The sequence below is a fragment of the Neospora caninum genome, chromosome XII (assembly GCF_000208865.1).
Source record: "Neospora caninum Liverpool complete genome, chromosome XII".
NCBI lineage: Eukaryota > Apicomplexa > Conoidasida > Eucoccidiorida > Sarcocystidae > Neospora > Neospora caninum.
In genome coordinates, this window is record NC_018398.1 from 1,920,243 (window position 1) to 1,989,128 (window position 68,886).

A 68,886-nucleotide genomic window follows, 5' to 3' on the forward strand; every position below is an offset into this window, starting at 1 on the left:
CCAGCGCGTCTTGTCGCATACTTCAGCCCTGGGCCGAAGCGGAGAGAAGGCGTGGACCGTCTCGCACGTGCACCCTTTCGAGACACAAAGGTTGAGACTTTAGGAAAACGCAGCGGCTGCACTTCGTTTCGACGACACTGCTGAGATTCTGTCTTCTCGTTTCTACCCACACAGACACGGATCTGCACACCGTCGATGCTGCAAGGTGTTTTGTGCGTCGACTGAAGAAGGATTTTGGACACTGAAAAAAGATCCATGTTATGGGCTTGGGACGTGTAGATTCCTGGGAATTTCGCATCACGGCAACTGCGAAAGACTCGAGAATCCGTAAGCCCTTCATTTGCACTTGTCCTAGGGACGACTGGACGCGGGGATCTTCACCCGTCAGAACGCATGCAGAATGGACTGGAGAAGCTCCGCAGGGAGCAGCGCGAGGTAGGTTTCACTTGATACACAGAACCGGGATGGAAACAGTCGTTGAGTGTTTTTCCTCACCTGCAAAACGTCTTTGCCCAATATGGTGGCTTTGCATGCCACACAAGGTAAGTTGATGGGAAGTTTGTACTGCAGGGGAGAAAAGAGAGAAAAACAGGTCGGTGGAAGCTGCGAATCCGCTGGTGCTGCTGACACAAAAACTGGTGTCCGGTTCGGACTCGTGCTCGTCCCCACGCTACTCTGAAGAGGGCGTTTATCCGCCAAAGGGCCGATTTTCCACGATCTCCCTCGCGTGCGTATGCCACATCTCCACATGCGCACATCTCCAAACACTTCCGCGTCTTCAGTGTAACAAACATGCAGACAGCTACACAGTCAGACCGCTAAATGAAAGGATGAGATACCGTTATCAGACCTGGAGCTGCTCGGACGGTTACCCCTTCGAAAAGCGACTCTCTGGGCCGTGATATATATATATATATATGTATGCATGCCATACCGGTCCCCCCGGTGTCTCCTTCCGTGGAGCCTACCATCTTGTATTTCTCTTCACTTTTGGAAATCAGAGCCATGATGCGTTCCTCGCCGGCCTTCTCCCGCGCGTCTCGGCTGGCGTCTTTGCCTGGCCCGGGCACGCCGTCGGGTCGGGCGTGCTTGGAGCCATCGAGGCCCAGACACTCGGCTAGCCGACTTGCACTCGTCCCCTCGACAAAGGCGCACATGCGCTGGATCGGGGGCAGCAGCTGCTGTTCGAGGTAGTAGTCGACGTCCATTTCCAGGGTTTTGTTTCCCGCGACTTCCCGCGGGTGGAACGCGCGCTCTGCCGGACTCAAGGGTCCGCTCCGGCCCTGCGCGTTTTTCGAGGCCTCTGCGCGTTTCCCCGGTTCTTCGATGGGCGAGCCCTGTTCGTTTCGCTTTGCGGTTTCGGCCTCGTCGCCAGCTGCGTCCTGCGAAGCGAGAAACGCCCTGACGCTCGCCTCGGAGCAAATCACATAGGGAATCTCGTTCCCCGGCTTCACCGACAAACCCTGGGCCTGCATGCGCAGCGACACCTGCACGTGTGGGTGCAAGACGGCGCCGCCGGTGCCTCGGGCGTACATCTGCGGCGGCTTCGTCAGGGCTTTCGTGATGACAAAGAACTCGAGCGGCACGCGGCCAGCTCGCAGTTGCTTCGCGACTTCGCGCAGTTTCTCGTGGAGTTCCTCAACCACCGAGTCCACGGCGTCCTTCGACGCGCTTTCTTTCTCCTTGGCCGGAGACGAAGCCTCTGCGTTCGCAGGCAGCGGCGCGTTCTGCCCGACCCGAAACATGATCTGAAGCAGTTGATTTCCCACGACCTTGGTCAGCTTCGACCAGTCTCGACGCACAATGTCCAAACCCTTCTGCTCGAGTTTGTACTGGCGCTTCGCGTAATCGAGAACAATGCAGCAGACGTACTTCTTCTTCTTCAGCAGCAGCAGCCGGCGGAAGACTGCCTCCAAATCAATCTCCAACTTCTTGTAGCTCTTGTTGATTTCCGCCTTCACTTGTTCGCCCAGGCGCACGGCCGCCGCGTAGGCCTTGCCTTGTCCGCCGTCGTCCCGCAAGCCGGTGTTTATCTGCGAGAGAAACGCAAGAGAGGGCGACAGGAGATTGCACGCTCGCGAGGCCAGGCGGAGCGAAGACGCCCGAGAGACACACTGTCCCCGGGAAACCGACGCAAACGACACAGAAACCCCACGGCGCCAAGAATGGCTTTCCCCGCTTCTCTCGAGGGTGGTCTACGAACGCAGAGATCCGATTCTCGACAGTGTGACGTCGCGGGGAAGAAGCCGAAACGCCGGGAACCGACGAAAGAACAAGAACGAGGAAAACCCCAAGATGCAGGTGGCAGCCTCTGCGAACGCGCGGGACGAAGTCAGTGAAACGCGGGCCCCTCACTCCACGGAGTCAACGCCCCAGACGGAGACACGCCACTGGGGACGTCAGCAAGGGAGATGACAAAGGAGATCGAAACAACATTCGACATAAAAAGTTATGTCTATACATGCATATATATAGATCTATTCTCCTGAGCATCGAGCATGCCAGTTGCCTCTCCTTGTCTCTCGGTTCACGCATACACGCATAGGTGCATATATATGTATATATATGTATTTATATAATTGGAGTTTCCGCATACCATGATCGAGTCGGTATCTCCGTAGACGACTTCGAGGCGTAGAGTTCTCTCGACCTTGTCTTTCGTTGCCGTGAGGATGTTTCGACCCTGCTGCGTGATGAATGCGGCGAGTTCCTTGGCGTAGAAGCGGCTGCGGCTGAACCCGAGGCAGCCGTAGATGCTGTTCGCGGTGAGCTTCAGAGCCAGCTGCTTGATTTCCTGAGCGGCGCGTTTCACTGGATTCGTTTCGCCCTTCATCGAGGCCTTGACTGCGCGGCGCCTCTGCACGAGTTGGCGCAGGATGCGCGGGAGCAGCCCCGGCGTGGAGGCGATGCCTTGGACGTCCTCCTCAGCTGCATGGGGCCGACTCGTGTCTTCGTCTCGCTCTTGAAGCGTGTCCGCGTGTTCGCCGTCTGGGCCACACGCGGCGCTCGTCTGGCCGTGCCGCGACCGCACCGGCCTCTTCACAGTCGAGAAGCACACGTTGTATTCTTGAATGATAGAGGGGTACAACGAGTTGAAGTCGAGGAGAAGGACAAATGTGTCATACAGCCCGACTCGGGGCTCGAGAACGAGACCGCCCGCATAATTCGCTTTCGCGCGACCACTGCCGCGCTCTTCGCCTTCGCGCCGCCCCTCGTGAAGACCGTCGTCCTCGTCTCTGCGCTCCACGAGGCCCGCGTCGATGCCACCCTCCTCGTCCCCTAGGTCGTCTTCCTTCCCAGAGCCGCCAGGCGCTCCCGGCCAGCGGCGTGGTGCAGTCCGTCCGGCTTGCGGTCGCTTGTTCGGCGCGCCGCGCGAGTAGGGGTCTTCTCTGTCGGGGCAAATGAACTTTTCGCGGTGGAATTCGTGGAGAAGCAGAAACGCGTTCCGCTCCGCGCGCTGGTTCTGAAGCGACCGCGCCCAGAGGTTGCCGCCGATCGTCGTCAACTCCCGAGTCAGGGGCAGGCAGTTGAGACGCCAGCAGAGCGCGACCGTCATGAAGGTCTCTTGAACGCACATTTGCAAACAGACGAGGAGGGGCTGAGCCTCGCGCCGCTGGAAGAACTCGAGAAGCTCCAGCGGCTGCGGGAAGGGCTTGAGCGCGCGGATGTCTTTCTGGATCTTCGCCGCCCAGGCCGAAGACGCAGTCGCGGCTGGCGAACCCGGCGACGTCAGGAACAAGTCCTGCAGAAGGGGGACGAGGTCGTAGTTCACGCGGTGGCCAAGAAGCTCGTGAGCCTGCATGTAGGTGTCGCAGACGAGCCGGCCGACCGTGAGGAGTCGGCCGCCCCATACGCCCGCCGCGCCGAAGCTCCCGTCGAGGCCTTCTCGGCGTCCGCTGGCCCCTGAAGAGACACTCGGCGATGCGCGCGGCCTCACATGCTTGGGCCGCTTCAGACGCGACAGCCTGTGCCACACCGGCAAGCCGTGGACGGCGCACCGCTGGCCGAGAATCTCCAGGTCGGAGCCGTAGATGTTGTGGCCCACGAGGATGTCGGGGTCGGCCGCGGCGAGCCGATTGATGAAGTTGAGAAGGAGCGTTTTCTCCGCATCAAAGACGCTGAAACCCTGCTTGGTGCACAGCTCGTAGAACTGGAGGGGCAACCCTTCGGCGTTGACGCGCGCTGTCGCCCCGCCCGCCGTGCGCACGCGTCGAATGCCGCAGAAAACGTTCTGGGGGCTGAGGCGCGGCTGCGCGTTCTGGTCGTCGATGTCTGCGTCTCTGTAGACAAAGAACGACGCCATGGCGAGCTGTCGATCCGTGTCCTGGTGGCCCGCCGCGCCCGTCGGAACTTGCACACTCTTCGCCGAGAGCGCGACAACGGTCAGCGGCGGGGGCGGCGGCAGCGCGCCGTCAGGGTGGCGTGACTGCGTCGCCTTGTTGAACGCGTTCCACAGCCGCACGTCCTTGTGAGACTGTATGTACACCTCGTGCTGGCACCAGGACAGGTGATCGAAGGCGGACGCCGGGCGCGTGAAGTTTCCGATTCGCAACCAGCACGGGCCCTTGATCCGGCGCTTCACGAGAAGCAACTCGATCAACGACTGGCCGACGCCAAACACGTGGGAGTACGTTTCGCCCTCCAAGTCGTCCGGACTCAAGGGCGGCGCGCTCGCAGGAACAAACACCTTCACGAAGGTCTGTTCGCGGCCTCGAGGGACGTCTGGAGCGTCGAAGGCGTAGTGTCGGAACACGCCCTTGATCGCGACCTTCCGCCAGCGATACTTCTGTTTCAGACGCGGCAAATCCTGTTTGAAGAACGCCTTTGTTATCTCCATTCGACGCTCAAGGCGCCGCCGCAACTCCCGCTCTCGCTCTTCCGAAGCCTTGGCGCCGTCCTTCTCTTCCTCGCCCTCGAGAAGACGCGACGAGGACGTCATGTCCACTTGCTCCCGGGTCCTGAAGAAGAGAGGGACCATCATGTCGCGCACGACGACGCAACAACTCTGGGGCGGCGGGCCGCCGCGATACTTTTGCAGCGACGGGCTCGCCTCGGCGCCTTCCTTCTCTGGCTTCGCCGCCGCAGGCCAGACTTTGCCAAACAGGTAGAGCGTGCCCGCTTCTTCCCACGCATCTAAAAAGTAAAAGGGTAGGGTGCCGTCCTCGCAGATCGGTGGCTGGCTGTCGGACGCTTGGTCGCCTGCAGGCACGGCGTTTCTCTCCCCTCTTTCTGTCTCTTCTGTCTCTTTCGCATCCCTGTCGACTTCGTCCTGCATGAAGAGAGTTAAACCCTGCTTCGGCAAGACAGGACCATTCCCTTCGTACTCGCCCGTCGCCTTGAAGAGCGTGTCCTGAGTGTCCTGGTCGCCCTCGTCTTCGTTGCCTTCATCTTTTTCGCCCTCCGGGGAGGCGTCTGCCTCTCCTGCATCCTCTGCATGCTCGCCCTCTTTGCCGTCCTCCTCGCCCACGTCGGCCCCCGGGGAGCCTGTGCTGGCCACTGGTCCTTGGCCGTGAGGAGGGGACGACTGAAGGTCTTGGGCGCTGGAAGGCGATAGCCGCAGCGCTTTGTTTGAACCCCCGGGGCCTGGGAGGCCCTCTGGTGAGGCTAGGAGATACCCGCTGTCCGCCACGTTCGCGAAAGCCCTCTCTGGAGCGCGGCCGACGCCAAACTGGGCCAGAAACGAGGAGGCGCCGGGCGAATAGCCGCATGCACCATTGCTACGGCTGGCGCCAATCCACCCGTGTCCTTCCGCAGACAGCGCCTCTGTCGACCTGCGGTTTTGCTCTCTTTCTCCTGGCTTCAAAGTGACGGCCATTTGGTCTCGCAACGACGGCGTCGCCCCCCTTCCTTCCTGAGCGGCGCGACTTCCTTCTCCTGGAAGAGGCGATGTCTCGCCGGTGGTAGCACTCTCGCCTGAGTCCTCTTCTTCACCAAACAGTTTATCCACCGACTGCAGAGACTCCACATAGCGTTTCGTCACCAAATTCTGTTCTTGCTTCGCATGCGTCTCCGCAGAGATCGCACTAAAGTGCTGGACGAGCGAGCGCATACCCTGGGCCTCCGCCGAGGCAGCTGCGACTGCAGCTGCCGCAGCGAGAGCATTGTTCCGTGCCTTCTTGGGTTTTGTTGTATCTCGGTCTCCCTCGTTTCGCCTCTTTCCTCTTCGACCTTCTGGCGCCTCCTCGTCCTCGTCGTCTTCACTGTTCGAGGCCCACCACTCCTCGCCATCGTCGCTGTAGCCTGAAAACGCGAATCCGAGGCAGGCGCACAAAGCAGGACACTCTGTCTCCTTGGCAGGTTCTTCTTTGTATTCCTCCTGTCCTCGACCAAAGAACTCCGAAGCACGTGAATCCTGTCTCGCGTTGCCTCGCGAGGATTCCTTTCGTCTCTGTGTGTGGGGACTGCTGGGGGAGGGAGGACAAGGAGACCAGCTCTGTGCACAGAATCCCCTGAAAAACTAGGTGAGAGAATCGCGGCCAGCCGATAGGAGTTTCACTGCGGTCCGAAACACCGAGACAGTGAAGCAGGCAGAGACTCGTATCCTCTGGACGGCTCTGCTAGGCGCGCTAAGACAGAGAGACTAGCTTCAGACTCACCCTCTCCGTCGATCCACTCTTGAGCGCGCCGCGTCTGCTTCAACCGCTGATAATCCTCCTCTGTCACGGTCGCGTAAATTTCCGCATTCTCATCCTTAACCTACACAAGCAGCGCATACACACGCAGCAAGCAACGCATATTTCCGCAGGCTTTATCCATCTATCTGGCTCCGTCCCTATCTCTATCACGCAAGAGGTGCATACGTTACCCACAGAATGGACTTTACGCTCACGCAGCCAAAGACATAGCTACCTGGAGAGGCAGACAACTGACAGGTTATATGCAGTTCTACACACGCAAATGCGTGTAACTGCATGCGCAGTTAGGTATAGGCCAAAGCAGAATATAGGGAAGCAGGCCGGCGACCAGGTACATAGGTATGCGTATACATGTAGCTATATCCGCATGCATGTGTGTATTTGTAGAAAGACATGCTTCCTTTGAGGTTATGCATTTAAGGTACGTATACCGCAACTCACTTCATACTGTTCCGAGGCTTTGGCCTCTCCACGTCTCTGCCTCCGGATTTTCTCCAGAGCGGAGAGCGCCGTCTGCTTCGAGCCCGACATTTTAATTTCAGCGGGAAAAGAAGCGAACTGCGTTGGCCATGGATATCTTTGGACAAACTTTCCGGATGATTCGTCTCGCGTAGACACTTCTACGACTGCAAGCCTAATCAAAGAGGACGACTGGTTTCAAAAACAAGAGCTGTGGCAGGGTAGAGAGGGGGCAGCCGCCGATAGCTGTGCATGTAGGCGCACACACACACACACACGCCTATGCTGGGGATAAGTGAAGACGGCATCAATCTGTGGAAGTAGAAGAAACGCGCGAGAATTGATTATCTATTCACAAAAATGTACCCGCAGAAACCCCTTTGCACGGGACGGTATGTGTAACCGAGTACCCCCTTGTCGCCACAAAGTTATCCCTGAGGCCGAGAAAAAAGGCGTGCCCACAGAAGGCGCCGCTTTGATACAAATTAACGAGGCTCCGGCAGTGACAAGAAGAGAAGAATCGCGACACCCATGTGTGCTATTTTGCTTCAGAGAAACTCATGAAAGCTTTCGCCCGCATGCACGGTGTGCGTTGGGCATTGAAAAACGCGGAGCACAGGGGACTAGGTTCGCCAGGAAAGACAGGCTTTGACGGTGTTCTTTTCCGAGGGTTTAGAGGAGCAGAAAAAGGAGGGAAAACACGGAGCAAATGACGCAAAAATGGGGCGTTTTTTTTGAGATCCGAGGATGTCTGCGCAAGACAGAGGAACCGGAGGGCGCCCCCCTCGCGGAGCCTGAGCGAGTTTATGGGGGGTTGGTGGAGAAAAAGACGACTATGCGTTTGCTAGCACCCAACCGCAGAATGGCAAGAGACGACAGCATGCTTCCAGTGAGAAGCGCGATACGGTTCGAAGGAAGAGCAGAAAGAGGGAATGAGGGTGAGCCGACAGCCAACAAAGAATCGGCCACATGTTTTATGTTTTGCTCGCCGCTGTGGCGATGACTGAGTTGGAGAAAAACCACGCGAGGTCGCTCCCATTTCCAGCTTGCCACTCTCGATGTTCTACGAACCATGGTTTGGTGTCATGCCCACACAAGCCCTGAATGGAACGCGCCATTCGGTGCGCTCCCGCGTATTAGAAGAGGACCCATAAACAAGAATCCATATTCTCAAAACGCTGGAGAGTATTTTGTTTCCGACTCCAGGATTTCTTTTGCAACCGCTGAGTGTTGACACAAACACACGCGCCGCCTAGGCAGGGATCCATTCTATGTTGTGGAGGCTGTTCTGCGAAGAGCCAGAGGAAACCGGATCTGCCGTAATCCCGTCGAGGGTGAACGTGAACAGCCTTCCAGTTTCTTTCGAAAAGAGGTTTGGTTTGCGTGCACAGCACGAGAACACCCGGCAATAATGACGGGACATTCTCTGGAGGTGGACGGCCGTCCGGTGTCGGATTCAGATGCAGCGGAGCAGGGTTACACATCATCGAGAAAGGAAGGGAATCATTACGAACGTGTTAGAACCACACAGACTCTATTATCAATGGTACGGCTACAGTGCACTTCGCTAGTTCAATGGTTTTTTCCGTTCGGATTTCCGGAGTTGGGTTCCTCGACGCCTGACTGAAGAGCTGCTATGAACCTGCCTGTTTCAAGTTCTGGCGAGCACGAACGCGTTGCTCAGCAATTCGTCGGGAGTGAGGGACAGACTCCCACTTTGCGTGTTTCTTTGTAGTGCGTCCTACAACTGGATACCTCCCACACAGCTAGAGTCCCGCGTGTAGGTGACTCCATCGAACCGGCTGGTGATGGGGCAACCACCAACGTACTTTATAGTGCCCCATAGAACTGTATGTTTTCCAGTCGTGTTTGCTTCCCCCTCTGCTGTCCCCTCTTTTGCTAAACGATATCCCCATAGAAAAAAAACAAGTAAGAGGGACAATCCTAGGTTCATCCCCGACAGCGCTGTTAGGTTTGTCGTGGGAGCGCGGCAGCCGCTCCTGGATGAGTCTGTGGCAACCGGTATTGGCACGTTTCGGGTCGATCCACGTCCTTTAGGGAAGTCCCAGGAGAACTGCCCCTGCCGCTTCTTTAATTTTCTCTATACCATGCTAGATCAGGCGTGGCGGCAGATCTGGCCTGGAACCGGACTCCTGCTACGGAGGTCAACGAAACTGCAAACCTGTCACTGGCGTGTCACTAAAAAAAGGCAACTTGAGGTCACCTTCTTTCTGGTGAGAAATAAGTTTTGAATCAGTAGCCAGAGATAATCAGAAGAGGTGAGTAGATGATTTGCATGGTTTGAGTTTAGATTAGTAGGGTTTAAGCGTCAAACAGATGTCGTGTGCCCATCGTGATATGTGTGAATATTTTGATGTGACTAACCGATAGAGCAACCAGTTGAAGGGCAAAAACAACTGAGCAGTGCGGATAGTCGGGAAATTACTGAAAATGATCTAGCACGTGCCTTTATCGCCATTGAATAAAAAGAAGATTTGGCGCTCTCTGCAGCACTTCCGGGGCGTTTGAGGTTCGAGGCAACGAGAACAGATGGAAGGGACAGAATGATCAGAGATAAAGTCTATGCTCCCATCAAAAAATCAATACTCTGTCTCTGGCAAATCACAAAGCGTCTCGTGCATCAGCCGTGTTAGCTGTATGTATCATTCGCTCTGTGCAAATTACACAGTTTTGTCTTTGAGAAATGCTGACAGCTGCATGCCGCGTCAGCTCCACAAACTTTTCAGCGAACGCCCACTTCCAGCGCACTCTCCTTTACCGCATGTGGATACAGAAATTGCAATTTACCGATCAAAAGTCATGCAGCACGATTAATGCTTTCGAAACAACAATCGGACGTTTTCGGGCAAAACGTCTGGTAACGGGCTACTACTCGTGATTGGAGAAAACATCCGTTTCGCATAGAAAGACACCAATGACTAGCTCGGCAGTTTTCGCCTACTTCAAGCATTAAAACACCCGCATACATCGTTGGCTGCCGTGGATAGGGGGACCCCGTCAGGAATTTTTCGATCGTAGTTTTCAGTTTGTGCTTCTTCGATCGTGTGTAATAAACCCAAGCCCTTTTCGGACAGCTTGATTCTCTCTTTTCTTCCAATGTGCCGATGTCCTATGTGCCGCACCTGACCAGTATGATAAAAGAAGCAACACATGTGTCGGCATTGTACATCAAACAGATGTGGACGGTCGTAGAAGATACTGTACATCTTCTGCTGCTACGTCCACGGCTATGTTGGCGATAGAGTCGAAAACATGCAAACCTTTTGGTAGGATGAAGTAGATACGCGCAACGATGAAATCATAGAGAAACTCCCGGGCCTAGCGCTGCCTGCTTGGAGACAACTGTTCGGCTCTCTTGATATCGCAGAGCACGGGCTACTGCACGCGACGTCTGATGCTCAGCATGTGACCTTTTCTCTGCCTAAGAGAATTTCGTTCGATCGGTTGCGCGTCAAATTTGCAGGGGGCCATTCGCTGATCATTTGCCTGTGGAACTGAATCTTGTAAACATGAGACCAACTCAGAAACAGGTGAAGAAGGGGGTGAGACATGTAGCTCATCCCCTTCCAGGAAATCATCATAACCAAGGGCTTCATGGGAACGTGAAACACCACCAAAATGCCCCAGAGTCGGCGACTTCAGCGAAACCTGGACAGGGGATTTCTGAGGTTCCGGCTGCGGCGGAACCGCAGAATCCACTTGTTTCTCAGGAAGACGACCCCCAATCGGTGCCTCAAACACGCAAGTCTACCTTGTGTAAAGAAGACGAGGAACCCTTCTCTTTCGAGGAACCTCTGTGCCAGGCTCCTACCGAAAAAGTGGCGCTAACACTGGAAGAAGCGAAATCTGTTTTGGGAGAATGCAGCCGAATGGGGAACATGCTCAACACCATTTTCGGCGATTTCCTCTGTGTGTCGCCGGCGGCCGCTGGCAAGGAAGATGCTGATGAGTCGTCTATGGACAGCGAGACCGGGCCAGATGCCTGTAGCACTGTTAGTAGCAATGCGAACAGTAGTTCCAGTAGTGGTAAAGACACTAAGGTTAATATCAGTGCACATGAAGATCATCCTGTTGTTTGTTCGGTTACGGACGAAGCCTCTGCCAGTCGTGTTAACCACGTTGCTCCTTCATCGCTTACATCCGACGCTAAGAAAGAAGGAGAGCGCACCGGAGGGACGACTAAGACGTGCCAAGGAGGAAAAGGAAGCCCCGCTGGTGAGGCCATTCCAAAGGACGAAGCGCCATTCAGTACGAACCTCGAGAACGCGGACAGCTCTGTGGTCACCATCCAGGCAGATTGGGAGGATCAGAAAAGACAGATGTCGAAGACCGATGCTACGGGCGGAGCAAAGAACTCGTCGTTGATTAACGAACTCCTCAAGTGCCAAGCCACTTGCGAGGAAGTAGCCATGAAAATGCTGAACCAGTACATCCAGGCAGAGAAAGAGGACGCACAGGAGCATAAGACACTGACGGATCTCCATCTGAGACCCGGACACGATTTGCCGGTCAGCGGATCCAAACTGCAGCTCGACTCCGATGTGCTCACGGCTGCATGCGGCGACCTACTTGATTCTCGACAAATGATCCAGAATACTTTTCAGCAGGTAATCAGGGTGCTTACGGAAACGGCCTTATCCACTCCGTCATTCCAAGAGATTCTAGGTTCCATATTTTCTTTCTTTTCTCGATTGCACAGAATGCAAAGAAACAGTGACCTGTGCTTCGAAGCGGGGGGAAACACGAAAAAGGGACTACTTCATATGCCCGCTTTTAACCGCAAACTCCCCATGAGCTGAAGAAGGCAGGGCGCGTTCAAAACGGAATACTGCTGCGCCTGCCTCCTCCGTTTGCATCCGCTCTCTTTCACCATTTCCCCTTCTGATTCGTTGTGCCCGTTCTTTCAACCTTAGTGTCGCTCCTATGGTCCAATCTTTCGTTCTCTTCCACTCTAGCTTCAGTCAGCAAGAATCACTTCGGTCACTAGCATCGTCTTTTGACCTCTGGGACGGATGCGAGGAGAGGCGCGTCGACAAGCCGCAGGGCTCGAGGACCGCCCGCTGTGCTGTTTGCTTGAGGCGCTTGTATCTCGCAGTTTGCCTTCGAAACGAGGCAAAAAGTCGGGGTTATTGGAATGCCTTTGCTGCCTTGTTGAGGGGATTTGCAGATCAGTGCAGAGAACAACGCAGCGACTGAAGACAGATCGGATGCGCGCCTCTCCTATTTGAGACCAACAAAATCCGTTCAGAACCGACTACGGCATACACGCACGCTTGGAGCTTTGGAGTGAGTAGGCGAAAACCACGCATTTTCTGTAGCATCCCGAAAGCCCCTGGGCACATGCTGGATCAGTGGCAGACGGAAGCACAGAACCCCTACATATACAGTAGAATGGGTACTTCTAGGAGTGGTTGTCTGCACAGAAAGGACGGGTTTTTCACGGAAACTTGACCAGGGCGCCCGAGGGCCTCGTCAGCGTCCAGCGCAGTAGGCACCAACCTTCGTAGCGAGCAAAGGGAGGTCGTCGTGGAGCGGTCGGGGGTCATTCCGATGCGAGTGGTAGGAAGCCGCTCCAGAAGGCCTCCACGGCACCAGCACAAAAGCGGCACCAGCACACTGTTTACCGCACATAATGCACTTCAATATTAGCGCTTCTAGCCGCCTTGAGAGACCTTGCGAAGGTGTAGGCGATCTACCCGTCTCAACTTCAGACAGGAGACAAGAACTCACAGCTTTTCGACAGGTGGCTTCACCTTTGGGTCGCGGGATCCCACTGGCGAGTGTGCGTCGTCCGTGTCTTTCTCCAGATCCAAAACGCTCAACCAGAGCAGCCAATCCCCATTGCCTTCATTGCGGCAAGACAAAGGCAGAACGAAGAGGAACGCTGCGGATAGGACCGCAGCAGAAAAGCTTGAAGACAAAGAACGTCTCGCGAAAATGCATTGGCGACAAAGTTTCCTTCGGAATCCTCGGCTAGATCCCAACGCAGCTCCAAAGGGCCAGTGCCCGTTCAAAGTGGAGCCTGATGCGGCGGTAAGCGGTGACGCATCGCAGGTCGCCCTTCGCCGAGAGACTGGGACGTCCACTTCTCTCACGCAAATACCTTCTGTACACGTATTTTCCACTGGACTATGGGACTACATACTTTTTCGACACTCGTCATACCGAGTAAAGATAGGCATTTTCAGGGGCGGGCAAGTTCAATAGTTCAACCGGCGTTAACCAAAAGTTCGAGTGAGGTGCCGCATACCTGGATTTCTTTCGACTGCCCCCAACGCCGATTCAGGGGGATTGAGGTGTCGTGCTCGGCCTACCTCGTGTATCGCCTCTAAAAAATCAAGGAAACGATAGAAAAAACATAAGATTTGTACGCATGCGTGAACCTTTCGCCCTTTGATTCCAGCCGTCCAACCTTCCATGCCATATGAGACTATGATTACCCGGTTGTGGTAAACAAGCGAGGAGACAAGACTGGTCTGTCAGTGCTCACGTGGCGCACCATCACTGTCTCTACTAGGTGGGCGATGCTAAAAAGAGCTTCGAGAAAAAATGGCCCACATTCCTGCGACGGACCCTCATTCCGGTCTTCTTACTGCCGAACACCTCGCTTGGGTTCGAACCTTCATGCAATTTGTTATGCGCTTGCAGATTTTCCATGGATTCAGGATAGGCAGCACATACAAGCAAACCATCATCTTCAGAAATACGTCAAAGTTGGGACGTCGGCTTCGGGTTGAACTCGCAGTTCCCCAAAAAGATATCCGCTTATCGCCCTTGGACTACAAGTCCTTGCCTCTTCCGCGGCGACAGACAGCTGTCTCCGCAGAAGACGCGAGTACCTGCACAGCGAAGGGGAAAGCCTCTGCTCTCTCCAGTTTGGTCCACCACACAGGAACCATTGCCCCGGGGCTGTCCGCTCAGGTACAGGAGCAAGTCGCTTTGCAGAATTCCTGAATACGTTGATTTTCAGGACAGAATGTTCTTTTGCTTTCGTCGGAACACTGCACATGTGTAGAGACGTCATATGATTCAAACCTGAACCAAAGCGGTATACGCATTTGCTTCCGTGCCTTAAGGGACACAGCCGCACGTACAGGTGTACTCCACAGACCGAAGATACCCGTTCGAACTGCTCTCCCTCCCAACGTTTTTGCATCGATACAGGTCGAGATTCAGTTCCAGCCTACCTCTTTCGAAGACATTACTACCCAACTGCTTATGCATACTGATGTGGGGTCTTTCAGCATAGCGGTGAGCGAACTAAGCAGGGCCGGCTTGTAGCTACGTCTCAACGAGGCAACTCGCACGGCGACGTCTGCAATGTATCTGTTCTTGACTTAGCGGGGTTTGGGGGTACGCAAGCATCCGTTCCATATCTGAGAACTGGACCTTGAACTGGCGGATCATCCCAGAACGTCTTCCAGGTCATCCAGGGTCACCTGGGGTGTCGACACACCGGGCGCGATACGGTTTCTACATGCACCACGCGACCACGTCGCATGCGTTGCCTCAATCTTCATTCGCGAGGACTCTTCACCGTCAGTCTGTTTTCCACAGGATGCAGAGCGCAGCTTCCTTGACGAGTCGTACTCCCTGGCACGTGAGATAACTCACAGGGCGCGACAAACTGCTGAAGCAACCGTCGTAGAACCGTTGCATCCGGCCTCAGCGTTCCACTCTCTGCTTTCTTCTGAGTTCGTGAGAAAAAGCAGACCATGATCTCTTTCTTCAGGTACTTTGTCGACGCGAGCTCGCTGAGCTGCCGACACTGCCTCCCGTTGTTGACTGCGGAATACGCATGGTGGGCGAGGCCGTAGAGGTGAGGTACGTCGCTGTTTTCTCTGGAGTCACCAAATGTTCACGTCCGTTCCAACGCGCGTTCTCTGTTTCTTCGAAAGGCTGACTTGTGTTTAGTCACATACCCCCCATTCCTGCCTGAAGCTTCACTCCCCTTGTACGCTGTCTTTTCGTTTGCTCCGCGATGTGCGCGGGCCGGAGAGTAGTAAAGTCCAATTGAGTCACCGAAAAAACGAACCCGTTTCAACAGTTGTTTCTCCGTGGAGACTGTCGTGGGGGCATTCCATGTGTCTCGCCCGAAACGCCAAGTTATTGTTCGCAGACATGCCTGAGAAAGTAAGGACGGAAAACAGGGCATGCACTTGCTGTTTGCCTGTCTGCCGTTAGGATTCCTGTCCGAAACGAAGGCGGCGAAGCATCGTTCACAATCGTTCCTTTTCCAAACAACTGCGTCTCAGGGAAGCCAGAAGCTGAACCCCCTTCCCTAGCGATCCTGAAGTCGAACACCACTCGGAACCTCACGCTTGCAGGTGACAACAGCCGCTCGTCTGAGTTGGCAACCGCGACACGTTTCAGGCGGCGAGCGTTTACCGTAGAGCCACGGAGCTTCGCTCTCAAGAAGGGAGAAATGCGAGACGTTTGCGTGCGGTTTGACAGTGAGAGAGCAGGCGTTTTCGAGGACACCTTCGTCGTACAGAGTGACTCGGGGCAAGCGTGGCCCGTGCGTACGTGCGCCAGCGCAACATCTAGTCGAATTGAACTCGTTCAGTTCGACAACCAGCCGTGGACCATGCAGAGACTCTTTGACGCAGTGGACTGGGGTGGAAAAGAGACAAACAGAGAGCCTGCGTTTGAATTCCCGAAAAGCAACAGGAAAGATGAACAAGAAGAGGGACGGTGGCACTCAGAAGCCCAAGACGACATTGCATCACGAGCTCTCCCGAAACGAATCGACTTCGGGGATGTACAGGTCAGACACCCTTGCTCGACAAACTAGACAGACACGAATATATATATATATATATATATATATATATGGTTGTAGATGGATACAGAAGTGCGACTATAACCACTTAACACAGAGTGGGTGAGCACTATTTCATGAGTACGCATGTATATATACACATACATATCGTGGCGTTGCCAGGTTTTCACCGAGTCATGTGTAGCTATACCTCCCAGCATGCAGTCTCCACACAAACTGAACCTCACTGTAATGAGGCATTTCCCCATCGCACTGCTCACTACACCTGATGCGTGATGACTCTTACGGGTGCTAGGATCTTCAATTGCTGAGGTTTCTGTGTCGCTTGTGCAACTAGTCGCACAGAAGATCTGTGGGCAGCCCTGGGTCTTCTCTTTTCTTTACTGAAAAAAGTACAACAGGAGTCACAGGATCCAGTGATTTTTGCCGAAAAGAATTGGTCACCACAAAAATTCAAAAGTGGTCAACAGACACTGGAGAGCCCTCGGCGAAAAAACGCTGCTCGCGATCTCGGCGTTGCAGCTCAACCAGGTCTTGAGAGTATCGGGGCGTTGAGGCGCTGTGCATCGTTTTCTGGAAAGTGGTGAACAAACAGCTTAGGTTTCAGTTCCTCGATTAGGAAGGATCTCGTAGCTGTAATAGCTTTTCATTGTACGTGGGCCGGCATGCACGCGAGCGACACAGCTGCTTAAACCGCAGTAAGTGCGTCAGAGCCTTCTTCAGCGCAGAGGCCGCGTACCGATAAAATGTTTCTCTCAGGCCGACGGGGGCGTAGCTGAGAGGACATTGCTGTTGCGGAACGGGGGCCAGCTGCCTGTCAAACTGAGATGGCGGTTACGTCCGGGCCACGCGCGAGAAGAAACGCGTGCTCACGGAGCTAATCAACGAAGTCACTTTTCCCTCGACCCAATGAACGTTGAGCTTGCGCCTGGAGCAACACAAGAGTTCGTTTTCTCTTTCAAGCCGTACACTGAGGGTTTAGAACGCATACAAGTTGAAGCCACAGCAGAACTCGAGGTGAGAGGCCTCGCCTTTTGTCCACGTTCTGTGGCGACATTCGTCTGTGCACGCGAGTGGCACTCGAGTCACCATATACTTTAATTTGCACCACAAAAAGACAAGCACTTTCCACGGAAGAGAACCTGTACTGTTAGGACGGTCCTGTGTGGTTCCTCGGGCCACGAAAAGCTGTGGAATTCTACTCGTTGACCCCAATAGAGAGTCCGTGTGTGTTGAGTGCTCGGTCGCGCGCTCGCTGGTTCTTCCAATAGCAGGGACGCCGGTAGCAGTTCTTCTCTTCCTGTGAAGGGGAGGAGCGTATTCGCGAAGTCCTGTTCACTCCAGCCGTTTACCGTACCCTTTCACTTTGGGAATGCCTATAACCTGAACAACATGTACGTGCGCTCGCACACGAGATTTTGGTTGGAAAAACCGCGATCCCTGAAGTCGTTGCGTCTCGATCCATGCAGCAGATCTGCGATGACGAAAGGAGTGAGACTGTGTGTGGCGCTTGAGAGAAGCAAAGGAGATTCGTACAGAATCCATTAATGAACGGCCATGGGAGTGTCTTCCTAAACTCAGGTGGCGGAGGTAACGCGCAGTTCCTTAACACTGTTGCCACAGCTGTTAGAGGAAAGGGAAGCCCTTCATGACAAGCATCTTCCGCTGCCACTCTGGGCATCGCATGTTCATTCGTGCGATCTTGGAGATGCCCTAAACGCCGGCTCAACCAATTTCGTTAGGGCGAAACTGCTGGACCTTCTTTTGCACGGCGTGCCCGTTGCGTCGAAAGCGGCTCTGCTGCCATCCTATCTAGAGCTCCAGCTGTTGCCTTGTCTCGTCCACACCGAACGCTTGCTTGTCGTTAACAACGCCTCTTGCCCAGCCCCGTTTCAGCTTTCGCCAGACACGAGGCGTTTTGAGGTCTTTCGGCACAGAGGAAAAACAGTCTACAGTGGAGGAACACCTGGCACCAGCAGCAGCGCCCCTCAAAGCGACGGGCTTCCGGGCTTTTCAGCTCAAGCCAACGACGCCGAGGACGCACATTCGCAGTGCGTTTCCCTGTCCTCCCGAGCAGCCTCTCGCGAAACTGTCCGTGGATGTTTGCTTCTTGTGGGCATGGATGAGATCGAGGAAATCACTCGACGTGGGCGTGAGCATGTAAGCAAGACTGGACGTGCTCACGCATCTTCACTGACTGGCGGCGCGCTGGAAATCTGCCACTAGATCGCGCATTCTCGTTAGGCCTGAATAGTTCAACTAATCCGTCTTGTACAAAAACAGGCAGGGGATTCGAGCAGGTCTGGGTGGGGCTGCCTGTGCGCTTTGCCGCCTCAGTTCTCTGTGGTTATCTTAGAAGTGTGTCAAGCTTCTTCCTCTCTTGTCAGGATAAGGGTGTCCGTACGAAATGCGCCTCGCCCAACAAACTGCGGTACCTAGCCAGTCTTTGTGGGTGTCTCCTTTCGACTTCTGTACGTGCTTATCTCCAGCATCATGTTTGCTTTCGTTTGGCATGCACGTCTTAGGCTTTCTAGGCATGTGCCGCACCTTTGCTTCGATGCCCGGGGCAGCACATCGAGACTCGCCTGGGCTGGTGACGGGTATCAGCGCGAACCACATGTTTGGCAATGGGGCAATGAAACCTCCTCAGGCTCCTTTTTTCCCCCTGTTGCGTGCTGCGCACTTTCTGCTTTCCAGGAAAACTCGGCGAATTCCGGACTCCCCGCAGCTGAAGCTGACGGTGCCGAGGGTGCGTGTGAGCAGGGTGAGATGTGGGGCTGGTAACCCTTTCGTCACTCTTCCTGTTAGCGAAAGTGATTCGCGTTAGGTGCACCCCTTTCCTCCGTCTACCCTTTTTTCTCTGTATTTGCGTCCGTGTGCCAGATACGCTCAAGGTCCTGGGCTACTTCGCGCTCTCGCCAAGCAACGGGATAGCTGCGGCAAACTCTTCGGTGGAACTGTCTCTGGCTGTATCTGTGCTCGAGTGTTCAACACTCTCTTTCGCTCTTCCCCTTCGCCTCGCTGCTGCATCGAAGGCAATCGCACAGTCGGTCGGCTGTGAAGGCTTAAGCGAAAGCGCTGAACCCGAGGCACCGCACCCGATGGAAGGCACTTCTTCTCCGCTTGTAACCGTCACCGTGTTTGTTGTCGTCAGCCCACCCCAGCTCCAGTTGCTGTCTGAGCCGACTCTGGATTTCGGCGTGGTGAGTCGAACGAAGAATCCCCGTTTGCAGAGTCCACCAAAACATTTCGAATCTTCGTCACAGTCCAACCCCTCCACACAAAAAGCCCTTCAGGCGACTCTCTTCTCTCTGGGGATCTTTGTTTTCTGGTCTACGAAAAGCAGTCTGCTCGCATAAGCATCTTCACCGGCCTCGAACGCGAAACCATGCTGATTGGCTGTCTTGGCACACACCACAGTGCTGTTTACTCGGTTTCAAAGTATCTGAGAGACGCTGCACCAGTATCTGAGTTCTGCCCCTCCACCGGCCGAATGAGAGCTTGCATCGCTTTTTACACATGCTAGTGCTGCAGGACTGTGGCTAGGCCTGCCGACTCCCGGAAAAGTGATGATCTCTTGAGCGCTCTCTGGTGACACATTCGGCAGGTTCGGGCGCACAGTCAAACGCGACGGCACTGCAGACTGAAGAACCCTAGCGACGTGCCAACCGTCGCCCGCTTTCGCATCCTTCCATGCTCCTCTGGTGTCGCTGACTCGCTTCGCCACAAAGCAGCTGCTCGTGGGGCTCTGGATTCCCGTTTAACACGCGCTTCAACTCCGCCTTTTTCGAGATATTGCGACTTGATTCGTTCCAGCTACCAGGCGCCAGATGCTCCCTCCATGCCACGGGGCTGCTTCGCCCCCTGCGTTCCTGGTGCGACGGCGTCTCCCTTTGAAGGCCCGGTGCTGGATCAGCGAGGGGATCTGGGCTCTTCTACAGTGCGAGGCAGTTCCGGTGCAGGAGCTCACCGCTCCGAAAGTGCGAGAGAACAGGGTGAGAGAGCAAAGCGTTCTGCGAAGAGGGCCTGTGCAAAGTGCAGCTGCGTAATCGACGATTTCGTGGACGAACACGACAAGAAGGTTTTCAACGAGGAAGAGCACGATGGCCTGACACGAGCCGGCGTCGATGCCGTGGCGGGTTCGAGCGGCTTGGACCCCCCACAACCCCAAGGCTGCCCGGAGTGTTTTGCAGGGCGCCATACCACGGAAACCGAGCCTTTAACTTTCTTCCCGTGCTGGGTGGTGGTTCCTGCTCACGGAGCAGCTGAGTTTGTTGTGACCCTAAACGCAAGACATCCGGATGTACTCAGCCGGGACGTTGCCGTACGTGTAGCGAATCCTTTTCCGGACAAGAGCCGGAAGCGCTCGGGACCTGAAGATGCACCAGTGGAGGGTGTTGCGAGCCTACATTTATTTGAGCGAAGCACAGGTCCTTAAACTGTCTGTGTGGGCACCCGTTACACCTGATTAACAATCACCTTGTCCCATTCGAAGCCGGGGGGGGGGGGGGGGTTCAAGGAGACATGGCCGAGGGTAGCATGAAGCAGCTCACCTGTCCACTCAGCGAAAATGTGTAGCAGAAACATTGTTCGGGGAGCGCCAGTGCAGAAGACAGTTTCCCCCATGTGCTTCGCGACAGTGCAACACCCTTCCGCAGCTGAAGCGACACGAAACGAGGGCAGCACACCCAAGCGTTTCTTGCAGAACAACACAGAATGAGATGCATTACCCTCAGGGAGGAGGAGTTGGAAGCGTCCTTTGTTTCCAAGGCTTCACAGTGTTCCGTTCCCGGCGTGGCTGTGCACCACTAGCTCTCGGGGATATGTGCTCGGGTCGGCAGGAGACTCTACCCCTGTCTTGAGTGTCTTCGCAGGTGGACTGGATCGGCGTGGAACGGGGTATTGTCGTGAACGTCCAAGCGACAGTCCAGCTTCCGAAGATCTGCCTCAATCGCACAGCCCTTCGGCTAGACTCCTGCTACATACACATTCCAAGACAGATCCAACAGGAGGGTGGCGCTCCCGTCTTCTTGTGCAATGAGTCTGACCTCCCGGCGACTTACTCCTGGCAGCCTGTTTCTCTAGCGGCAGCAGAGGGAAACACTCTTGTCGCCTGCAGAGCAGCCTCCACTCCAAGCTTGAATGCATCGTTCTCGCAACGCTGCAACGAGCTAGAACCTCTCAAAATCCGTTTCAGCCCCGAATCAGGGACCCTTGCACCGCGTAGCCGACAGGCGATTCAACTCGAGGTCGTGGGTCACAAAGCCGCTCCTCTCCTTCAGGCTGCTGCCGCGTGCATCATCTCCGGCCTCCTCAATCCTCTGTACCTCAAAGTCCAGAGTCCCTGCAAGAGCCTCCAGCTGAAGTCTGCCATTCTGGATGAGGCGCAATGGAAGCAAGGTCTACTCATTGAGCCTGGCCAAAACGTTCGCCCTGGTGTATCGATGGATCCATCCAGGAGTCGGCGTGCGAGCACCGACCCTGCGCTGGACGCTGAACCAGTTGCCGCCCAGAAGGAGACCGTACCCAGCTTCCGGAACCCGGCGGTGTGCCTGCCGGCTTCTCTGCCGGATTGTGACCAGCTGCAATCAGCTGGCCTCGCCCGGCCAACACAGATTGAAATGAAGGATAGCTGGGAGGGATGCAGTGGACGGCCCATCGTGATGGACGCAATTCAAATTCACGATCTGACTCCGGAAGAGCCAAAGCTCCTCTATCTGGTCCTCTCGAATGCGTGCAGCATTCCGGCGACCTTCTGCATTTCCTCAGCGCGGTACGCGGCCGAGCCCATGGAAACCGGCATTCCGGCGCAGGCGCGTCGGCAGGAGGAGGAAAGCCTTTTTCGGAAGCCGCCGCAGGCGCGGGACCCACAACGCCTAGGCCATGCTGCGCGTGTGTGTGCCACATCCGAACGCGACGGCGCAGCTGGTGTGAAACTGACGCAGTCAAGACTGCAGAGGCACCTCCAAGGGCTGTCGCGGCCGAAAGGGTCGTCTGTTACAAGACAAGGGAGCGCAGATAACTGGTTTGCGGGAGCTGGTGGGCGAAACCTTCCCGTTGATGCCGCCAAGATGGTGCCGAGTGAACGAAGCATAGCCCCACTTGGTGCACCCCAGAACAGCAGACGAAATCAACATCACGGCTTGGATCTCAACACCGAATTTACAAAGCCACCGTCCTCTGAGGTCAGCCCTCTTTTGGCCTGCGAGGCAATCATCAGCGCGCCTGGCTATTTGTCGGCTGCGGGCCAGGAGCACTGTGTAGCCCTCAATGAAGAGAAGAGAAGAGCTTCCCTCCTACGGGCAGGAAACGGATTTGCCGTGTTGACTGCGCCTGCAGCGGGACGCCTGCCAGCGACCTCGACACGGTGTATATCTATCGAGTTGCTCACTGATTTGCCTGGCGTCTTCGAAGACAACCTCATTCTCGAGCTTCAGGCGCATCCCTTCGCTACCTCATCTTCCTCCGAGTCAGCATCAACCATCCAGTCAGTGTTTCAGCAAAACCTGAAGCTGCAAGTGCACTTTCCCCTTCGCGTCTCCTCTGTCGGCAACGCTCTCCTTTTTGCGCCTCACCAGCCTTCGCTCAATCTCACCGCCCAGCCGTGTCCTCTCCTGTCCGTCGTTGCCTGCATCGTGCCGCCTGGGCCGACGGAATGCTCTCCCGCAAAAGACTCGAAAGCGCTTCCTCTGCCCGGCCGAAAGCCCGCCCATAAGGCAGTCATTCCTCTCAACGCTCTCGCAGCAGCAGCCGGAGCGGCGACGGCCGCAGCTTGCCAGCGCACGGTGCCACGCACGGCGGAACGGACGACGCACAAGGCACAGCTGTGTTGGAAGGGCCATGCCGGTCTCTCTCCACAGAACAAGCACGTGGAGACTGGATGTATCCATTTCACCCCGATCCGCCCTCCTGTGGGCACCTTCAAGGTCTTCAATCGCAGTCCCAGCGATGTTTCTTTGCAATGGCGGATCTTCGACCTCGATGCGTGGGATGAGCAGCGTCGCGAAGAAGCCCGCGTTCGGGAAACAAAGGCGAGAGAGGCCGAAACAGCTAGAAATGATGGGGAAAACGCAGTAGCTGAAGTGTCGCGAGTTGCGGAGCTGGGAAGCGAGTTGCAGATACAGAGCGAACGGGCGACTAAGGGCGCTGCCTCCGCAGCCGCTTCCTGTCCGATCCCGGGTGGCGCTCCCCCCCACCCAACAGCTGATTCTCAAGCTGTCATGTCTGACTCCGCATTCCGCAGAGTGTCGGAAGTCACACTTGAAACAAGCCAAAATCCAGGTGCTTTGACAGGGGCTGACCGAGGGTTGCCGAAGTTGTGCGTTTCAGTTGATCAGCCGGCGATGCAAGGGATCACGACGAACATGGCCAACCTATCCAGAGAGAGAAGGGAAGCAAATGGGGAGCTAGCTGGGAACTCTGTGGCAGATAACGGGGAACAAGCGGGGACTGATGCAGCGCAGCATCGCTGCGAGGAAGAACAAGACACAGGTATACAGGAAGGTAGAACTAGCATGATTGACGAAGCAAAGGACAGTGCGCGTGAGACGCGTTTGAACTCGCCGGAAGCGACTCTTGTTCCGCCCAACACGTGCGCCATCGAGAACGTGTTCCAGAACAAGAGGGCCTCAATGCAGGCAAGCGGCTGGCAGAAGGATGTTTCGGAGAATTGGAGAGAGTTGGGGCAGGCTCTTCCCGTCCTTGTCTCACCGGAGCGATGTGTTATCAAAGCCAAATCGACGCAGACGTTCCGTATCACATTTGACGGCGTGCAAGGGACTGCCCAGAAGTGTCGGTTCCGCTTGGTGGGAACGGGGTCCCACATGCCCACCGGTTCGCACTTCGTTTCCGGAGATCAAGTACAGCCTGGGCTCCAAACATGCCGTTGCCGACGAAGGAATGAAAAACCCTCTTCATCCTGCAGTGGCCGAACTGCCTCGGCGTTTTTGGTGCACCGAGCTCCAGCATCCGCAGGAACAACGCACCACGCGTCACGACAGCAAAGTTGCGAATGTGAGGATCACCCGGAAACGGAGGTAGCCAATCTGCGAGAAGGTTCGACAGAAGATGCCGATGATGAGGACGGGGCCTGGAGTGGGGAGTCTCGTCGTCCCGTGTCCGGTTTGGGCGATAAGCCGACAGCAGCAAGGAACGCCTTACATCGCAGCCAGGGACGAGACGCTCCCAAAGCGAAGAGCGAGGAGCGCTCAGACAACGTCGAGGAGCAGCACGATAGTGACGGGACCGTTGGGAAGGCGTTGTGTGTCGCAGCTTCTGCGAAGCCTCCACTAACGTGTCAGGGGCAGAGACCGAGTGTTGCCGACCGCACAGCGTCTCGTGAAGCAGCCAGGAGTGCAAGGACACCGCTACCGAAGGAGTCGGTACTTGTTCTGGATGTAAACGCCAGCTTTTATGAGCCTCGCGTGGTAGTCGAGACCTCACAGGAGCCCTCCATGAATGACGAAGGCGGTCGGAAATCTGAAGTGCGTGTGGAACCAGACAGTTCCGGCGGCAGCTCTTGCGGGGAGGCAGCGCCGCTGTGTACGTTTACAGCAACGCCTGCGGCCGTTGGTGAGGCACGACGCGCTTCAGCAAACGGGGACGCTGATCAAAAATCCCGTTCCCCAGTCAACTACTCAGCAAGCCCCGACATACTTCGACGCACTATGTATATCCAGAATCCCTTACCTTGCGACATTCATGCGAAGTTCCATATTGAAGGAGATTACTTTAGCATCATCGAAATCAAGCTGGATAAGGACAGTGTAGGAGAGCCTTACAATCCGGAAGTGGGGAAGGTAGGCAGATACCTTCTGCACATACCCCCCAAGGAAAGACGGAGCTTACGTAATCTCTGAAAAGACAAGCCCCCGACCCAGGCCGCAGGCAGGCAAGCACAGCCAACAGAGACCCCATAGTGTGGAACTACACATCCGGGAATCAATGTCTTTGTCGATGCATGTCGGCGTACCTCAGTGTATACTAGCATAGCAGCTACTAGGGCTAGGCAGATCGACGCAGAACGACATTCTATGCTCCCTCGTAAATGAGAGGCAGCACATCCTTAATTTCACGCTGTGTTGACCACATGCGACGGACGATCGGCTAGATTCGGGGACGTAGGTTGCAGAACATTCGATGACGCGTGCTCTAGAGGTCTGTTGCACCGTGCAGAGAGAGAGCAGTGCCTGTAGCGTGAGGCGTTCGCCACATCCCACACGAGAAAGGCTGGGGCGATGAATGAGGAGCCCGTCAACCGAAGCAGGTGTGCGGAAGGAGGCTTCGTTTATGATCGGCAAGTCGCTGATCTACATTTGATGTGATAATAATTGCGGTTAAAAACGTGTTCGCGAACGGAACCTTACTGGCATGCAAACAGTCTAGAGATGTACATTTTCGAGGACTTGGAGCTGAGCTCCGGAAGAGCTAACGTCCTTTTTTGAGAGGCTTTTTCCCATCGCAAGTAGCTCGTTCTACAATGCAGTGGTGCTTCTTGTTTTTCGTACGCAACAGTTGCTGTGCCAATATGTTGTCGATGGATTTGGCAAATGCAGGAACTGATACTCAGACCTGGACGGAGCGGCAGACTTCATCTGGGGTTCGATCCGCCTTCCCTTTCTTTCTGGAACACACCGCCTTTGACACGTTTCCGCGCCTCCCTGGTTGCGTCGTTCCCGTCTGCCCCGTCACACGCTCCAGCACAGCGTTGGGCGTTAGCTGCTGTCTGTCGGCAGCCTGCAGTACGACTCGAGGAGTCAGCTCGAGGCTTTACTCCCGACTTCAGGCCTTTGCCTGGCACTGATTACCTAGCGGAAGGAGTCACAGGCCTCGCATGCAAGCCATCTCAGCTCCGCGTTACTTTCGGCCGAGCGCACGTCGCTGCGCGAAAAGATGTCACGCGAACAATCGTGCTCTCCAACATTTCCGTGGTGCCGGCCAAGTGGTCAATTTTCCACCTCCCCGATGACGCCGCTTACGCTACCGTTGCAAAACGCGCCGTCTCCCCGTGGAGAACTGGGCACCGCAAAACACGCACAGGAAGCCAACTCTCCGTCTGTGTACGTGAATATCCGTCCGATTGTCCCCGTACAGAAGGCCAGTTGCAGCAGTACCTTCCGGGATGCAACTTAAAGAACAGGAGCAAAATGTTCTCCAGAGACTTTGATGCTGTGAGAAAGAGGAGCTACACAGCACAGATATTTCTTTGGAGAGAGAGCGCAGGAATGGTATACGCAGATTATCAAACCTCGTAGCGCGCTACGCTCTCGTGGGTCCAAAACAAGCGAGCAGGCAGTTTGAAGCGGCCGCAAAGGCCTTCCCATGTGTGAGGGGAGGCAGGAGAGGCCTGTCAAGTGGACATTTCCAACAAGCGGAAAAGTTTGCAGTTTGTCCCTGTGTCTGAATGTAATCGGCGAAGCGAAGTCCGCTTCCTAATCTCGTCAAAACAGCTAGCTGCAAGGCGCGTCCTTCTTCGACTACGCTGCCGCTTGTTCTATGCTGTCCCATTCCGTGTGGTGTGCCCAGAGAAGCGCAGAGGAGCCAGCTGACGACAGATCCGCTTTCCAGTTCGAAAAAAGTGACGGTGTCCTGGCACCTTGTGATAAAGGCTCCCTGGGCAGCCTTCGCCGAGGCCTCCCCTCAGGAAAAGGCGAAAGTCAGCCAATAACCATTTTCTTCAAGTAAGGAGGCAACTGATGAGGGCGAGTTTCCCATAAGGTGCATCCTGGTGATCACGAGGACCTCCTGTTCAGTTACAATTCGAGTACCTTAAGCACATGCAGTGTTGACATAGCTACCCACTGGTTGTTTTTCCGGAGCATTCGCTGGAGAGTGTTAGCTTTATACTTTTGAACAGGGCGAGGCGCCGATCGACTGTTCAGACAAGAACGCGTCACACCACGATGCGGTGTATGCTCCTGGAATTCTGCGTCGAGGCGAATCAGCAGCAGAGGCACCACGGGTTCGTGATTCTTTGCAAGAGGTGCTGGCTGCCTGAGTAACCTGAGTCCATTTACCAGTTGTGTGTCCTCCGTGCTGAGCTGAAATATACCGCAACGCAGCAGCGAAAACCACTCCAAGGCGGCCCCACTGAGGCACCTGGAGCTGACACATGTTGATCTCTCTTTTCTGACTCCGCGTCGACCGTTCTCTAATGACGCAGGCCACGGACGGCTTCGCTGCACCGGTCCAGGTTCCGAATATACGTAGAGCATGGCCAGTCCATCGAGTTCGAGCTCGAGGGTATTGGAAGCGTCGACGAGGAAGACGATGCTTCGTAGATGCGGCTTTAGCTTCATCCCTCATTGGAAAAACTGCAAAACACGGTGCGAGGCGTTCCCCTGCGATGGCTTGTCAATCCTAAACTTCGTCAACTGTTGAACGGTTTCCGGACAACGTGTCCGAGATGCACTTGGATAATGAGCCAACGTGGTATCGCCACTCGTGCTCGCAAGAGATATCACACGATAGCGATGGATTTCTTGGAACTACCTATATTCATAGAGCTTCGAGGACCCCTCGTAAAACGCCTTGCGGGATGACTGTTTGTGAATATCGTTTTAGCGGATACTCTCAGGCTGGAGCTGGTGCAGTCATGCCGCTGTGATAAGCACGAGGAACGCGCAAGTATACCATAGACGTATAGATGGCTGAATTCCGTTTCTTCATTTGGACTCATCTACGAGTCGAACATCAATTGCCGGCTCCCTTCTACCAGCAATGCTCGAACATCGCGTGTTGTTCTATGCTGCTTCTCAATCAACACCCGTCAGGGTGGTCGTGGTCTTCCGGTAGCACACTATGAGGGCTGAAGCACACCACTATTGAAAGAGGACTCTGGCTAACACTTGTTGTGCCTTCTCACCTGACGGGTGGAATAGAAATGCGTGAATTCACCTTCCGCCCACTCTATTCCAGTCGGGACCCCCCGAAGGACAGGATTGCGCGAAGCTTCGCAGATCATCTCATGTTCGTGTTCTGGACTGCGATCCTCCAGGGTAATTTCCTAGATTTCTGAGACCCCTTAGTCGAGCACTAGGTTCTACACACGGACAACCTTATCACTTTGTCCTCTGATATCGCCGCTCCAGCTGTTGGTAAACACGCTTGTTCGGTAAACCAGGTGAAAACAGTGTTTGAATATGGTGTGCTGAGAAAGTGTCGCGACTGTGCATCTCTCATGGCACTTTTAGAACGGCATGGTCACACCGTGGTGTCGTTAGCTCCTCAGCTAACTGTTCCCTTCATAGTTGAAGGGAGAGATTTGGGTCAATTGAAATGTTTCGAATCGAAATAGTAACCGGCTGCGAGCTCTACTCCAACAGCCATTTTACTTTGTTCTCTGGATGTGCCGCACGGAGGTGGACCTGGCAAGCGAAAAATACTGAGCATTCATGGGGCAAGTGTCTATCAGGTTTACCATGAGGCCTGTTCGAAACGTGTCGCAGCTCGTTCCCAATAGGCAAATACGAAGAGCGATCCGGGGCCTTTAACAATTTCTGAAGACCTGGATAGGGCCTCCAACTACCCTGGCGGCTGAGTGGTTTCATTGCGGATCTGCCATACAAGACGCTTGTTTCTCGGTATGAATGGCGATACAAGATAATGGAATCTGTAAACCTATTGGACGTCTCTCTTCCTCGTCTGGCGCCGCTGGTGTCGTACCCGAATTCGGTTCGACGGTGCGTTGTGTTTGCGAATGACTGTGCTGGGCCGGGTTGAAATGCATGAGCACATTCACGTCAGGCGGGGTTTCTCCGGCTGCGACGCGGATTCATCATTTCTTCACCTTGCTCGCGCAGTTGCCGTAGGATCTGGTTTTCTCGGTCACGCAACTGCTGGCGCTGTTGACGGGACTGTTCGTGCAACCTGAGAGCTGCTAGTTGTAGGCGAACCCTACTGAGTTGCGCCATTCGCTGGTGCCGACGTATTTCCTCCTCGACGCGCTCCAGGGCCCTCTCGGCAGTCGCAACTCGCAGGCTGGAACGAAGCTTGCGGGTACCGCTTTCGTCTCTTCTTCTTCGGCCTTCAATGATCATTTCTACATATTCTCTCAAGGCTGATTCTTGTCCCAGTAGAGCCCTTCGCTCGTCGGTGGCGGCTCGGCGTGCGTCTTGCAGCTGCTGGTATAGGTTGACTAGCCGAGCGTCGTATCTGCCTCGTCCATTCCCTTGTCCAGCAGATCGGGCCTGCGTCGCAAGCTGCCGCTCCAGTTCCGCTATCTGAGCCGTTGACCGAGATTCGGCAGCCCATCTCCGTTGTTGGGTTAAGGTAATCGACACCACAGCTGAATCTATAGAGCTGCACGAGGCACAGCTCGCGCCGCGATGAGGCGAACCGCTGCGGGTTCCGAAGAATCGCGCTAGGGCCGGCATGGCCGGCGCTCCGCCAGTAGTGGGAGAAGTTTGCAATGATGAGCTGAGTCTCCCTGTAGGTGCCTGGGTGCGGAGGTGCTGCTCTCCTGTCCCTGACGGCCTGGGCGTGCTCACTGTGCCCTCACTGTGTTGCGCAACGGTGCTGTATCCTGTAGCCTGCGCAACAGGATCCCCCTGTCGTGTCGAAGGATTGCCACCACCTCTTCGGTTGCCACCACCTCTTCGGTTGCCACTGTCGTGACCGCCTCCCTTTTCCGACTCCGTGTCGGAAAGTCGCCGAGAAATGGACGCCTGTGGCGGACGTGGGGCATGCCATGCCTGGACTGTCACACCCGGAGCTGTATCCATAGAGTGGCCACCTGCACTCACCCAGCCACCGGAAGCTCTTTGTGTCAGGTCGTGTCCACGATTCACCCAGCCCTCTCTACCGAACTGGTTCTCGACATTTATTGGGTGGACAAGGGTTTGACTTTCTACCAGAAACCCGTACCTGATTGCACAGTTTGACGCAGAAACGGACATAACTGTACTGCGTTTGTGGGGTATTCGGACAGGCACAGGCGGTACATTCCTTCACTTGTTAGTACTCCTCTCGACTGCAGACACGTGCCGATGTCGCGGCGCCCGCGGCATCGTCTGGCGCCACCACGATAAGAACACGGTCACGCCCATCGTCAGCACAGAAGCATCTGCCGCCGGTGCTGGCACAACCGGTAGAGATGGTGGGATTTCAATGGCTGGTGTCCACCAACGGCAATCATGCTGCCGCCAAATGTACCCACAAATGCATTACAGATCCCGTACAGTAGCGAAGAATTCCTTTATTCCTCTACGCAAACCACGCTCGAAATGGTGTTTCCATGGGCGAGTCGTCACATCACGGTCGATGCTTGTCGCTGGTCACGGAGACTTCCAGTTTATCCAATGGAGGCCAAATACTCGATGCAAGTATGAAGCTGCTTCTCAAAAACGGTGGTGGATCGAGAGAAAAGGCGTCGTTAAGATACACGGTTTTCTTCCGCCGAGGTGCAAGTGCTGGATCGCGGACTTGGTTGCGGACAATTGTGCTGTTGTGGGGAGAGGATGTATGTGAGCGTGTGACGAAGTCAGGCCCAGCACTGGCGAGACGCAGCCGAAAGTGGAAAACGCTTGCGAAGCTGAAGCTGAGCCGTAGTGTTTCCGGCGTTCCTGCTTACCTCGTTTCGGAGCCTCCCCAGCAGGCCGAAAAGGTCATCAGCGTGAATAACGGGTTGTGCATTTTGTCCTTGTGGTTGCATACTCTGCCTTCGGTACCAGGGCAGCAGGGTGTCGCACAGAACAGCAGGGACACGCGTCATAGAATTCCGCCTAAATCTCTCCTCAGGGACGATTTCCCGAGGATGCAGAAATCTACACAACTGCCTAATCAACACAACTGCGGCAAGAGCCAGCGCTCTTCTCACGAACAACGCTTGTCTGAATTCAATTGGATACTCCTCTGCAGGATTTCTGTTCTCGCGTGTCTGTCATCGCAATCGCGAGGTAGCGCATCAACTCGCTGGAAGCTGTCTCCGCTCGCTGGGTCCACGCGTTGCACACATCGGTGTCAGAGAATAGAAAGAACAAAGTGGCTTCTAGCTTAAGGATCCTTGACGCACCATGCTCTGTGAATCAAGCGTTCGTCCATCTGAAGCGTCATGTGTTTTGGGGTGGGTATGTCTCCCAGCGTGTCAAACAGACAGCGGATCTCGGCTGCATCGTGAGCTCCGCCGGAACACAGAAGAGCGGAAGATACCGCAGTTTTAAGCCTCTCGTTTCACATCGTTTGTCGGCATGAAAGGCTATAAGCGCGCCATCAATGATACGGCTGCGTAAAGGGAATCAGAAACTCACTAAACGATTCTCTGCAGCAGACAAGCGCTGTCGCTAGAGATCGGGGTTTGCCACAAGCTAGAGGTGGATCACATTTGCCGCCCCCAGTCGATTTGGCATATTTGGCGTATTCACGATCATCGCCGGGCCCCCTGTGTTGGCGTGTCGTTGAAACGGTACTTTGGTTTTCTTCTGCCTCTCGCATCCTTCGCGGGCCCGAAATGCTTTAGTGCACGCCGTCTATTCAATCTGAAACGCGTCGAAGAGACCTCTCGGCAAGGAGATGCCCTCGGGTGCAGGTCGACGTCCGCGTGCGTGTCTCTGTATCTCGTTATTTGCTGGATTCGTAACTCTTTGGTCCGATTCCAAGCGAAGCACATGGCTGTCCCGACCTGCGTCGAGTCGAGACAGAGGCATCTCGGTCTGTTCGCTGACCGTTTCATGTCTCGCCGACTCTGACAGTGTCGCCTTGCATTTTGCCTGGCACGTTCCATCGTCTTTCCAGCTGCCATCGTAGCGGCTGCTGCGTGTGCATACAGAATCGCCTCCTGTGCTCACTGTCCGATCCTCGAGAAACATGCCAATTTGATTATGCGATCCCAGAGTTGGCAACCGTCGCGCTCTGGTCTTTCCACAGAGCCGTCTTTCCAGCTCGCTCGTTCTGTTGCACTCCCCTTCGGGCTTCCTCGCTCTGTTAGAAGTGGGTGTAGAAGCGCAGCAGTGCCCCTTGTGAACTCGGATATCTCTGTCAAATCGCGGCAAACAGCTGGCCTCTCTTCTGTCTGTGCCTCGCCTTCCGCCTGTCCTGGACGGATGTGGAGTCGTGTCGGAGCCAACCGAGTTGCGCCGCATGTTGCTGCCTGCGGGCCCTTCAGCTGCGTCGGTTTTCTTCTCCAGAGTTCGGAAATCTCTGCGCCATTGATACTGGTCTGTTTTCGTCCGTGTGAAGGGAGATTTTGCTGATTTATGGTTGGATCTCGCAGATGCATTCTTGGGACTCGTGCGCCTCCCACAAGCAAAGTCCCTACCTGCGTCTGCATCTACTCCGTCTGCACCTTCGCCTGTCTCATCGCGAGTCCTTCTTTCTTCCGACACCCTTCGGTCGATCTGGCGGAGTCGTTCGGCCGTTCCACTGGATTCGCGTCCTCCGCCTATGACATCACGCCCAGGCGCTGGGATCCCTCCAAGAACGAGTATGATCTTTGATTGCTTTCCCTGATCTGGAATTGAAAGCGCTTGTTCTTGGCGCGTATAACTCTGGACTGGGTCTACCGGTTCCCCACACATAACTGGCTGTGCTCTCGCTTCTGTATTTCCAGCGTCTCTTGGATCGTGTCACCTGCCAGCCCACGCTTGGGCTGCTCACCTCGAAGCAATCATAGGGAGACACGCGTCCAGAGCCGCTGCATCGTCTGTTTGGTTGTGTATATCCATGAAGAGGTGTACCGGCTGTTTGCCTTGAATTTCCCCTATCGAGGAAACCGCAAGGCGTTGCAGTGACCTCGGTTTCGCAAAAACCTCTGAAAGTTGTCACCCCATCAGCATCATTCCCCTTCGTCCTGACTCGCCAGAGGCTTCCGCCTGGCTCTTGGTGTCATCGGTTTTGCGTTCTAAAGATTCGCGCGTGTTTAGGGCGTTTTCCGTCCCGGTCGGGTCCTCTTTGCGCTCTGGTTCCCTTTCGGGTTCAACATCCCCTGACGACTCCCCGCAGACGGATCTGACTCCAGTCGAGGAGAGAGTGAAGGCGGAACTGTCAGGTTGCGTGTATGCTCTCTGACCTTGGCGACCAGTGGCACTTGGCGAGGCGACGTAATGTTGGCAAAAGAGGCTTTCGATTTCTTTGACCTTTCAGCCATGGATCGATCGTCACGCTTGTTGGCCGCCCGTTTTTCGACCCGCCCTCTCTCTGAAGAAACCTGGAGCAGCTAATGTCTGTGTGTCTGGGCAAAGGCGTCGTGGCCATAGAACTCACGCAGCAGTAGGTGATCGCTGATTGATGCTGACACACGCACTGGGTGGGCAAAATGTTTCCTCGTCCCTCATCTCTCGTCTCTAAAGGGGCGACGCTTCCGTCTGTGTTCCCCTGTCGTTACTCTGTCTTTCTCGTTCTACTGTCGCCGTCACCTCCGGGGGGGACTCCGCATACCTACCCTGGCGCCTAATGGTGTTCATAGCGGATCTGTCATACACACGTTTGTGTCTCGGTATGAATGACGAAACACGATAATGGAATCTGTCAACCTTCTGGACGTCTCTCTTCCTCGTCTGGCACCGCTGGTGTCGTACCCGAATTCGGTTCTTCGATGCATTAGGTTTGCGAATGAATGTGGTTAGCCCGCTTGAAATGCATGAGCACATTCACGTCAGGCGGGTTTTCTCCTGCTGCGACGCGGATGCATTACTTCCTCACCCTCCTGGCGCAATTGCTCTAGGATCTCGTCTTCCTGGTCGCGCATCCGCTGTTGCTGTTCACGGGAAGGTTCTCTCACCCTCAGAGCTGCTAGGTTGTCGAGAACCTCTTGGAGATCCGCCATTCGCTGGTGCCGATTTAGTGTGGCCTGGGCGCGAGCCAAAGCTGCCTCTGCGACCAGAACTCGCAGTTGGGCCTGTAGCTGCATGGCACGCCTCTCTTCTCTTCTTTTACGGTCACGAATTTGCGCGTCTACAAAGCCACTCAAAGTGGCTTCTTGCTGCCGTAGATCACTTTGCTCCGCGGCCCCGGCTCGGCGTGCGTCTTGCAGCTGCTGGTAAATGCTAACCTGCGGCCCCTCGTCTCCGCTTCGTCCATTCCCTTGTGCAGCGGATCGGGCATGTGTCGCATGCTGACGCTCTAGTTCCGCTATCTGAGCAGCTGACCGAGATTCGGCAGTCCATCTGCGTCGGCGGGTAGCGAGAAGCGCTTCCATAGCTGTGTCTATTGAATCGCACGAGGCACAGCTAGCGCCTCGATGAGGCGAACCGCTGCGGGTTCCGAAGAATCGCGCTAGGGCCGGCATGGCCGGCGCTCCGCCAGTAGTGGGAGAAGTTTGCAATGATGAGCTGAGTCTCCCTGTAGGTGCCTGGGTGCGGAGGTGCTGCTCTCCTGTCCCTGACGGCCTGGGCGTGCTCACTGTGCCCTCACTGTGTTGCGCAACGGTGCTGTATCCTGTAGCCTGCGCAACAGGATCCCCCTGTCGTGTCGAAGGATTGCCACCGCCTCTTCGGTTGACACCGTCGTGACCGCCTCCCTTTTCCGACTCCGTGTCGGAAAGTCGCCGAGAAATGGACGCCTGTGGCGGACGTGGGGCATGCCATGCCTGGACTGTCACACCCGGAGCTGTATCCATAGAGTGGCCACCCGCACTCACCCAGTCACCGGAAGCTCTTTGTGTCAGGTCGTGTCCACGATTCACCCAGCCCTCTCTACCGAACTGGTCCTCGGCATTTATTGGGTGGACAAGGGTTTGACTTTCTACCAGAAACCCGTACCTGATTTCACAGTTTGACGCAGAAACAGACATAACTGTACTGCGTTTGTGGGGTATTCGGACAGGCACAGGCGGTACATTCCTTCACTTGTTAGTACTCCTCTCGACTGCAGACACGTGCCGATGTCGCGGCGCCCGCGGCATCGTCTGGCGCCACCACGATAAGAACACGGTCACGCCCATCGTCAGCACAGAAGCATCTGCCGCCGGTGCTGGCACAACCGGTAGAGAAGGTGGGATTTCAATGGCTGGTGTCCACCAACGGCAATCATGCTGCCGCCAAATGTACCCACAAATGCATTACAGATCCCGTACAGTAGCGAAGAATTCCTTTATTCCTCTACGCAAACCACGCTCGAAATGGTGTTTCCATGGGCGAATCTTCAGACCACGGTCGATACTTGTCGCTGGTCACGGAGACTTCCAGTTTATCCAATGGAGGCCAAATACTCGATGCAAGTATGAAGCTGCTTCTCAAAAACGGTGGTGGATCGAGAGAAAAGGCGTCGTTAAGATACACGGTTTTCTTCCGCCGAGGTGCAAGTGCTGGATCGCGGACTTGGTTGCGGACAATTGTGCTGTTGTGGGGAGAGGATGTATGTGAGCGTGTGACGAAGTCAGGCCCAGCACTGGCGAGACGCAGCCGAAAGTGGAAAACGCTTGCGAAGCTGAAGCTGAGCCGTAGTGTTTCCGGCTTTCCTGCTTACCTCGTTTCGGAGCCTCCCCAGCAGGCCGAAAAGGCCACCAGCGTGAGTAGCAGGTTGTGCATTTTGCCGTTCAGGTTGCTGTCTCTCGCGTCGGTCACAAGCTGGCATCGAGTCGCACCCAGAACAGCAGAGGCACACGCCATAGAATTACCCGTGTCATAGAATTCCGCCTAAATCTCTCCTCAGGGACGATTTCCCGAGGATGCAGAAATCTACACAACTGCCTAATCAACACAACTGCGGCAAGAGCCAGCGTTCGTCTCACAAACAACGCTTGTCTGAATTCAATTGGATATTCCCCTGCAGGAGTTCTGTTCCCGCGTCTCTGTCTTTGCCATCGCGTGGTAGCGGATCAACTCGCCGGCGGCTGCTTTTCGCTCGCTGGCTGCACACGCGTTGCACACATCGGTGTCGGAGTAGCAAGAACAACGTGGCTTCTAGCTTAAGGATCCTTGACGCGCAGTGCTCTATGGATCAAGCGTTCATCCATTCTGAAGCGTCATGCGTTTTGGGGTGGGTATGTCTTCCCGTGTGTCAAACAGACAGCGGATCTCGGCTGCATCGTGCGGCCCGACGTAAAACAGAAGAGCGGAAGATACCGCAGTTTTAAGCCTCTCGTTTTACATCGTTTGTCGGCATGAAAGGCCTTAAGCCCACCACCAGTGACACGGCTGCGTAACCGGAATCAGAAACTCACTAAACGATTCTCTGCAGCAGACAAGCGCTGTCGCTAGAGATCGGGTTTTTCCTACAGCCTAGAGACTCGGATCAAGCGTGCCGCCCCCCGTCGATTTGACGTGTTCACTATCATCGCCGAGACCCGTGTGTTGGCGTGTCGTTCGAAAAGATACTTTGATTTTCTTCTGCCTCTCGCCTTCTTCTCGGGAGCGACATGTTTGAGTGAATGCGGTTTCTTCAATCTGAAACGCGTCAAAGAGGCCAGTCGGCAACGACTTGACCCCCTGTGCGGGTCCATGTCCGCGCGCGCGTCTCTGTAGCTCGTTATTCGCTGGATTCGTAACTCTTTGTGACGTGTTCACTATCCTCGCCGAGACCCGTGTGTTGGCGTGTCGTTCGAAATGATACATTGATTTTCTTCTGCCTCTCGCCTTCTTCTCGGGAGCGACATGTTTGAGTGAATGCCGTTTCTTCAATCTGAAACGCGTCAAAGAGGCCAGTCGGCAACGACTTGACCCCCTGTGCGGGTCCATGTCCGCGCGCGTGTCTCTGTATCTCGTTATTCGCTCGATTAGTAACTCTTTGGTCCGATTCCAAGCGAAGCACATGGCTGTCCCGACCTGCGTCGAGTCGAGACAGAGGCATCTCGGTCTGTTCGCTGGCCGTTTCATGTCTCGCCGACTCTGACAGTGTCGCCTTGCATTTTGCCTGGCACGTTCCATCGTCTTTCCAGCTGCCATCGTAGCGGCTGCTGCGTGTGCATACAGAATCGCCTCCTGTGCTCACTGTCCGATCCTCGAGAAACATGCCAATTTGATTATGCGATCCCAGAGTTGGCAACCGTCGCGCTCTGGTCTTTCCACAGAGCCGTCTTTCCAGCTCGCTCGTTCTGTTGCACTCCCCTTCGGGCTTCCTCGCTCTGTTAGAAGTGGGTGTAGAAGCGCAGCAGTGCCCCTTGTGAACTCGGATATCTCTGTCAAATCGCGGCAAACAGCTGGCCTCTCTTCTGTCTGTGCCTCGCCTTCCGCCTGTCCTGGACGGATGTGGAGTCGTGTCGGAGCCAACCGAGTTGCGCCGCATGTTGCTGCCTGCGGGCCCTTCAGCTGCGTCGGTTTTCTTCTCCAGAGTTCGGAAATCTCTGCGCCATTGATACTGGTCTGTTTTCGTCCGTGTGAAGGGAGATTTTGCTGATTTATGGTTGGATCTCGCAGATGCATTCTTGGGACTCGTGCGCCTCCCACAAGCAAAGTCCCTACCTGCGTCTGCATCTACTCCGTCTGCACCTTCGCCTGTCTCATCGCGAGTCCTTCTTTCTTCCGACACCCTTCGGTCGATCTGGCGGAGTCGTTCGGCCGTTCCACTGGATTCGCGTCCTCCGCCTATGACATCACGCCCAGGCGCTGGGATCCCTCCAAGAACGAGTATGATCTTTGATTGCTTTCCCTGATCTGGAATTGAAAGCGCTTGTTCTTGGCGCGTATAACTCTGGACTGGGTCTACCGGTTCCCCACACATAACTGGCTGTGCTCTCGCTTCTGTATTTCCAGCGTCTCTTGGATCGTGTCACCTGCCAGCCCACGCTTGGGCTGCTCACCCCGAAGCGATCATAGGGAGACACGCGTCCAGAGCAGCTGCATCGTCTGTTTGGTTGTGTATATCCATGAAGAGGTGTACCGGCTGTTTGCCGTGAATTTCCCTTATCGAGGAAACCGCAAGGCGTTGCAGTGTCCTCGGTTTCGCAAAAACCTCTGAAAGTTGGCACCCTATCAGCATCATTCCCCTTCGTCCTGACTCGCCAGAGGCTTCCGCCTGGCTCTTGGTGCCATCGGTTTTGCATTCTAAAGATTCGCGCGTGTTTAGGGCGTTTCCTATCCCGGTCTGGTCCTCTTTGCGCTCTGGTTCCCTTTCGGGTTCAACATCCCCTGACGACTCCCCGCAGACGGATCTGACTCCAGTCGAGGAGAGAGTGAAGGCGGAACTGTCAGGTTGCGTGTATGCTCTCTGACCTTGGCGACCAGTGGCACTTGTGGCGAGGCGACGTAATGTTGGCAAAAGAGGCTTTCGATTTCTTTGACCTTTCAGCCATGGATCGATCGTCACGCTTGTTGGCCGCCCGTTTTTCGACCTGCCCTCTCTCTGAAGAAACCTGGAGCAACTAATGTCTGTGTGTCTGGGCAAAGGCGTCGTGGCCATAGAACTCACGCAGCAGTAGGTGATCGCTGATTGATGCCTGACACACGCACTGGGTGGGCAAAATGTTTCACCTCCAGGCAAAGAACTTGATATTCTGTTGTAATCCCCGTGGTAAACATAGTCACCGAATGGCGGAAGGAGCTTTCCTCGTCCCTCATCCCTCGTCTCTAAAGGGGCGACGCTTCCGTCTGTGTTCCCCTGTCGTTACTCTGTCTTTCTCGTTCTACTGTCGCCGTCACCTCCGGGGGGGACTCCACATACCTACTCTGGCGCCTAATGGTGTTCATAGCGGATATGTCATACACACGTTTGTGTCTCGGTATGAATGACGAAACACGATAATGGAATCGGTAAACCTACTGGACGTCTCTCTTCCTCGTCTGGCGCCGCTGGTGTCGTACCCGACTTCGGTTCGACGGTGCGTTGTGTCTGCGAATGACTGTGCTTGGCCAGGTTGAAATGCATCAGCACAGTCACGTCAGGCGGGTTTTCTCCCGCTGCGACGCGGATGCATTATTGCCTCAGCCTCCTGGTGCAGTTGTCCCCGTATCACCTCTGCTTCAGCGCGTATCCGCCGACGCTGTTCGCTGGAAGGTTCTCGCAACGTCAAAGCTTCTAACTGTTGAAGAAGCCTATGCTGTTCCACCACTCGACGGTACCGACGCATTTCCGCCTCGGTGCGATTCAGAGCCCGTTCGGCACTCGCAACTTCCAGGGCGGCCCGTAGCCGGCGGCGATACCTTTCTTCCTCTCTCCGACGGTCTCGATTAACTACGTCTACAAAGCCTCTCAAAGTGGCTTCTTGCTGCCGTAGATCACTTTGCTCCTTCGTTGCAGCTCGGCGTGCGTCGTGTAGCTTCTGGTAAATACTGACGAGCGGAGCCTCGTCTCCCCTTCGTCCGTTCCCTTGTCCAACGGATCGGGCATGCGTCGCATACTGCCGCTCTAGTTCCGATATCATATCAGATGCCCGAACATCGGCAAGCCGTATCCGTCGCCGGGTCTCCATAAGCAGATCCAGAGCTGCATCTAGAGAACTGCACGAGGCACAGATAGCGCCGCGATGAGGCGAACCGCTCCGGGTTCCGAAGAATCGCGCTAGGGCCGGCATGGCCGGCGCTCCGCCAGTAGTGGGAGAAGTTTGCAATGATGAGCTGCGTCTCCCTGTAGGTGCCTGGGTGCGGAGGTGCTGCTCTCCTGTCCCTGACGGCCTGGGCGTGCTCACTGTGCCCTCACTGTGTTGCGCAACGGTGCTGTATCCTGTAGCCTGCGCAACAGGATCCCCCTGTCGTGTCGAAGGATTGCCACCACCTCTTCGGTTGCCACCACCTCTTCGGTTGCCACTGTCGTGACCGCCTCCCTTTTCCGACTCCGTGTCGGAAAGTCGCCGAGAAATGGACGCCTGTGGCGGACGTGGGGCATGCCATGCCTGGACTGTCACACCCGGAGCTGTATCCATAGAGTGGCCACCTGCACTCACCCAGCCACCGGAAGCTCTTTGTGTCAGGTCGTGTCCACGATTCACCCAGCCCTCTCTACCGAACTGGTTCTCGACATTTATTGGGTGGACAAGGGTTTGACTTTCTACCAGAAACCCGTACCTGATTGCACAGTTTGACGCAGAAACGGACATAACTGTACTGTGTTTGTGGGGTATTCGGACAGGCACAGGCGGTACATTCCTTCACTTGTTAGTACTCCTCTCGACTGCAGACACGTGCCGATGTCGCGGCGCCCGCGGCATCGTCTGGCGCCACCACGATAAGAACACGGTCACGCCCATCGTCAGCACAGAAGCATCTGCCGCCGGTGCTGGCACAACCGGTAGAGAAGGTGGGATTTCAATGGCTGGTGTCCACCAACGGCAATTATGCTGCCGCCAAATGTACCCACAAATGCATTACAGATCCCGTACAGTAGCGAAGAATTCCTTTATTCCTCTACGCAAACCACGCTCGAAATGGTGTTTCCATGGGCGAATCTTCAGACCACGGTCGATACTTGTCGCTGGTCACGGAGACTTCCAGTTTATCCAATGGAGGCCAAATACTCGATGCAAGTATGAAGCTGCTTCTCAAAAACGGTGGTGGATCGAGAGAAAAGGCGTCGTTAAGATACACGGTTTTCTTCCGCCGAGGTGCAAGTGCTGGATCGCGGACTTGGTTGCGGACAATTGTGCTGTTGTGGGGAGAGGATGTATGTGAGCGTGTGACGAAGTCAGGCCCAGCACTGGCGAGACGCAGCCGAAAGTGGAAAACGCTTGCGAAGCTGAAGCTGAGCCGTAGTGTTTCCGGCGTTCCTGCTTACCTCGTTTCGGAGCCTCCCCAGCAGGCCGAAAAGGCCACCAGCGTGAGTAGCAGGTTGTGCATTTTGCCGTTCAGGTTGCTGTCTCTCGCGTCGGTCACAAGCTGGCATCGAGTCGCACCCAGAACAGCAGAGACACACGCCATAGAATTACCCGTGTCATAGAATTCCGCCTAAATCTCTCCTCAGGGACGATTTCCCGAGGATGCAGAAATCTACACAACTGCCTAATCAACACAACTGCGGCAAGAGCCAGCGTTCGTCTCACAAACAACGCTTGTCTGAATTCAATTGGATATTCCCCTGCAGGAGTTCTGTTCTCGCGTGTCTGTCTTCGCCATCGCGTGGTAGCGGATCAACTCGCCGGCGGCTGCTTTTCGCTCGCTGGCTGCACACGCGTTGCACACATCGGTGTCGGAGTAGCAAGAACAACGTGGCTTCTAGCTTAAGGATCCCGGACACGCCATGCTCTGTGAATCAAGCGTTCATCCATTCTGAAGCATCATGCGTTTTGGGGTGGGTATGTCTCCCAGCGTGTCAAACAGACAGCGGATCTCGGCTGCATCGTGCGGTCCGACGTAAAACAGAAGAGCGGAAGATACCGCAGTTTTAAGTCTCTCGTTTTACGTCGTTTGTCGGCATGAAAGGCCTTAAGCCCACCACCAATGACACGGCTGCGTAACCGGAATCAGAAACTCACTAAACGATTCTCTGCAGCAGACAAGCGCTGTCGCTAGAGATCGGGTTTTTACTACAGCCTAGAGACTCGGATCAAGCGTGCCGCCCCCCGTCGATTTGACGTGTTCACTATCATCGCCGAGACCCGTGTGTTGGCGTGTCGTTCGAAAAGATACTTTGATTTTCTTCTGCCTCTCGCCTTCTTCTCGGGAGCGACATGTTTGAGTGAATGCCGTTTCTTCAATCTGAAACGCGTCAAAGAGGCCAGTCGGCAACGACTTGACCCCCTGTGCGGGTCCATGTCCGCGCGCGTGTCTCTGTATCTCGTTATTCGCTCGATTAGTAACTCTTTGGTCCGATTCCAAGCGAAGCACATGGCTGTCCCGACCTGCGTCGAGTCGAGACAGAGGCATCTCGGTCTGTTCGCTGGCCGTTTCATGTCTCGCCGACTCTGACAGTGTCGCCTTGCATTTTGCCTGGCACGTTCCATCGTCTTTCCAGCTGCCATCGTAGCGGCTGCTGCGTGTGCATACAGAATCGCCTCCTGTGCTCACTGTCCGATCCTCGAGAAACATGCCAATTTGATTATGCGATCCCAGAGTTGGCAATCGTCGCGCTCTGGTCTTTCCACAGAGCCGTCTTTCCAGCTCGCTCGTTCTGTTGCACTCCCCTTCGGGCTTCCTCGCTCTGTTAGAAGTGGGTGTAGAAGCGCAGCAGTGCCCCTTGTGAACTCGGATATCTCTGTCAAATCGCGGCAAACAGCTGGCCTCTCTTCTGTCTGTGCCTCGCCTTCCGCCTGTCCTGGACGGATGTGGAGTCGTGTCGGAGCCAACCGAGTTGCGCCGCATGTTGCTGCCTGCGGGCCCTTCAGCTGCGTCGGTTTTCTTCTCCAGAGTTCGGAAATCTCTGCGCCATTGATACTGGTCTGTTTTCGTCCGTGTGAAGGGAGATTTTGCTGATTTATGGTTGGATCTCGCAGATGCATTCTTGGGACTCGTGCGCCTCCCACAAGCAAAGTCCCTACCTGCGTCTGCATCTACTCCGTCTGCACCTTCGCCTGTCTCATCGCGAGTCCTTCTTTCTTCCGACACCCTTCGGTCGATCTGGCGGAGTCGTTCGGCCGTTCCACTGGATTCGCGTCCTCCGCCTATGACATCACGCCCAGGCGCTGGGATCCCTCCAAGAACGAGTATGATCTTTGATTGCTTTCCCTGATCTGGAATTGAAAGCGCTTGTTCTTGGCGCGTATAACTCTGGACTGGGTCTACCGGTTCCCCACAGATCACGTTGCGAGTGTCGTAACCCTCCGGACAATTTTGTGATTTTGGTGATCTGCTACCCTCCGCGCGCTCTGTCCCAAATTGTTCTCTACGCGATATCGCTTGTTCGTCTGAGTAACGTCCGCCTCCCTTATGAGAGCAGAATGCTATGGTGAACCGACGTCGTTGGTGTGAGACCCCACTTGAGCCCCTGTGGCTCCACCCCTCTGCAAGGGGAGTCTTGCCACAAAGGCAAGGCTTCCGTGTCCGTTGTCTGGCGTCATCGTAACTGGCTGTGCTCTCGCTTCTGTATTTCCAGCGTCTCTTGGATCGTGTCACCTGCCAGCCCACGCTTGGGCTGCTCACCCCGAAGCGATCATAGGGAGACACGTGTCCAGAGCCGCTGCATCGTCTGTTTGGTTGTGTATATCCATGAAGAGGTGTACCGGCTGTTTGCCGTGAATTTCCCTTATCGAGGAAACCGCAAGGCGTGGCAGTGTCGTCGGCTTTGCATTCTAAAGATTCGCGCGTGTTTAGGGCGTTTTCTATCCCGGTCGGGTCCTCTTTGCGCTCTGGTTCCCTTTCGGGTTCAACATCCCCTGACGACTCCCCGCAGACGGATCTGACTCCAGTCGAGGAGAGAGTGAAGGCGGAACTGTCAGGTTGCGTGTATGCTCTCTGACCTTGGCGACCAGTGGCACTTGTGGCGAGGCGACGTAATGTTGGCAAAAGAGGCTTTCGATTTCTTTGACCCTTCAGCCATGGATCGATCGTCACGCTTGTTGGCCGCCCGTTTTTCGACCTTCCCTCTCTCTGAAGAAACCTGGAGCAACTAATGTCTGTGTGTCTGGGCAAAGGCGTCGTGGCCATAGAACTCACGCAGCAGTAGGCGATCGCCGATTGATGCCTGGCACTCGCACTGGGTGGGCAAAATGTTTCCTCGTCCCTCGTCTCTGCAGGGGCGACGTTTCCGGTCTGTGTTCCCCGGTCGCTACTCTGTCTTTCTCGTTCTCCTGTCGCGGTCACCTCCGGGTCTCCTACAGGTGATGAACGCGTTGCATCATTTGAAGCATGGATCTTTTTCATCTCCTTACTATCTTCGACTCTCTCATCTTCGATGTTGTCCGCACTCATTGCCATAGCGCCGGGCTCTCCTTGGCTACGGTCTTGTTTTGTTTTTGCAAGGCTTTCTGGCTCGCCACCAAAAGGTAGACTTCCAGCTGCGTCGCCAGATGCGCGGGCTTCTTCTCTTTGCGAAACGTTCGCCACACCCCGTTCTGATCCGTCTCTCTCATCCCTCATAGAGTAAGGGTTAGTAGGCTGGCCACCGTCTTCAGAACGTTCAGACGACGGCTGCGCCGTTCGAATCACAATCCCAATCTCTGAGGCGCCCCACGTTGTCCTGTCTCGTTCTTGTTCCATTTCCCGAGCACACGAACCCAGAGTGGTGTCTCGGACTTCGGACGACGGAGACGCTCTCTGCTCAGGCTCCTGGAGATGTGCCTCCTTCGCTGCGGGACTTGCTCTGTCCCCTTGGAAGGGAAGGGCCATGCTACTGCTGGGGCATGGAGAAGCAGGATGGCTTGAGGGAGAGAGCACCAACGCTAGGGAGGGGGCAGACGGAGAGGGGGAATGCTGGAAAGTTGCTGGGAGAGGCCGCTGGTCAGTGCTGGCGTCCCTGTTCGCATCGTTACCTCCGTCTGCCACGAAAACGTGCGAACCGTTTCCTCTTGGGGGACGTGTATCGTGTCCGTGAATGCTTCCTCGCGTTTCGCAGTTCTGGTCCCCCTCGCTGGCTGCACACCTGCCGGCCGCGCTGTCATCTGAAGGGCCAAGTACCTCGATCTCGCCCAAATCTGCCTTCCGTTCCTCTGGGCAATTCCCTTTCTCTACGTTGGTCCCTCCCCTACGCTCGGTGATACTCACCTCGACTCCCTTGTGGCTCCAAAGTGCCCTGTTCAGTCCCCCTGGTTCCTTTCTTCTTCCTGTTGTGCCGTTCGGCCTCTCGTCTTCGTCGCTGCTTCTCCGCGTCTCAGCGCCTGGTCCGCCATAATCAGCGACACCAGTCTCTGGTGTTTGCTGCATCTCTTCCTTTGCGTCTTCCGACCCGCACGTGAAGAGGGGAGTCGGCCGTTCCGAACCCTTGGTGCCCTTGACGCTCTCTTCCCCGTCAACAACAATGCGCTCTGTGACGTTTCGCTGTGCCACCAGCTTCACTTTGGAAGACTGTTTCTGAAGCGAAACATCCGGCTCATCGTCCTCAGAGTGGCATCGTCGACCTCGGCTTGACCCGGTCTTTCTGCCTATAGCTTCTTCCTTCCTGTCGTCCTCACTCGTGTGGTGTTCGTCGCCCCCTCTCTTCCCATCGGAGTCCCGAGAGGCCTTTTCCGTTCCTGTTTGTCTCGTCTCTCCTGCCACACCGGCACCGTCTAGGTTTTCAAAATCTGCAATCTCTGGCGCCGTGACCTGGTTTCTGAAACCTTCTCTCTCTTCCTTCTCCTCTGCTGCTCTAGGCTCTATCCCACTCTCTCTCATCGCACTATCGTTTGCTCCAGCTCTGTAGCTGACGCCCGGTGACTGCAGTGCTTCGTCTCTCCTCTCTGCTTCTGCCTGCCTTTTCAAAGTCGGCGTGTTGTCGTCCGTGCCGGCTGCGCGAATGCCACCCGGTGCACCAACGTCAAGGCCGGGTCCACGTCTTTTCCCTGTGTCGGGTTCTTCCTCGTTCAGCAGACTTGACGCCGCGGTGTGAGACGTCTGCAGTCGCTTTCCTCTGTGCTTCTTCACCCTCACTTCACTCCTACTGGTTTGTTTTTCCAACTCTTCGTACGCGTCTGAGGTCCGGTGTGTGACTTGTTTTTTCAGGCTTCCGTCGCGCTTTCGCCGTACCGCCTTCCGTCTAGCAAGAAGCTCACTGAGTAACGCATCTTCCTCCTCGTCGTCTTTCACCGCTTTCCATGCTACTTTCGGTTTTCTTTTTTCAGTGAGAACCCCTTCGCTGCAACTGTCCCCTGGACGGGCTCCGCTCTCGAACCCATCCTTAGCTTTCAGGTTTTGTGCGGAGCCGCCGTCGGACTGTTCATGTTTCTGCTCCGTCCCTTTTTCTTCGTCTTCCCTTCCGTCTCTTCTTCCTCTCTTTCCCCTTCCTCCATTTGTGATCGCGGCAGTGAGTTTTCCTCCGGGGGTTTCCTGCTCCTCCTTCAGTGCTTCCTTGCTGCGCTTCTTCCCCCTGGCGTGAAAGTCTCCTGCCTCGGCGTCCTTTACGGGTGTCGCAGCGAGGAGAGCTCTGCTGGGGTTCTGAGTTCCGTCTGTGGTGGTTGCAGTTCTATGCGCAGTTTCCTTCTCTAGAAACGCGTTTGACGCGCCCTCTGTGTTTTCATCTGCTTCGCGCGAAGACGGCTGGTCTGCCGAGTTCGACGCCAGGTGAGTCGCCCCCGGTCCGGCGCGAGTCACTGAGGCAGTCGGCGGGTACCCCAACGAGGCTGCGTAGCGGCAGGCCTCCTCGTAGGATTCGTAAAAGCACTTCAACGTATTTTCTTTCAGAGCAAAGCGTCGGCATCCTGTGTACTTTTTGTTCCGCAAAATAAACATAGGAGACGGAGATGGTTTCGGGGCGGTGGGGTCACTGACACGCGACGCGCGGTCCTCGCCGTTCGTCTCTCGTGCGGCCTCTTCTTTTCCTTCGTGTGCGTCTTTTCCGTCTCTCGCGCCCATTTTCTTTTCGTGGCTTCTCTGCGCTTTGCTTCCTGCCGCGTCCTCTTTCGCCGCCTGCGTCTGATCACGCTGTTCCTCGTCTCTCCGTGGCTCTCTTCCGGCACTCGCACCACTCGAAGGGAAACCCTCACGAGAAGCAGAGGAAGAGGAAGGATCGATCGCCATTTTTTCGAACTTGAAGATTTTCACTGTGAATGCACGTTGCCCTTTCAACCAGTAGGTCATGGGGTAGCTCAGAGGGCGCATTTTGTCTGCGATTTTGTCCAACTCGGAGCTTGTGAAGATTCGCCCGTCGTGCCACTCTTTAACCATCTTCCTGTCTTGCTTCAGGATCGCGTCCACCGTCAGTGCGCTCCCTTTCTGCTCTCTTTCTTCTGCAGCCTCCTCCTCGACTCTTGCCTTCCCTCCTCGCCTGCCGCCCGGACGGGCCCCAGCCACGTTGGACTCTAGCGCAGTCTTCTCAGCGACTGCAGGGTCTCCTGCTGTTGTTTCCGATGCATACACTGGCGCCTCGTTCGCTTCGCCGTTGCCGCTCGCGCAGTCTAAAGGAAAAAGCCACACGAGGAAGAAGGCGTGAACGGGTGATTTCTGCACCTCTGGAAAGGGCGATTAAAGTCGAAACACGAAGACACCTTTCGACGACAGTGAAGGGAAATCATCCAAGTGTTGCGAAGCGTATATGACAGGAAAAAGACAACGCACTAGACATGTTGAGTGGCACATTTTTGTACGGCGTTCGTCCCTTCTCGCGAGGAACAGTGACGTTCTACTGTGCCCATTTTATGCCTCGGGGGTGACTCAAATGCCCTCTGTGTCAAGACCTCTTCCCGCATTGTCTTACCTGCACTCATCTGTGTGGAACGGGACGCGTCGTCTCTCCTGTTACGTAGGCAGCCACCTGCTGCAGCTGCGCCGACTGCCTTCGTTTCCGTCTCTCCCTCTGTCTCCCTCCTCGCTGTCTCCACCCGCGCTTCGTGCAGATACTCTCCCTCGTCCCCTGCAGGCGGCTCAGACCCCGTTGGGGCCTTTGCATCTGTCGCCGGGTCGCCAGGCTCGATTCCTTTTTTCCACGCTGCGCGACTCCCATTCGGACGTCTAAAAATTCTTAGACACTGGTCTAGATACTCGCACGCGCCGGCCAGCGTCGCAGCTACCTCGTCGACCGTGTGCGGAGTGAAGGCCCGAGCGGGAATTCTGCTGCGGGAAGAAGGTGCTGTCACGACCCTGGAAACCAAAAACGGAGCGAAACTAGAGACACGCGGGTATATGTATGCGCTCACCAGCAGGTACGCAGATACCAGATATACGTATTTCTACACAGATATATGAATGTATAAATATACGTATATGGAGTGAGGATACGGAGTGCGGGCCGAAGAGTGACGCCTACGACCAGCAGACAGCGCTCCCCCGATCCTGCATATACGAGAGAGAGGAAAGACGGTCTTAAACGCCAGCATGGATAAACATTCGTTTCCAAAAGGCATATATGGACACGCAGCAGTCTATGTTTTTCCCCCATATGTATATATATATATATATGATGCACGCATTGGAGGCCTGTCCTTTGGCTATGCCTAAGGCCCTCACCATCTTCCGTGTGTCTTCGACCAGGTGATTCCTTCCTTCCAGGGCCGGAGCGTTTTTGCCTCGGCGGTGAGGAGCCGCAGGAGGTGTTGGTGGTCTCTGGCCTTCTGTATTTCTTCTTCTCTCTCTCGAAAACTCTCTTCTCTTAGACTTCGCCGACTGTGTTCTCTCCCTGGGCTTTTTCGCTCCGTCCGCGGCTCCTCCGGCCGCTTCCCTGTTCGCGTTTTCTCACACTCTGTCCTTCCGTATCCTGTCTCCGGCCGGGTACCGGTGTCTCTCGGGCGATCGCTCGGGTCTGGCGCGGGGCATCTCTGGCGAATCCACAGAGCTTTGCCGCTGGATCGCACTTCCTCGTCTGCTGCAGGGTCGCTTGGACTCTCTCTTTCTTCGAGAATTCCTTTTTCCCTCCCAAAGTCCGCTTCGCCGGCCTTCTCCGACCTCCGGCGGCTCCCAGGCTTCGCTGCCTCCACGGAGTCTCCGGCGGCTTCCTGTATCGTGTTTGGTGCGAAGTTTGATTCTCGTCGCTCTGCGCGTTCGCTGGCGAGTCCTGCCTTCCCCTCGATTTCTGCCCCGATCGCTTCTGCGGCCTCACCGTTTCGCTCGAGTTCTTCCGACGCTCCGGCCTCCGCCCCTGATCGCTGCGCACCCACCTCGCGTGTCTCTCCGTCTTCTTCCTCCGAGAACACAAGCCCACTGGCAGGCGACGCCAAACAGACTTGCAGGAAATCTCTCTCCGGTTTGGGCTCTGAAGCCCGCCGTCTCTTCCGTTCTGTCTGCCTGGTGACTGTGCCAGTGTCTAGAGTCGACAGAGGATCGCCGGCAGCGGCGAAACGTGGAGGACCCGAGCTGGCGACGCGCGCTCGCGCTCGCCCTCGCCTTCTCGCGAGGCCCCTTCCCCGACACCGCGACGCTTGGCCGCGGACTGCTCGCCACGTTCGTCCCGCAGGCTTCACGTCAGACCAACGTGGAAACGGTGCAGAGATGGCGCGGTCTCCGACACTCGGGGCTCGGGACGCTGGCGTGGGCGCTGACTCCCGCACTGTGTGTGCAGCGCGAGGCGAGGGGTTTCTGAAGCGTTTTCCTTCCGTTCGGGAGTCCAGAGCCCCGTTCCGATCGTGCAGCGGCATCGCCTCACCCACGCCCTCTCTCTCTTCCTGTGAACTGCCTGACACAGAGGACAACGAAGAGGACAACGAAGAGGGAGACGAATCCGACGTCCGTCCGGAAGACGCGTCCGAATCGTCATTTGAGTGCCTCTGACATCTCGCGCTCCCCTCGACGTCTTCGTCGCTCCGTTCTGAGACGCTCTGTGGACCGGAGGAGACCGAATCCAGCGCCTGGCCTCGCGAGGGAAAGGCGACAACGCGGCCGGTGGAAGCGGTGGAATCGCGAGGAACGGAAATTTCCCCGAAGGGAGTCTGGGAGTCCCAGCATGGTTCGGAAACTCGGCGGCGGGGCTGCGTGACGCGTTCACTGTCGCCATCACCTGAAGAAAAATGAGAGGTGGCCTTGCCACCAGCATCCATCTGTTTTCGCGATTTCCTCCTTCTCTTCCTTTGCCTCTCAGGCTCGCTCGCGCGGGCAAAGGGCACCGCCTGTCTCGCCGTGGGTCCGCACGTCTCACGTCGCGCCTTCTGGTTGCCGGCTCCAACGTCTTTTACCCTTCGCTCTGTGAGCCTTCTGGAAAGTTCGCCGTTATCTCGCTCGCTGGCCTGCAAGACGCGGAAAAGGATTCGTATGGTGTCTCTCACGCGTTCAAGCTCGCGGCGACTGCGTGCGTCCTCCGCTGATGCGTCGCCCTCTAGGTCTTCACTTTCCTCGTCGCCGGGGGGGAAAATACTCCTTTCTTCATCAACTCCGAGGAACCGAAACAGTTGCTCGCGTCTGCCCTCCACTGTCTCTGCCGCACGCCGTCGCGTTTCCGCATCCGCCGCGGAAGCCCCGGGGAAGCCACCCCCGCGCGCACTCGACGCGCGAGCCTCGGGCGTCGGCCCGGACGGCCCTCCGATTCCTAGCGTCCCATACGTATTCCTGTCCTTCTGCGGACAGGCGGCATTGGAAAGCGAGTGGCGGGATGAGCCGTCTTCGCCCCCTGCAGTTGCCTCTACACCCTCGGAGAGGCACCGGAAGCGGCCAGACCCGCTACCGGCCCCCGGCGCCTTTAGGCAGAGCCGAGCGCGTTCAGGCTGGGCGCGCGCGTTTCGGGCTTCCTGTCCTTGCGCACTCCCTTGGGGAGTCGGAGCCGAAGCGACTGGGTCCCCGCGAGCGCCAGGCGGGGCGTTGCTCTCTGGAAGCCTAAAGTACCGCGCAGCGTCTCGGCGAAAACGGCTGCGTCTGTCTCTGGCGGGCCTCTCTGCTGTCTGCACTCTCGCGCCGTCGGCGTGCGAGGAAGCTCGCCGCTGGGCGCTTTGAACTCCCTTTTCGTCTGTGGGCTCGACGCCGTAGACGCTTGTTGGGCGCGGCGAGGTATCCAGCAGGAGCGCGCACGCGGCGAACGATCTGTGGCGGCCCACCAGCCGCTCTCTCTCGCCGTCGACGAGCCACAGTGCCGACCCCAATTCAGCTGCTGCATGCGGCGCCCTCTCGCTGGCTGTCTGTCGACCTTCTTCTGTGGAGGACAGTTTGGAGAACTGGCGAGGCGGTGCAGCGTCGGGAGACGGAGGGGGCGAGAAAGTCTGGGGACGCAAGGACGAAGGCGCGCAAGGCGGGATCGTAGAGACAGCGAAGCTTGGCGCGAGCTTGCGGGTGTTAAAGTCTCTTCCTGGCTCTGCTTCCGAGAGCAAAGGGCCTCCAGGGGTTGCCTTCTCGGGAGACGAGACGTCCATTTCCCTCGCGCTCTTCGAGACAGGCAGGGAAGACATTTGAGAGACGAGGACGTGGGGAGCGACGTTCGGCTGACACAAATGCTGCCGCTGAATGCGGCAGTGGATGGCCATTTCCAGAAGCGACCGGCCGAGGGGGAAAAGGCCCACGAAGCACGCGGCGCAAGGGTGTAGAGAGACCAGGTGCGTCGCGAGTGCGTGCGCCAGAAACGAAGACGAGGAGAAGGAAGAGGGCGCACAGGCGGCAGAAGAAGCACGTTCATGGAAAGGAGCCGGCCCCGCCAGCGCCAGCTGCGTGTCGGCTTGCCCGTTTCTTCGATCTTCACTCTCCACATTTGCGCCACCGACAAGTCGGGTCTTTTCGGCCTTTGTCGCTGCCTCAGAAACGCGATCTGCTTCCTTCTCTTCTCTCGGATCGACGGCTTTGCCCGACTTCCCGAGAGCCCTGACCCGCCCTGTTCCTCGCACACTCTTCTCGACCTCTGAACCTTCGCTCTCATCCGCATGCTTCGCGTCCACGAAACTCCAGGGCTCCTCTAACAAGTCGGACTGGATCGAGAGGTTCCTCAGCGCCGGGAAGTGTCCACGCGCAGTCGAGTTCTCAGCTTTCCAAGATGCGGAGTGCGACAGTTTCTCTTCAAAGATTGGCAGACAACACGAAACTTCACCCGGACACCGACTCACCTGGGCTTCTTCCACGCTGTCTACCACCGGTGTGGCCCTCACCGGAACAGGGGGGATTTCTCCAGGGTGGAACGGTAGCCCCCTCTCGTTAGAGAGCGGCTTCGCCGCTTCGTGTTTGTCATTGGAAACGTCTACTGACGATTCGACAGGCACCTGCTGAGCGTGGGTGCTTCCTTCCCAGACCAAAGGCGGGTCTGCGCCCTGCTCATGACTGAGTATTACCTCTCCGACCTCCCCGAGGTCGCCTACTGATCTCGCACTCGAAGCTATCCTAGGTGGAATATGAAAACGCTCTGCGTCACATCTGGAAAGCGAAAACAGTCCTTTTTCTGGAACGCCTTCCTCGCGTGCCGGCTCCTCTCTTTCGCTGTGGGAGCCCGCGGCCCTCGCGGCTTCAACTACGAGGCGACGGCGGCTTCCTTCCGAGACGACTGGAGGATCGAACCCAACAGGATTTCCAAAGCTCGCTTTCTGCTCGACGGCTCCTCGAACGCATTCTACAGCTGCTTTAGGTATCGAATCCGAGAGCCCGTTGCTGGCACAAAAAGACGGCATGTCTTCACCTGGGCGTATTACCATTTCTCGCTTTTCCTCACTTTCGCCAAGTGCACTGTTGACCGCATCTTCTTTGCAGGGTAGCGAGGCCGACTGTTTCGTTGACCGCGAGACACTCACGAAAGTGTTTTCTTCTGCAATGAAAATCTGCTCAATGCCGTCTTCGCAGGCCCTCCGTACGACCATAGCTGCGCCTGCCTCCGTTTCCCCGTTTTTCTTCTGGTTCCCCACTCCCTTGTCTTTCAGTGAAAGGCCTTTCTCCATCTGCGTGACGTGGGACGGAACGAAACGCAGGTCTAGTTCGCCTTCACCACACTGTCTCTTCTCCGTCTTCACTGCATGTCCTCTCGCCACGTCGCCCCCAGCCAAAGCGGGAGAGATACCTGAACGTCCTTCTTCTCTTGCCTCCATCTCCGTTTTCTCCTCCCCGGCGTCAGCTCCAGTCAGTCTTTGCTTCTCTTCGGGTGGTTCTCGCGCTTCACTTCCCGCAGCCAAGCAGGCTCCAGCACTCTCGCTGTGCGTTTCGCCCTCCTCGTTCGTTTCCCCGTCCTTCTCTGTCTGCATACGCCTCTCCAAACGGTTTCCTCCACCTTCCCCCGAGCGTCGGATGCCGCCTTGCCGTGGGATCAGGCTTGCAGCGACGAGGGTCATCGGACTGTTCGAGAAGGCAGAAAAACACGGGGCATGGGGCTTCGCATTCCCCTTCGCACTACCGCCGCGTTCCTTCTCGTTGTGGCCCCTCGACTGCTCCTGTCTCTGTCTCACCTCTCTGTCTCTTTGTCTTCCTTCATGTTTACCAGTTTCCTCGCCTTTTGCTTCCTGCATCTCCCCTTCTTTTCCTTGGTGGTTTCCCCCTTCTTGTTCGCTTTTGTCTCGCTTCCTTTCTTTGTCTACTCTTTCTCCTTTCTCCTCTGCGTGCCGTTCGTCTTCCTTTCCACGTCCGGCTAGTGCAGCTTGGCCTTCCGCCGTGATCTGGACCTCTGCTGCGTCTTCTCTGTCCCGAACTGGCTCCTCCCGCTTTGCTTTTCTTTCCGCTTCTTCCTCGACTTTGGTCTTTACCGTCGCGTTGAGCTCTTCGCCACTTGCCTCCTCTTCTTTCCTTTCTTCTCCGCACGCCTCGCCCCTTTCCTCTGCCTCAGTTCGTCTCTCCTCTTCCGCTGTGCTATGTCCCGTTCGGCTGTCTCCTGTCTGAACCCCGCGTTCGTGCTTTTCCGTTATTTCTTCTCCCCCTCGGTTAGTGTCTTCCTCGCCGCTTTCGCCTTCGACTCTTTTCTCATCGAGGCCTTCTTTTCCTTCTTCGTTCCACTGTCCATTCCCCTCGCAGCGCTCTCTCTGGTGTCCATTTTCACCTTTCGCCTCGACTTCTGCTTCTTCTCCCCCTCCCTTTTTTCCAAACGTGTCCCCGCGATCCGCCGGTGGCGCTTCACGCATACAGGCTGCGTCACTGTCCGGTCCTCCGTGAAAACCAGAGTTTCCGTACGAGGCGAGAGGAAGCAAGTTGAACCGCGTCCCCGCTGAGGATTCGAGGCCAGTGCCGGTGAGCCTGGCTGACTGCTGTTCGCTGCATGCGCTCGCAGAGGAGAGACCGAGAAAAGGCCTCTCGTGTCTTTCCGACTTTGTGGGGTTGCAAAAGGCAAGCGTCACGCTTTTTCTCGGTGCCTCTGATGCAGCTGGGAGGGGCGGACAACTTTCATTTGAAGCCACGGAAAACGAAGCTCCGCGTTCTTCGCGAAACCGAGGCTGCACACGCCACGTCGAGGGACGCGCTCCGACGGAACTGTCACGGCGCTTCGGAGTCGGCAGCATTCGAACGATGCTTTCGCGTGTGTGTGTACACGGCGGCAAAGACGAAAAGGAAGGGAAGGAGTGGAGACCGAGAAGACACGGATTCAGCACCAGGTCCGTCGTGAGACCCTCAGGACAAACTGGCCGTCGAGGAATGTCCGTCTCGAGCAAGGACGCATACGAGCACAGCTGCAGAGAGCCAGTGCGCAGTCGCGAAGGTGTATTGATAAGGATAGATGCACGTGTCCTACGTATACAAATACGCGTACACACGAATTTAAATATATATATATATATATATATATATATATATATATGGCGCATGGAGGTGCACATCGAACTGTCCGTGGTTGACAGGGTATGCCTTCACTCTCATTGCGTATCTACCTTAGGGAACACATGTACATCGGCATAGCTTGTAGAAACCTGTTTACTCTTCGAAACGTGCGTTAGTTTACTCGCCAAATGGATATTCTACGCCTTACCCGGGTTGCCATTTCCTCAGGTGACTTTAGAACGAGACTCATGACCTCGACTGTCCACTCTGCGTCCGGACCTTCCTTCGACGTCTTAGGTGGTTTTCTGCTGCCTCCTCTCCTGCCTCTCAAGGCGCCCTGCGTCTGGGCTTCCTCTCCCTCTTCATCCGCTGCCTCTCTGCTTTCTTCGGAGTCGATCGCGTCCCCGCCCGCGCTGTGCCTCGCTGCCAGCCCCTCGTCCTCGTTGTCGCTGTCTTCTTCGTCACTAAACGGAGTCGAGGGGAGAGCGCCGCGGGTCTTCGCGAGCGCTTCAGCCCGCTCGACGCAGACGAAGCAGAGCCACTCTCTCGCCGGATTCGGAGCGAAAGTTCCCGGGAGGTCGAGGCACTCTAGGTGGAAGCTTCTTGAACAGAAATCGCAGGTCAACAGGGCACAGCATGCGTGGGAAGCCGGAGGCGCGCCTCCGTCGCCGAGTGGACAGCGAGGCTGAACAGACGAAGAAGGAAAAGAAGAAAAGGAAGAGGACGAAGCATAGCGTTTGACAGACGCACTGGGTGCCCCCCCGCCGAGCATTTGGTCGCCGCGGGTTCTTGTTGGACGGCGTCCCCCGGCGCCTTGAGGTTTCAGCAGGGTTTGCCTGCGTTTTCTCGGGATTTTTGGCAGTGTCTCTTTGAAAGGACAGGCGGGAACCAAGTCAGATCTATCCATGGATACAGAACGCTCGTGTCCAACAGTCCCAGCTGTCTCCCCTGTGCGGAGCTCACAGGTCCGCGTTGTGTTACTTGCCAGTCTGTCTTCTCCCTTTTCTGCTGCGTCCTCCTGGGCGGAGGGCAGCCTTCGTCGCCTTCGACTTCCTGGCGAGGTCTTGACGGACTGGGGGGCCCTTTCTCGCGTTCTTTTTTCGGCCGAAACTCGAGCGGAACAAGCCCGCAACGGAACCCGATCGACTTCTTCACTGTCCCTGTCTTTCTGGAAAACGGCGGAACACTGTGGACACATTTGTCTCTTGCATACTTCGCACCGTGCGTGTCGCCCAGGTCCTCGTTGTTCGTGGACCTGAATCAGATCGCGCAAAGAGCAGGCGCTTTCGGGTGTGGCGGCAAAGACGGTTGCGGCTCTCGTGGGGCAAACTGAAAAGGGCGGGTTTTCCTCGCCTAGGCCCGCACGCGTTTCCCCGGAGTTCTGTGCGCCATGGGCGGAGTGTGGCGCGTGAGTTGCCTGCTGCTGGGCACAGGTCAGCGGCGAAGGCGAGCAGCTTCTCTGCGCCTCAGTGTGGGACGGGTTGCGAAAGCTGTGGCAGGAGGGATGTGTGCTGTTTTCTGGGAAAGTGCTTTGAGCTCCAGACGCAGGAGCCGCAGAGCGAAGGTTCCTTGGAAAAGGCGGAACAAGCGGCACGCGCGGGAGCGAACCCGTCCGGTTCAACAAGTCCGAGGCCCTCGAGCGAAGTGCAAAGCGGGCCGCCCGAAGGTAGCGATGTTGGAGCTGGGGGGAGAGGGAGGAGAAGCGATCAGTGAACAGGAGGGAGCCTGGAGGTATCGCGATGCCGGGAACGGAACAAAGAAAGACGTGGGGCCATCCATTTACCCAAACCTGGAAAACGCGGAACGCACAGGACGCAACTTTTTTTCGTGGCAGGCGACGTGTTCTCGGGTCCTTCGCGGCAAGAGACACAAGCGACGACCACAGGAACGCACCTTCCGCACACGTTTCCCATATTCCCTGGCAGGCGTTTCATGCGTCGTTCCGTCTAAATCGCTTCTTGGCAACAGGCCATGTCTCCCTCTCCGTAATGCATCTGTTGTTTCTGGCTATCCACCGACGGATCTATCTCAGCCGCTTTCGTCCACCTGTGCAGTTTCCTTCCAACTGTGCTTCGCCCCGTTTCCGTCCGCAGACGTCCACCAATCTACATGCAAGCAGCTATTCACCGCTCGATGTCTCGAGTCACTTGTCACGCGTGTAGTTCTCCATCTACCCAGCGACGCGCCCCTCTGAGGCTCTGAGCACAAGAGGCCAACGCCTTCAAGTTGTCGAGGGCTTTCCGGCGTGGCCAAGTGTGCCGCAGCAAGTTGGTGTCTCCATACACAAATCACGGAAGGAAGGACCACACTCCAACTCGCGAGCAGTCTTGAGGAAGCGCTGAAGCAAAGAGTTCAGCATCGTGTTTCTCGGCCGCATGCTGGGAGCATTCGGCAGCGGTTTTGAGGTGTGCACGGGCCCGCGTAGGGACTGTGTGTTGCAGTTTTCCTTGCGCAGGCCGAACAGGAAACAAAGCCGGTGCAATTCTCCCGTTGAGTGTTCGAGACGAGACAGAGGGCGCCGAGCCTCAAGGAGGCATCCAGCAAGAACGAGTTCGCGAGTTTTCTCTTACCACGTGGTAGACGCAGTTCGGCATCACATTGTGACTGTACGGGACGCCGAGCAACTGCGGAGCGACGACGTCGATGACGCATGCAGCCGGACAAAGGGCACAAGACGAAGACACGCCGCTTAGGCAAAGCGAGAGCGTCTTTCTATTTCGCTTCCTCGTGGTGCATTCGCCACCCACGCGTGAAAGTCTCTCTTCTTGACTCGTGGCAGGAGCCGAGCACGCCCGCGCGTCGGCCGGCAATCCCTGCCGAGGAACTGCGCAGGTGGACGCCGACAAAGCTGGAGAAGCGGGAGAAAAAACGTGGCGAGTAGAAATAGGATTCTGTGCATGCGCCTAGACATGCAAACTGGGGTGCACGTTTCCGGGTGACGAGATCTGTCATTGTGGAGCATACACCCCAACCAGTGTCCAGTCCCTTCTAGTGAAATCTCAAAAAAAATTCGACTTGAACGCTTGTATACCGGTATAAGTTTAAGTATATATATATATATATATATACATACATACAAGCATCTGACTGAGTCTGCCGAACGTGTGGTTTCACACATCTGTGTATATATCTACACACATGTCTGACAGTAGACAGATATTTAACTATGCCACACACTAGACGACCAGAAGACACACGAGCATAGCCCGATGTCCGGAGATCCAGATATCTCTGAAACATATATATATATATATATATATATATATAGGTGCACATTTTGGTTGCCGTCCGGTCTTTATGTGGACGATGTGAAACCTCTCTGTGGTCTTCGGGGCAATTCTTTTCATTCAACTTGCCTGAAAATGAATTTGGTTTGTCATTTTCGTCCGTTGGTTCGGAATGGCGACAACCCAAGGATGGGAATCTGTCTGGATAAGAGACAGGAGGCAGGCTGCCACGGTCTCGTCCAACTGAAGAAGGGGGGGGAGAGCCAAGGAGATAGATATCGGGCAGAGGCAGCGCGAACGCCTTCGAAAGAGGTTGGGACCCCGCGGGCACAACGGCTCCCGTAACGTGGGCAAGGACGATAGGTACCTGCACGGCGGGAACGGGGAAACAAAACGGGTTTCAAATTTTGAAAAGGGATTAACGGAAAGCCTTGAACATATATATATATATATATATATATATATATATATATATACATGTGTACGAAGAGGCTTACGGGCGGAAAGCTCTATCTTTCGTCGTAACTAGCCCTAGTCGTACGAATGTCTAAAACCACTTCCCCACAGTATACAGAGAGAAGCATATATATATATATATATATATATATAGCATCCCCCATGACTGACTTAGGTTGGCTGTCGGAAACCCGTGGCAATCGAATATTGGTCGACCTGATTCACACCCATCTCCCCTATATATATATATATATATATCTTCTTGTGTGGTATGTGTACATGCAGATAGGCAAGTGAGAAAACGGTCTGTACCTTGGAATCCGCAGGTACTCCTTTGGCGTCGAGCCTCATCCTTGCCACCGCGCAGGTAGCTTGCAGGGACTTTTGCGGTTTCCGGACATGAAGGAGAGGCAGTTCGTCCGGGCTGACGTGGCAGACTTCGATGGGCGAGACGCACTTTCCCTCACAGGAGAGGGAAGCCAGAATTTGTTCTTCTACAGCCGCTGACGCATGGAAAGGGGGAGGGGCAAGGAACAGAAAGACAAGGGACAGGGAAGCGGGAAGGAGAGGGGAAACAATGAAGGTCTGCATATTTCTTTTAGAGATGGCGAACCGCGCGTGCCTCAGAAGGCGGTGAAGTGGCCTGCCTGATCTACGCCTCTTGGCAGGCCATTGAACACTGGACTATTTGCACATCTGTGGAGGGTGCGTCTTGCTTTCCGCCTCTTTGTCTCGCGCTTTTTTGGGGCGACCCAGAGTCGATTAGGAACCGCCTATTGTAGGTGGCGATTTGCGAGCATGCGTTTCCAAACCAATCCACTGCTAGAGACGTCCAACCCCGTACGCAAAATCCGTCGTACCTGTTTCCTGGTCCACATCGTCGGTCAGAAGATGGCGCACTTTGTGCAGCAGTCCTTGATTCTCATCCACGCACAAAGACGTTTCTCGCTCGGCTTGTCCTTCGCAGGGTCGAAACTGTGCGGTTGAGGCGCCCACAGAAGCCGAGTCGGAGAAACAGAGACGAGGGTATGTGTCGCCGAGGCCTATCTGCATCTTCGAGGCAGGAACTCCTCTTGCTTCATGTATTGACGGCCGCAACGGACGGTCTGCAAGTGGAGAACAAAACGAAGGACAGGCAGCTGACGGCACCGTTCTGGCGACTGAGTTCCCGTCCCTTTGCTTGCTTTCGATCGCTCCGTCGCCTGCCGCGCGTGGTGCCAGCAGAGTTCTCAGAGCCTCTTCGTTCCGCGTCTGATGGCCGACTAACGAGGCAGCGTGCTCGTCGGATGCGTGTCCAGAGTCGCCGGGTTTACGGTTCTCTCGCATGTCCGGAGTCTGCTGTGAGCGCCACGGAGACTCCAGAAATCCCGCTGCGGCCTCCAGAGCCACCGCCCGCAGGCCTCGGACATACTCCGGAAGACGCAGTGACGCGGAACACAACGAATAAATCGGGTGACGGCACACGCTGGGCTTCTCTCTCTGCTGACAAACGTGTCGTGGACGCTTCGGAGCCTGACAATCTCCATCCGTCCCGTCTCCTCTGGCGTCTCGAGTCAGTGCTCCATTCAAACTCTTCTTCGGAGCGAGAGACGCAAAGGCACTTTTCTCGCCTTCTGCGAACGGCCTCTCTTGCGCGTACAGCGGAACGGCTGTGTCATCCGTCTCGGCGTTTGCGGCATAAAAGCCGCGGAAAGGGATGCTCTCAGCTCTCTGTCCATACTCGGTGTCTGGAAGACCAGTGCGCACCATGGCTTCCTCTCCACATTCACCGAGACGCACAAAACACACTCTCTCCTCGTCGAGGCCTTCCGGAAAGTAGCATTTCTTTCTTTTTTGCCCACACGAGGAAACCTCGCCGCTCTCGCCGTCATTCTGCGCTCCTCCGGGAGCCTCCCTGTCGTCGCCGCCTCTTAACGCAAGGCCTGGAAACGTGTGTGGACCCTGGGCACACAGCGAGGCCAAGCTTCCTGGCGGGTCGCCCTCTTCACCTCGTAGCCGCTCTCTTGTCTCTGGAGGCGAGCTGGCCTCGACAACAGGCTCTCCGCCAACGCTCTCTAAGTCTTTCTTTTGTGCGAGAAGCTGCGTAGTTCCCCGCGCTTGCAGAGATACCGGAGGCGTTGCGAGCGGGGGGCAGTGAGTTTCGTAAGATACAGAGAGAAGCGCCTGAGACTCGAGAGCGAGAATTCGCGTACGACAGAACGTGCTGAGTGCGCGCTCAAGGCCGTCGGTGTGCGGGAAAGCTGAAGGTGTGGGCTCTTTGATGGGGTGCTCTTTGTGGCCGTTTTTTCCTATTATGCATTCGCTTTCTTCTGCTGAGGAACCGAGGGCGGGAAAGGCAACATCGTCTTCGGGAGGTGCGTGTTGTGGAGAGACCCCTTCGGTACGAGGGAAAAGAGCAGAACGGTTGGGTAGGCGGTTCTCGTACAAGCGAGGACAGCCTATGTCCGGTTTCAACGCGTTTGCAGCCGCTGTAACGAACCGCGAAATTAGGGCCTCTCGCGTTTGTTGGAAGAGAATTTCATTCGAAGCCGCTACTGAAGGGTGAAAGAATGCTTGACAGTTTGCCCCTTGGGTTCGAGGCGCTGCATGGGAAGCGGAAGAGAAAGGAACAGCAGAGGCAGAGGAGCCAGAAGGCGCAGACGAAGGAAACGCGGAGGGTTCAGACGAAGCGAAAGAATCAGCTGGTATGGTGTTTGAAAGGACAGGCTGCGACGCGGATAATTTCTGTGAGAGAAAGGAAGCAGAGGAAGGCATGAGCTGCGTCACGCTTCTTCGCGTTGTCAAATTTTCCCTCGACATCTTGAAGCCTCAGCACGCGTCACCAAAAAGTTGCTTCCATGTAAGCGGCCACACACGACCGCCTTCTGGAAGCGCGTCGAAAGACTGGGAACAAATTATTCTCCGGAGGCGGCGAAAACATGAACGACGATAGAGACAGGTACAGAAACTCAGGCACCTGGTGGTACTGTCCTTTTCAGCAGATTGTAAGTAAACTGCCTGACAGATGAGGCAGGAGACGGTCATACTCGTGTTTTTTCTTATTCTTCGCAAAGGGAAAAGCTACACATGAATTGACGGAACCCTAGTTCTCACAGGGACTCGTCGGCCTCTCCGTTCTCTATCGCCATGCTTTTTGTTTCTCTTTCCTCCTCGGTCCTCAGGTTCTTCTCTTTCCCTTTCTCTTGCACTTTCTCTCCTTCGTCAGAGACCCAAACATCAACGGAGAAATTTTCTCGGGTGAACCGCAGCGTCATGCTGTGTCGTACCCGAATTCCCTAGTCTTTGACTAACTGACTACGTACTGGAAAGAAACGGAAACGAGAGGACAAGGAGCCGAAGACGGAGCAGGAGAAACAAGCCAAGCATGAGCAGACAACGAAGACGAGAAAGAAGAGGAAGTGGGGAAGAAGTCGAACATCAGCATTGGTCTGAGGTAGAAAACCTCGAAACTCTTCCGTAAAAACCGGCAAGCACATTACCCGACATTGGCGCTTTAGAGATGGGGGAAGGAATTGACGCAGTTGACTACGGTAAAAGTACAGGGACACCGGGGGTGTCAAATCTTCCATCGGTACAAAAGTTGCACATTGATACATCCCTTTGAGATTTGTGTTGAGAGAAAACCACAGGTGTTGAAACGGGGCGAAAATACTACGGGATGTTCATACCCTCCCCCTGTGGAATGTGACAACATCAAGACTGCCTCGCGAAAGTTTCCCACTTTGTTAGTGGCAGACGAAAAAAGACAGAACAGACACAGAAGTAAGAGGGAAGAGCGAACCTGATTTTGAGAACTTCACGCGATGGCGTCGAGGCACGTTTCTCATGAGTCTTGGCAGTTTCATGTTTTGACTGAAACGACAGGAAAGCGGAGTGCATCATCGCCAGGTCTTCTGGAAGCGCAACAAAAATGTGGCATCATACTTTCCACCCTTTTGGGGGAGGCCAAATGCACAAAGGAGCCCTCCGATGGGAGACTTTTTGTTGGCTGATCTCCCACTCCGATATGATTTCGACATCATGGAGGGGGTTTCACTGAAAGTTGCATAAAGGGCGGGTAGGTACAGATACACATACAGATAGCCACAGCAATGGATGTCGAAAAGAAAGCGAAGCACTTTTAATCGAGAGACAGTTGGTGCGTTCGTTGAAGATGCTGAATGAGACTTCTGCCGTGTCCCTATTCTGACCTACGACCGGGTCAGAATGAACAGAGTCTTTTGTTGGAAGGTAGCAACAATGGGAGAAAAACAACTTGAGCTCCGCGCCGGTGGTCTGGTATACAACGTCTTCCTGCAAAAACAAAGCGGGTTGTAGGTAATCGTGTGTGATTATAAAACAAACCATTTCCTGATTCCGTGAATGAACTTTCTATTCGTGTAAGTTTACGCGGTATGCGTGTGCAGCAGCGCAAGGTTGTTTCTGGGACGAGACCCAGTATGACCATTTTCGTCGCGTGTCCACAAATTAGAGAGGAGGTCAATTTGTCAGACAAGGGAGGTCTGGGCACTCGGTGCGAAACTGTTTTTCGAGCTGCCTACAATTCTCTGCAAGATGCGGATATGTGCCTTTGTTGGATAAACCCGAAAGCGCGTGTGCATACCTCTCCCGTCATTTGACCTGTCTTGCGAGAGGAGCGTCGCACTTTGAAGTCTCTCTCTGGCCAATGTGTTCTCTGCGCCATGAGCGAAAACTATCGTCAGAAAATGAATCGATTCTGGAGCGATCCTAAAGAGCCACAACTTGCTGCATTCCGAATGCAGCTTTCGCTAGGCCACCCGCGGGCCGTTGCCGAAAAGAACTCTCCCTCGCGGGTTCAGCGCCGCAGCACAGACTCCGAAAGAAACGATTCGCGTATGCCTCCTCCTTTCGATAGTCCTCTTTCCGGAACGTCCATGCTTTGACGGACTGGGCTGAAACACCGAACATCGCAACTAGCCAATTCAGCGCTTGCTCCTGTGTCAGTTTGGGTGATGGACGAGGCACTGTCGTTGGGAGACTGCGTTAATGTCAGTGGGGCTGCGCAGGTCCCTGGAATCCCCATCTATTCATCAGCATGGTTCACATGAAAGGGCTCACCGTTTGCCCGTGCTGCCCAGGAAATGACTACGTCCATCACAGGACTTTTCTGCGCAGGAGTATGTGGCACTGATGACAAGAGCAGGGATCGCTCCGTGTGCAACGCGTGGGTAGGTAACTGATCAATGCTTCAACAAGTCCTGAGCACGAATCTTCAACGCCCGTCCGAGCAGAATCGAAGAAAACCAGGAGATCTGGAAAGTGTGCAGAGCTACAGTGATTGCTATGTGAGGGTGGCAGGACGAGACAGGACCGGGGCTGTATCCCACGTAGATCCGCAAGGCCGAGCCGACACTAAATTTCGGGGGGGAAGCCGGGCAAGCTTCGATAGTAAGCAGCAAATTCTTCCTTCTCTTCCCCTACTCTGTCGCCCCTCCGTGTTCTCTATGCATCCTACACTGGAACGCCCGATAAACGTTTCAGAGGGCTCTGCACGGTAAAAGGATCTGTGTCCTTTGTGCATGCCCTCGCATGCATGTGAGTGCCGAGAAAAACCAAAGCTCGCGTTGCTCCGGTGCATTTCTCTGTCGCAAAAAGAATCTGTGTGCCTGACCGAAAACCCGCATTTGTTCCTTTTTTTCCGCCTCGCCTGATTCAGAGTGTTCCCTCTGAGGTCTTTTTCAGCTTCATTCTAGTGTCCACAAGCAGTAAGCCGCTCCACGTGGTGTGTTTCTGCCTTCAACCGGCAAATTCCTCGGCTCTTGGCGCTTCTGTGTCTCACCCTGCCGCCTCATCTCCCCTGCTGTCGCCTTTCTCTTTGAGGCTTTCCTTTTTCGCTTAGGGGGTGTCTTGTCGTCACTTCATCTTTTGCCTGGTCGTTACCCCTCGTAAAAATGTTGAACTTCATCCCGAAACGGTGCCCGTCTGTCAGTCTGCTGTTCGGAAAGCGGCCTGTGCAGAGAATAGAAGTCGGCCAAGCGCGTCACCAACTGGAGATCCCTGTGGAAACGATTGAAAAAATTTATGAAGGCGTGGATTCGAGGCTGGAGTATCACAACAAGGACTACAATGCGATGAAATGGAAAGATTTCATGAAGCTCAAGTAAGACAGGGGAGGCACAAATCCACCGAAAGATACACCCGAGAAAAGCTGGAAGAGCACTAAGGCACACGGTACATCCAGAGGGAGAGACGCGTAAACTGGGCGGCTTCTCTTGGTGACAGATGAACAGAGTAGGGAAGGTCGCGACTCGAGAGCCTCGTCCTACAAATAAGACCCCGCGGCGAAGCGTAGGCATGGGTGAAACTCGAGAATCGCACGAGAATGAATCAGGAAATACGAGCAGATACGAACCAAACGAAGAGAAAAAACTTGGATATGTCTGCAATATATGTCATATATATACATATCGGCTGATGTCGAAAGAACTGCTTATCTCTAGTTTCAGAAGAGACCCCTGTTTTTGTGCTTGGATGCATAAATACTAAGGTACCACTTTGTCCGTCTTGTTCAGCTATGTGCCTGTCTGTAAATCGCTAAAACTCATAAATTGAATTCTGTGTACCCACTTGCTTTTCGCATGGACCGTTTCCGGACGCACCCCTCAAAAGCCGTGTGAACGTTTAACTACTTGCATGTGTGTCTGTGCTTCGGTTAGATGCCTTCTGTCTCCCGAGAATACATGTATGTTACGGTTTGTGTCTCGATGGACAGAATACAATCGCTCGTTGGACGCATATAACCTGAGACATATATATATATATATATATATATATATATATATGCAGATGCCTATACAAAAGTGTGTAGTCTGTATACGGAAGAGGCTTTAACGAGTGTTCTATATGTCGGTGGCAGTGCGTATGTTGATTTTCGCTTCGTTTTCAGGCTCGATGCGTTCTACTTGTTGGAGGCCTCTCAGAGCGAGGCTGCGGCGAAGTCCGCGCTCTCTGACTTGAACTGGTTCCCCGACCTTGCTGACATTTACTCTGGACAGCAGACAATGGCCGCGATGGATGTAGCCTTGAAGGCACAAGGCCAGCAGAAACTGTCGTATCCCATTCAGGGAAAAAACATCAAATAGACGAAACGATGTTTTTTTTGGTGCCCGCCCGGTCCACTGTCAACCCCCCGTGGCTCTGGAACCTCTGTTTTTATGCGGATATATATGCTTGTATGTACATTACCGCTCAGATTTGTGGACACTTAGGTGTGGGTCCGTGTGGCGGTTGTGTTGCACTTAGACGCCAGTGAGAAGGAATCTTTTTTCTGCAACTGTCTGCTCCTAAGAGTTTGGTTTTTCTAAAGATCCGCAGTCACAGATTAAAGGAGGTTGCGCATTGCGTGTCATCATTTCCAGAGACGGACGACTGTCGCCTAATTGGACAGGCGTGCGATGTGATGTCTGGATACAAAGACGAAGTGACCCTAGTCTCAGTCTTTCACTAGAATCAATAAAACGGAGGACCTCAAGGTGTCAGATGCAGCGGTCACACTGCAAAGTCTCTACCGTCATTTTCGATCTAAAAAGAGAAAGATCGAGATCGATCATTTAGAATGGATGTTTTGAATGGATATACAAGGTATAGATACAACTGTTGAAATATGTTCACATATAAGGACGTGTAAATTATATGGGATAGCATACATTTGTATCTGACGCGCATTAACCAGCGTAGCTCTAGTATTCAGGCATCGCTCGCTATAAGAAACCGAAGTCGATGACGCTTGGTACAATAACGCGGACTGAACCCAAGTCAGTTTCAGATCTCTCGCACTCCCCATCGACCCGAAAACTGATATGTGACCACCGGCTGTTGTCTGTGAAGGAAGTGGAAATATTCTTCAGACTGCAACGGAACTGAATCGACGGCACACGTTTTCCAACCGTCGAGGACGCTGCCGCGTTTCTGCACGCGTCGCTGCATTTCTAAAATACACCTCGCCTACAGGTGCTCCAACCCACCGTCACGATTTTCCCACCCCCATGGAAGCCATTCAAAATTCAGCGCAACTCCGCTCCCGCGAAGCACTCCAACTCGGCCCGTGTTGAATCCGCCACATCTCCGTTCGAGTCTTGCACAAATGAATGCGGCACAGCCCCGGTGGACACGATCTGCAACAAGCACATCGGCCTTCTTGTACAGCTCGTAATCCTGCGTGGACTTCGAACCCCAAAGCGGTGGAGAAGCCATGTGGTGCTTTCGCTGAGACTTTCTGGGTCCATAGCTGTTTCCACAAAACGGACTCGTGGCGGTATCCAGAATCGTTCAGGTGTTCATGCTGTGCCTCCATTTCGTCGATCGTGCCTGTTTTGCCGCGCGTGCTTTGAGGGAAACCGCGACCTAACGGTGAAACGAACGGCGCCTCTACTGTGAACAGAGAGGACAAAGTAAATGAAGGTCTACGCTAAGCATCTGTGCGTTTCAGAGTCGCTTCTCCCTGCACGTTGCCAGTGGGAGTTCTTATCGAGGAATCCACGCTGCTAAGGGCAGCCCCGTTGCCAAGATAAGAAAAAATTGGAACACCCAGGCAAGTCGAAATATGCCTTCGTTGCTCAGAGACAGTGACGGCCAGGCGCGCAAACAGAAGAGAGCTTCAGTGTTCAGTCAAGTGTGAGGTGTACGTTGTTCTGATCCAACGCTAGATTGGCTTTGAAAGCGGGAGATGAGAAAAGAAATAATGTACGGGGACGGTGATCTCTTGTGCAGAGTGAGAGACAAGAGACGAACCGACAAAACACAGGTGCGGGTCCAGCACGCAGGATGACGTCAAGTGTTTTGGATTTACAGTTCCGAGGATTCTAGAGCATCCTGTGTCGCCGCATTATACATTTTCCGGCCTGGCGCTCGAGTCTTTTAGCAACGGTTCCAGACTAAATTACGGTGTTAGCCCGTGTTCTAGGTCCAGACATATGTATGTATATATATATATATATATATGGATATTTACTTTTGTGAGTGCATGCGCATGTTTGTGTGCATATGTTTCCTTGTCAGCCTCCAGAGCTTGTTCTATTCTTGCGCATCGAACTGCGAAGTGACTGGGTATCCCTTCTTCCACCGTTCGTTTCCCTTCCCCATCTCTGGCAATGTGTGTCCACGCCGGCTTCCGTGAATCGAATGCTTGCGGCTCTGTAGCGTACGAGGACGACTGCATAACTCGATAGTTCCTTCTAGCATAGAAGGCTAAACTTCCCTTTTTACATCTCGATTTCTTCCTGGTGAAAGGAGCCCCTAAGCTGGGCGTTACCGTTTCGGTGTCACCAGATCACGATCGCTGTCAGTCTGACTTTGGCGAGCTCTCGCTTCAGAGGTTAGTACGAACGACAGAGAAAATTGGAGTTTTCGTGGTTGTTCCGCCAGAGAGGGGATGACTAGAGAAAATAGACAGAGACAAGAAGCGGGTAGACGCATGCAGAAACAGACACTTTCCCGACAGAAAAAAGTTCTTTGTAGTCCAAAGAAACGAACGCGACGGTTTCAACAGCGTTCTCTTCTTCCCGCGCAGGAGACTGGTCTTCCGTTTCGCGCTCTTTCCTATCTTCCTTGTGTCGTTTACTTGTGCTTCTTCTTGTCCATCTTACGCTTGTAGAACATCAGCTCCTCACCCTGAGAACAAAATAACAGGAGACTCCGGCACATGTCTGCATGCGCCCCAAAAGACGTAAGAACGGCATCTTCCGGACTGTCGGTGCACTCCAGAAACCTCGAGTCCCGACGCAGAAGAGAGCGGAGCCTCGCACAGTCCAAAACAGTCTCTAGTGCCTCATTCGACAGCTGGCGCCGACTTCATGCATGCACGCGCCTGTACATATCGTAGATCCGTGTAGGCTTGTGGGTGCTCTTCACCGAATACGTGTGCATCGGCAGAAGTTTGCGGGTTTCACTTCGTTTCCAGCCACAGCATATGCAAAAACTGTCGCGAGTTGTGAAGGGACGTCGACACAGCGGTACACACAAGACGCGCCCCGCAGAATCTCGCGGAATGTCTTGCTGTTGGCAGCACTTGTTTGGAAAATTTCTCCAAAGTGGCTCCACAGTCGCGGGCGATCCATGAAAACCGCAGAAACTCCAATCAGGTGCGCTGCCTTGGCGAAACTACAAAGAGCCTTACAACCCCCCCCCCCTCGACACCTCACGCAGAGCCCGTGGAAAGCGAAACAGGCGCGGTGAGGCTACGCGGAGAGGCGCCACGTGACGCAAGCGGTCCGGACAGAGAAAGCGGCCTTCGCTTCCTCCCCCAGAGCAAAAGCCTGTCGCGACTCACCTCGAGGATATATCCATCGGCGCGGCCAGACTGGCCGGGACGAGAGCTGATGCACGCGAGCAGGCGTCCCGTGTTGAACTGTTCCTCAAGAAGAGGGTCAAGCTTCGGCACGCCCTGCTGGCGATGCTTGCTCTGGAGGCAGAGAGTGTGCTTCGAGACTTTTCCGCTTCCTTCTTCTTCCTGGCCGGCCTTCTTCTTTCCCAAGTCCATGCCGTAAAACGAGCGGAACCTACGAACACATCAACCCGAGCGTCACGCAGACACATCGCTCTCTCCGTACACCTGCGCAGCCCTCCAAAAATACAGATGCACAAAGCGCGCGGCGCGCCGGGGCCTCTGGCTACATGCACTTTTCATGAGATACAGCCACAAAAAAAAACGCAGGAAAACGAGGCAGAGGAACAACAGAGAGGCTCTCGATCAGTCGGTAATTCCAGCAAAGCGATCATGTCTTTTCCGCACCGAGGAAGTGAGGTTGAGAACCTCGACCTCCCCTCGGAAAGAACACACGATTTTCTCATCCTTTTCGCGAGCGGACTTGCGAGCGCAAACAGCATCCACATCCCACACGTTTTGTGTTTTTTGTCCCGAGTTGACAGCGTCCCTGCGGAGAGAAGCGGGAGGAGACACCGCTTCCCGAAGAGAAACGCGCGACTGAGACCAGGCACAAGCAGGGAGCGCTCCCCTCGGAAAACCACGTCTCCTTCGTTCACCAGACACGAGCACGACCAACGAAAGGTTCCGGAGGGAAACGACGGACTGCTGAGCGACCGGTTCTTCAGACGGTAATTCCAGCGTAAGATGTTGTTGTTTTCAACAGAAGCAGGAGGCCCTGTGGCCTCTTCTGAACAACATTGTCATCCTTGGATCGCTCGCTTTTCTTCCTCGCTTGACCCGAGACGCGCAAACACCAGATGCATAGAATCGCGTGACAGCCAGGCCACGGCAAGATGCAGGACGGTTGAGCGCAGAAACGGATCCGTACAAATACACCGCAACGGACACCTCAACGAAGCGCCTGTGCTTCGTCCCCAACAAGATTCCCCTCGCTTCAACGCCAACGACCGAGTTCTCTCTCCAGCACGGT

At 55.2% G+C, this 68,886-nt stretch overlaps 8 protein-coding genes across 8 annotated transcripts in view; 2 read left to right on the plus strand and 6 right to left on the minus strand.

Moving 5' to 3' along the window:
- NCLIV_062650 (putative DNA polymerase alpha catalytic subunit) overlaps positions 1 to 7,166 on the minus strand; it is a gene marked incomplete at both ends in the record, with an annotated part of 9,339 nt that extends 2,173 nt beyond the window's left edge. Inside the window, 5 exons of the mRNA XM_003885816.1 lie at positions 496 to 564; positions 969 to 2,033; positions 2,597 to 6,240; positions 6,597 to 6,696; positions 7,077 to 7,166. Coding sequence (XP_003885865.1) covers positions 496 to 564; positions 969 to 2,033; positions 2,597 to 6,240; positions 6,597 to 6,696; positions 7,077 to 7,166 — 4,968 coding nt within the window. The remainder of the gene's footprint in view (positions 1 to 495; positions 565 to 968; positions 2,034 to 2,596; positions 6,241 to 6,596; positions 6,697 to 7,076) is intronic.
- Positions 7,167 to 10,624: 3,458 nt separating this feature from the next.
- NCLIV_062660 (hypothetical protein) lies at positions 10,625 to 27,176 on the plus strand (the record flags this gene model as incomplete). Its single annotated transcript, XM_003885817.1, has 13 exons — positions 10,625 to 11,722; positions 13,764 to 14,036; positions 14,280 to 14,366; positions 14,848 to 14,939; positions 15,570 to 15,882; positions 16,657 to 16,914; positions 18,595 to 18,661; positions 18,781 to 19,100; positions 19,814 to 20,221; positions 20,772 to 24,695; positions 25,632 to 25,955; positions 26,422 to 26,576; positions 27,089 to 27,176. 13 exons carry the CDS (start codon positions 10,625 to 10,627, stop codon positions 27,174 to 27,176), a joined length of 7,407 nt encoding a protein of 2,468 aa, XP_003885866.1.
- A 1,461-nt stretch (positions 27,177 to 28,637) lies between these two features.
- Positions 28,638 to 29,792, minus strand: NCLIV_062670 (hypothetical protein; the record flags this gene model as incomplete). Its single annotated transcript, XM_003885818.1, has 1 exon — positions 28,638 to 29,792. The coding sequence occupies one exon, from the start codon at positions 29,790 to 29,792 to the stop codon at positions 28,638 to 28,640; it is 1,155 nt and encodes a 384-aa protein (XP_003885867.1).
- Positions 29,793 to 33,484: 3,692 nt separating this feature from the next.
- On the minus strand, positions 33,485 to 34,621 carry NCLIV_062680 (hypothetical protein; the record flags this gene model as incomplete). Its single annotated transcript, XM_003885819.1, has 1 exon — positions 33,485 to 34,621. The coding sequence occupies one exon, from the start codon at positions 34,619 to 34,621 to the stop codon at positions 33,485 to 33,487; it is 1,137 nt and encodes a 378-aa protein (XP_003885868.1).
- A 4,023-nt stretch (positions 34,622 to 38,644) lies between these two features.
- On the minus strand, positions 38,645 to 39,799 carry NCLIV_062690 (hypothetical protein; the record flags this gene model as incomplete). The annotated part of the gene is made up of 1 exon (XM_003885820.1): positions 38,645 to 39,799. The coding sequence occupies one exon, from the start codon at positions 39,797 to 39,799 to the stop codon at positions 38,645 to 38,647; it is 1,155 nt and encodes a 384-aa protein (XP_003885869.1).
- A 1,429-nt stretch (positions 39,800 to 41,228) lies between these two features.
- On the minus strand, positions 41,229 to 54,600 carry NCLIV_062700 (hypothetical protein; the record flags this gene model as incomplete). Its single annotated transcript, XM_003885821.1, has 4 exons — positions 41,229 to 46,660; positions 46,960 to 47,342; positions 47,709 to 53,506; positions 54,037 to 54,600. 4 exons carry the CDS (start codon positions 54,598 to 54,600, stop codon positions 41,229 to 41,231), a joined length of 12,177 nt encoding a protein of 4,058 aa, XP_003885870.1.
- Positions 54,601 to 63,423: 8,823 nt separating this feature from the next.
- On the plus strand, positions 63,424 to 64,614 carry NCLIV_062710 (conserved hypothetical protein; the record flags this gene model as incomplete). Its single annotated transcript, XM_003885822.1, has 2 exons — positions 63,424 to 63,632; positions 64,419 to 64,614. 2 exons carry the CDS (start codon positions 63,424 to 63,426, stop codon positions 64,612 to 64,614), a joined length of 405 nt encoding a protein of 134 aa, XP_003885871.1.
- Positions 64,615 to 67,087: 2,473 nt separating this feature from the next.
- The window catches only part of NCLIV_062720 (hypothetical protein), a gene marked incomplete at both ends in the record, with an annotated part of 3,615 nt that continues 1,816 nt past the window's right edge, over positions 67,088 to 68,886 (minus strand). Inside the window, 2 exons of the mRNA XM_003885823.1 lie at positions 67,088 to 67,141; positions 67,800 to 68,028. Of these exons, the coding sequence (XP_003885872.1) occupies positions 67,088 to 67,141; positions 67,800 to 68,028 (283 nt within the window). The remainder of the gene's footprint in view (positions 67,142 to 67,799; positions 68,029 to 68,886) is intronic.